Source organism: Papaver somniferum, chromosome 6 (assembly GCF_003573695.1).
Source record: "Papaver somniferum cultivar HN1 chromosome 6, ASM357369v1, whole genome shotgun sequence".
NCBI classification, from domain to species: domain Eukaryota; kingdom Viridiplantae; phylum Streptophyta; class Magnoliopsida; order Ranunculales; family Papaveraceae; genus Papaver; species Papaver somniferum.
Window position 1 is genome coordinate 176088605 of NC_039363.1, and position 72089 is coordinate 176160693.

The following is a 72089-nucleotide window of genomic DNA, read 5'->3' on the forward strand; positions in this document are numbered from 1 at the left end:
CTGCCATCATCTCATCTCGCAGTTCCTCCATTGCGCGTTGGTGTTCTAAATTCTTCAGATCATTTCCGTTTGATTCTCCATCGTCATAATCCGGGTCGGATACGCTATGTCTCCTTGTCGCGTCTTCATTAGTCGCTAGGACGACTCTGCAGTCTTGGTTTGGCTCTGGTGCTTTGGAGCTTGCTTCATCAAGTTGTTGGTTGGTCTTTGTGCTTAGAGCAATCCGCTCCTTTAAATCTTGATTTTCTCTGGCCAAAAGTGCTACAGCTTCTGCGTAAACCTGCTGGTTCCTTCTCAGTTCCTCGAGCTCAGCCATTAGCTGGTGTGATTGGTTGGACCCCTGATTGGGAGTCCCCGCACGTGCCGCTACAGCCGTGGCGCCACCCTCCTCCATGGTCTGTACCAAAGGTGGCAGGGGTTCAACTTCTGTTGCTGGTGTTTCCAAATTGGAGTGAGCGCCCCTTTGCGGTGCCCGAGCCGTCGGTATGGTTTGGTTCTGGTTATTTGTTAGCGGCATTCCAAAGGTTAGCAGATGCGCGGGTTGGAATGTTCTGGATTCATCCACCCTTTCCCTTGGTTGGTTAAGTTGACTCATGGCGAAGGTATTGCTAGCCTCCGCGGCCTTCGGGACTACCGCGGCTTCCCCGTATTTTATCGTTGCTGCTCTGAGAGCCGCCATTGCAACTGAATTAGCGTTCAGGGGTGAAGTGATTTCAGTTGTATCCTGCCTTCGATTGGTCATTTTAGTTTTATCTCCTTTCTGCTTGCTTCGGGTGATGATCGGGGTTGTCCGGGGTGTTTCTTTTGACAAAGCTTTGGATTTTCCTGCTTCCTGCGTCTTCTCCATCACGTGCCTTTTTGTTGACGAAATCTAGCGTAAACTCGCCTTCTTTACTCACAACACGTTCTCTCTGTATAAATTTATTCAAACAGAAACGGGAATATCCGCGTGAAGCGGGTTAGTTGTCGAAATACAATTTTTCAAAAGCGGGTTTATTAAAGGCGATCTTTAGTATATATAAAAAAAACTATGAAAACTGTAAATCCGACGGATTAGGACAATAACCCATGCTTGGAACACTAACTCTTATCGAAGGCAAAAGGTGGGTTTTTGAATATAATACTGTTGACGAATGATCTATACAGTCAGAGCTGATAAAATCGGAGCAATCGTATGCCAAATTAGAATGAAATCACAGGACAAGATAAATCTTTTACCGGGACGAAGTTCCCTGTTTCTAGCGCCAAATTGTGGACACACGAACTACGCGGGGTCCGAATGCCCGCAATCAATTGTTAAAGTCTAAAGAGATTACGATGATGATACCCGGATGTGGGTTCATTGGCTCAAAACCCACGGGTTTATCATGGCCTCCTCCAACTTCCCCATGCGTAGCGATTATGCATGGGGTACAAATATAAAAGGAAAACAACATATATAAGCAAATGCATGCGGAACTAAATAAATGCAAAGTGCTGAAATGTAAATAAGACCAAGGTTTACGTGGTTCAGCACTAAGGCCTACGTCCACGGGGTTTGTTGTTCTGCTATATTATTCACGGTTACACGAATAGTTTGAATGACTTGGGGTTTACATATTTCTCTCCACTATGGGATTCCTTACCTTTGCTATTCTCTCTCTCTCTCTCTCTCTCCTCTGATGTTTTTTCGATCCCCTCCCCCTTTGTGGAGATTGGGTATTTATAAGGTAGGAATGTGGGACCCATCTCTGAAGACCGTTGGAACCTTATCTTCTAGTGTCTTGTGTCCATCACGCAGAGGTCTGCGTTTCCCCCTAGATCCCGCGGAGGCATCTTCGCTCGTTCCACAGGTCGGTCGACACGTGCACTGCTCAGAGTGTTTAATGCGGGTGGTTGAGGGGTCTGCTCGTGTCAGACAAGTGTCTTCTGCCCATGTCAGTCCGTGTCAGCTGACTTTCTCCCCACCGTTGATCTTAGCTCCTCTTCTGGGGATGAGATAAAGCAACTCCTAGGGGTTTATTTGGTGCTTCGCGACGCATCGTGTTTTGATGTCTTGGCTTGCATGCTTTCCACGTACCTTTCTGTATCCACGTGTCCGATAGTGAGATATATGTGTACACAAGACTATGGGAATTCAAGAACGGTAAAGCTCTATTCGTAACAACCAAGAGATTAGATGGTAAGAGCTGTTTAGTTTTGTATGACCCGGTGAGTCAAAATTGTCAAGCTACGGATATCCAACATACTGCCGGAAAGAAATGGAGTATAGAAGCTTATGGTGAGAGGAGTCTAGTATCACGTAACTCAGTCAATGGGAAATTCAAGAGATGTCCTAGGAGGAAATTAACCCTTTTGAGGAAATTCAAGAGATGTCTACTTAATTAAGTAGGAAAGATACTTGTTATGAATCCAAACACTCTTTTAAAAACTCGGTGTTGAACTGGTTGAGCTTGGAATTGAAGCTAAAAACCTTCGGCTTGTCCTTTAACATTGTGAATCTTGGTTCATGAAGCCCACTGATTAGTTGCAAAGATGTAGGAGGCCAGCAAAGTGTTGGACTGATGAGATGATTTTTAAGAAATTGCGATTACAACAGAGAGTATACCAAATCTCGTATACAAGTGTGAGACCCAAACACGAAAGAGTCATAAACAATTATGGAGACGAAAATGGGAAGACGAAAGACAAAATTTTATATGGAACAACTTACCATGCCTTTTGGTGGTCACCGTGGCTGGAAAGGAATAGGCGTTTCTTTCATAATAAATCTTAATCTGAAGGCGACACGATAATATCCGTTAAGGCGCTGCTTTATCAATGGGATCTTCCGAAACGGATTTTTAAGGGACACTTTTTTGAGGACTTAGTTTTCAAGTGGAAGCAAAAAGTTTATAACAAGCATTTTTGATTTTTTCGGTTGATCTTTTCCCGCCCTTTTGCTTGGGAAGGTTTTTCTGTGTTTCTCTTTTCTTTTTTTTCTTTTTTTGTGGTTTTTGATACCTCGGAAAGTTTGGGGAAGTCTTTTTATCTTATTGTGCCTCATCCGCACTTAGTTGTCAATTTTAATCCCCTTTTCTCCACAAAAAAAAAAAAACTGACACCCGTATATAAAATAGTTCAAAAAATCAATAACATTATTTTGAAGTTAGCAGACACATTTTAATTCGTAGTAAACTAGCAATCAAAAGTTCTTTAATCAATCAAACGCAAGCAAGCAAATGACTCAGTGTATTTACGAAGACAAGTAGAAGGGTCTGAACTAGTCCCTATGGAAAACTTAGAGGCCAGCTAACAACTTGACTAAAGGCACATTCTTCAAAATTTCGCACAATTTTACAGCAAGTGTGGATCCTACTGGTTACAGGGAACCTCTTTCTCACGACAATATTAGAACAAATTCTACCGGTAATCATTAGACATTGCAGAGTGCTAAGGAACTGATCAAAATGCTAACACTTCCATAATATGAAGAGCTATGTCAATACGGCGAGATAAGAGATATATATAAATTAATGGGTATAGTAAAATCTTAACCAATTCAAAGCTCATGTCGGGACAAAAAACAGGTCCTATGAGTGGACAAAAAATAGGTCCTACCGGCACATCAGTGGACACTGAACAATTACAATCCTTCTACAAGAGAAACCATCAATCCGACTTTAAGATGTTCATGATAATTGTGACATTGTCAGCATTTTTTATGGAAACTCACTATTGTTATTGGAGCACTGCTCTGTCGAATTCTCAAGCGTTGATATCTCAAGTTTGTTTGTTAAGTTTTGTTGTCAAAACTATAAGTCTTGATTTCTAGTCTACGTATAGCTAAGTCTCGGACTAGGATAGAAAGTGTGGTTGATCTCTAGACTCCACTGCGTTCATCATGCAAAGACGAAGAACTACTCAAGGAACTGGTGGATCTTCATCGACTAAAAGGTATGTGGAGATTTGAACTTATCTATCACTCAAAAGTATATCTACTCTATCTCCTATCTTGAGACAAAAGTCGTATTGCTATATAGACTTCGATTATACACATTTGCTATTTCGAACCGAGTTTATCTCGCTTATCAATTTCTCGAAATATGTGTTGATAAGCTTTCGCTTTGGCCAAGTTCATCTTTACAAGTGACGAAAGTCATGTTGATTATTTCAATATCTTGAAAATCGCTTTGATGAAAAATAGTGTGTGAATAACCTCTATTTAACATCCTCTAAGAATGTTTCAAGGATTGAAATGAGAGTTTAGAATATATATATAACCTTGAATGGATATAAACATTGTATGTGAAGTCATACGTGTGTAAGTCCAAAATCTTTGAACCAAAGTATGCGTACTTTGCTACTCAGGATAACCGGAACTAAAGTCCGCGTACTTCCGGAAGTTCACATCTCGTGAATTTCTGCTGGAGTTTGTGAACTGAAAACAAACTCAAACCGGGAACTTAAGTATGCGTACCGGTATGCATACTTGAGTGGGTTATTTTCTAAAAACGGTTTATTCGTGAACTAATATATACATATATATATATATATATATATATATATATATATATATATATATATACTAAGGAATGCATATTTGCAAACCGTGGCTATAAAGTTCATGAATCGATTCGAGTGAATCAAAATCGTTTTTGCTTCGATTGTGTCTTATATGATTCTATGAGATCTAAGCAATTGAACAACTCTCTAATTCTTTTGAGTCATTTGAACTAGTTATGGTGAAGATGAATAAGGTTGATATGAAAGTGCTCATATGGCTAACCACTTGGTTAATTATTGTTGAACCAACTAGGTGTACACGTTTAGGTACGGTTAGACAAACCTAAATGAACGTGCATTTCATTAGTGTATAACAAGCTAAGTTCGATCTAACGGTTGAAAGATATTAGCTTGAATCTAATCAGGTTTTCATCTGACGGTGAATATTGAATGCTTTGTTACCAAGGTAACTTAGATTGCAAACCCTGATTTGGAGACTATATAAAGGAGAACTCTAGCAACTGGGAAAGTTAATCCCCACACATCCTGTGTGATACTAGTTGTATAAGCTAGAGTTGATTCTCCTTTAACCTTAGATTTCTATCGAGGCCCTGTAGGTTAACGACTTGAAGACTTTATTGGGATTGTGAAGCCAGACACAACTATTTTCTCTGTAGTTGCGTGATCTGATCTTGTTGTTTCTATCGCATTGAGTACAATTGTAAAATTGGCTCGAGATTGATTTCTGCGATAGGAAAGATAGAAAAGTAGTCACAAACATTTTCGTCTCATCGTTTGTGATTCCACAATATCTTGTTCCGCTAGTCGATTAAGATTATTGTGAGGTGATTGATATTTCTAGGCTGTTCTTCGGGAATATAAGTCTGGTATATCAATTGGTTCTTGTTCACCTTGATTTATCAAAAGACGGAACAAAACTCGTAGGTATTTCTGTGGGAGACAGATTTATCTATTCATGTACACTTTTTTGTGTGATACAGATTTGTTTATTAAATTCTTCGACTTTGGGTCATAGAAACTCTTAGTTGTCGGTGAGATCAGCTAAGGGAACCAAGTGCGTAGTATCCTGCTGGGATCAGAAACGTAAGGAGCGCAACTGTACCTTGGACCAGTGTGAGATTTATTGGGGTTCAACTACAGTCCAAACCGAAGCTAGCTTGTAGTAGGCTAGTGCCCGTAGCGGCTTAATACAGTATGTGTTCAATCTGGACTAGGTCCCGAGGTTTTTCTTCATTTGCAATTTCCTCGTTAACAAAACTTCTGGTGGTTGTGCGTTGAATCGATCAATTGGTAAATCCAACCTTTGGTTGTTGATTGAAATTGATTAATCCTTGAACGTTGGTCTTTGGTACCGTTCAAGTTATTTCTCTTGTATTCAATTAGACTCGCAGATTGCTATTTCCTTGAATAAGTATTTAATCGAGAAATTGAGATATAACTCCTTGATATACTTTTCTAAGATTGAGTCTGACTGTCTAGTTGATTCTCTTGAAAGTATATTGTAGTTAGTCCATACAGATTTCTAAGTGAAATATTTGGTGAGGTTGTTAGATCCCCGCTTTTTCAATTGCCTTTACAAATTGTTCGGGATGTTATAGTTTAGCCATTTTGGAGTTCCACATTGATGAACATGTAAATTAAAATTGTTGACCTTTGACATTTTGAGAGAAAATTGTGTTCAGTCGGAGAAGTTTGCACGCTCCACTCCACATAATTGTGGTGCATGATAAAACAAACTAGTTTTGTGTAAAAAAAATTGAAGTTTTATTTGTGTCTTGTTAACCTAGATTGGAAACATCTTAGTGGGATCGTTTATTCACAGAGCCCTTGAAACAGTACTTAATTAAACAATGACTATCTGAATTGCTTTGAAAAAGCCTGTAATTGAGGTTTAGGCTAAGTCTTATGGTGTGCTAATCTAGCACATCAATCTAACAGTTTATATCAGTTAAGCCAATCTCCTAAATTTTATGGTAATGTTATACTAGTCGCTGAATCAAACAACGCTTAACCATACAACGCACGGCGCGGAACCAAACAATGATCAAGAAAATAAGGCAGTGATGGTGACTACTTTTTAATAGCTATAGTCTGTAGAGTACGAATTAAATAGTGCTCAAATAAATAAGGCGGTGATGGTGACTAGCTATAGTCTATAGAGTAAGAAAGTGGGTCTAGTACTCTATTTATTATTATTAGTCTAGTGAAATAATAAGTGATGCATCAACTGTGTGCAATGCATATGAGAGAGAGAGAAGGGATCTAGTTTAGTGAGAGGATAGTCTGATAGAGTTGAATGTGAATCGTCAAAAGTGACAGGTGAGAATTCAGAGTGGTAGCGCGTTCTTATTCAGCGCTCACTGTTAGCGTGTTTCCATTCAGCGTAGATGCGCTGGAATATTCTCCTCAGCGCTGAACTATTCAGCGAAAAGGTAATTTTTATTGCGTTGAACCATTCAGCATAATTATCTAGATGCTAGTTCACATACTAGCAACTGGTATGAGAGAGAAGTAATGTTAACAAATAGGTACCACGTTTTTTTGAATTGCAACACATGGGGTGCTAATCTAGCACCTCAATCTAGCCCATAAGACTTAGCCTTACAAGAATCGCTTATTTCCTTGACCTCATACCCTTGCTTCTGTTGGGGTTTTGTTCCGTGAAGATTCTGGAACTTACCGAAACGTAACTTGGGTGTTTCCGAAGTTATGTGGTTTCCTAGTTTAGGATTTTCTAATTAAGATGTGAGTCTATTTTTAAAAGTTCTAAGACTTGGCGAGCAAGGATTTAACTACTATGTAAGAAGGCTTATATTGTGAGTAGAAAGTCATTCTCTTGGTTAATTCTCTTGGAGAATCCTCTCTTTATGAGAGTACTCGGGTCACAACCGTTGTGTCCTACAATGGTTGGTAATGGGGCAAAATCTATGTGAGAAAAGAGACTTGTAGTGAGATCGGGTATGGGAGAAATCTAGGATTTCTAGGGTTCATATGGGAGAAGCTAGAATTCATGATGTTCTTCATGTTCTTGTCTAAAGTCGAAGCAACCATGGCGGTGGAAGTTTATGGAATAAGAAGAACAAAGGAAGAGGTAACTCTTCGTAATATAATATGTCTTGTTGTTTCTAACGTTTAGCGCTAGTGGGTTATATAACTAGTTGATTATATGAATCTTGCCGATGTAATAACTTGTTATGATAATGAAGATTCTCGTTTTGACCGTGGATGTAGCCTACAAAGGTGAACCACGTAATCTTTGTGTCGTGTGTGATTGTCTATTATCGTGTTGATTATATATTCGTGCTAGTATCATTCGATCATGCTAATCTAAAGATGTAAGAGAAGTATTCGAGCTAAGTTATCTAAAGTAGGATGTTTGATGGAATTGACTTCTGTGGAAACATTCCGGGTCAAGATGAATGTAACCTCGGTTTCTCGACAAGTGGTGCGGTGAAGGTGGATAAAGATGGTAGTGATTCGGTAATTTGAACAAGAGGTTTCAAAGAAGAGAAAATCTTGGTTCGTAGCAGAATGATATAGATCATGAAGATGGTGAGTAAATCAAGACCGAACAAAGAATAGGACAATATCAAGAAAGATTCGACAACTTTGCTTGATGTAACTATGATTCATGTTGAAGGTGTTTTCTTTGCAAGAGAAGATCGTTCGTGGGTTCAACTGGCGTCTGCAAATATTGTTAGGAGAATGTTTTGAATCATGGTGGTGATAAGTGACAGTCGTTCATACATAACATATGAAGGTTGCACAGTGTTTTGTCTACATGGAGGATGACTCAAGATTGTTGGTTCTTGAAGTTGGTTAACTCTGTCTGGAATTGTTTAATGGCTTACTTTAAACAATGTCAAGTGTTAGACATGTGTCGAAGAAGAAGTATTCTACGAAGGTGGAATAATGAGTGATCATGGCGACGAAGTAGTTTGATACAAGTCATCCAGAAACTTTGATAAATTATATGAAGAAGTTGTTTGTGGTGAGGCTAGAAAATCGACAGATAGCGATTCCGATGGTGCAAGTGCATAGGAGGAATTTGGCTTAGGTGGTGGTTCAAGCTCAAAGTACAAGACAATTTTGATTCGTGCTAGTGATAATGTCTGCGAGGATGGCCTTATATAAGGTGGTAAACATTCATGCTTTGTTGGAGTGAAGACGAAGGTTTTGTTCACATCACAAAAGGTGGTGTTTGTTGGGGTTTTGTTCCGTGAAGATTCCGGAACTTACCGGAACGTAACTTGGGTGTTTCCAAAATTATGTGGTTTCCAAGTTTAGGATTTCCTAATTAAGATGTGAGTCTATTTTTAGGAGTTCTAAGACTTGGCGAGCAAGGATTTAACTATTATGTAAGAGGGCTTATATTGTGAGTAGAAATTCATTCTCTTGGTTAATTCTCTTGGAGAATCCTCTCTTTATGAGAGTACTCGGGTCACAACCGTTGTGTCCTACAATTGTTGGTAATGGGGAAAAATCTATGTGATAAAAGAGACTTGTAGTGAGAGCGGTGGGAGAAATCTAGGGTTTCTAGGGTTCATACGGGAGAAGCTAGAACTCATTATGTTCTTCATGTTCTTGTCTGAATTCGAAGCAACCATGGCGGTGGAAGTGTATGGAAGAAGAAGAACAAAGGAAGAGGTAACTCTTCGTAATATAATATGTCTTGTTGTTTCTAACGTTTAGCGCTAGTGGTTTATATAACTAGTTGAATATATGAAGCTTGTCGATGTAATAACTTGTTATGATAATGAAGATTCTCGGGGTAGTTTTGACCGTGGATGTAGCCTACAAAGGTGAACCACGTAATTATTGTGTCATATGTGATTGTCTATTATCCCGTTGATTATATATTCGTGCTAGTATCATTCGATCATGCTAATTTAAAGATGTAAGAGAAGGATTCGAGCTAAGTTTTCTAAAGTAGGATGTTTGATGGAATTGACTTCTGTGGAAACATTCCGGGTCAAGATGAACGTAACCTCGGTTTCTCGACAAGTGGTGCGGTGAAGGTGGATAAAGATGGTAGTGATTCGGTAATTTGAACAAGAGGTTTCAAAGAAGAGAAAATCTTGGTTCGTAGCAGAATGATATAGATCATGAAGATGGTGAGTAAATCAAGACCGAACAAAGAATAGGACAATATCAAGAAAGATTCGACAACTTTGCTTGATGTAACTATGATTCATGTTGAAGGTGTTTTCTTTGCAAGAGAAGATCGTTCGTGGGTTCAACTGGCGTCTGCAAATATTGTTAGGAGAATGTTTTGAATCATGGTGGTGCTAAGTGACAGTCGTTCATACATAACATATGAAGGTTGCACAGTGTTTTGTCTACATGGAGGATGACTCAAGATTGTTGGTTCTTGAAGTTGGTTAACTCTGTCTGGAATTGTTTAATGGCTTACTTTAAACAATGTCAAGTGTTAGACATGTGTCGAAGAAGAAGTATTCTACGAAGGTGGAATAATGAGTGATCATGGCGACGAAGTAGTTTGATACAAGTCATCCAGAAACTTGTATAAATTATATGAAGAAGTTTTTTGTGGTGAGGCTAGAAAATCGACAGATAGCGATTCCGATGGTGCAAGTGCATAGGAGGAATTTGGCTTAGGTGGTGGTTCAAGCTCAAAGTACAAGACAATTTTGATTCGTGCTAGTGATAATGTCTGCGAGGATGGCCTTATATAAGGTGGTAAACATTCATGCTTTGTTGGAGTGAAGACGAAGGTTTTGTTCATGTCACAAAAGGTGGTGTTTGTTGGGGTTTTGTTCCGTGAAGATTCCGGAACTTACCGGAACGTAACTTGGGTGTTTCCGAACTTATGTGGTTTCCTAGTTTAGGATTTCCTAATTAAGATGTGAGTCTATTTTTAGGAGTTCTAAGGCTTGGCGGGCAAGGATTTAACTACTATGTAAGAGGGCTTATATTGTGAGTAGAAATTCATTCTCTTGATTAATTCTCTTGGAGAATCCTCTCTTTATGAAAGTACTCGGGTCACAACCGTTGTGTCCTACAATTGTTGGTAATGGGGAAAAATCTATGTGAGAAAAGAGACTTGTAGTGAGAGCGGGTATGGGAGGAATCTAGGGTTTCTAGGGTTCATAGGGAGAAGATAGAATTCATTATGTTCTTCATGTTCTTGTCTAAAGTCGAAGCAACCATGGCGGTGGAAGTTTATGGAAGAAGAAGAACAAAGGAAGAGGTAACTCTTCGTAATATAATATGTCTTGTTGTTTCTAACGTTTAGCTCTAGTGGTTTATATAACTAGTTGATTATATGAAGCTTGTCGATGTAATAACTTGTTATGATAATGAAGATTCTCGGGGTGGTTTTGACCGTGGATGTAGCCTACAAAGGTGAACCACGTAATCTTTATATCATGTGTGATTGTCTATTATCCCGTTGATTATATATTCGTGCTAGTATCATTCGATCATGCTAATTTAAAGATGTAAGAGAAGGATTCGAGCTAAGTTATCTAAAGTAGGATGTTTGATGGAATTGACTTCTGTGGAAAAATTCCGGGTCAAGATGAACGTAACCTCGGTTTCTCGACAAGTGGTGCGGTGAAGGTGGATAAAGATGGTAGTGATTCGGTAATTTGAACAAGAGGTTTCAAAGAAAAGAAAATCTTGGTTCGTAGCAGAATGATATAGATCATGAAGATGGTGAGTAAATCATGATCGAACAAAGAATAGGACAATATCAAGAAAGATTCGACAACTTCGCTTGATGTAACTATGATTCGTGTTGAAGGTGTTTTCTTTGCAAGAGAAGATCGTTCGTGGGATCAACTGGCGTCTGCAAATATTGTTAGGAGAATGTTTTGAATAATGGTGGTGCTAAGTGACAATCGTTCATACAAAACATATGAAGGTTGCACAATGTTTTGTCTGCATGGATGATGACTCAAGATTGTTGGTTCTTGGCGTTGGTTAAGTCCGTCTGGAATTGTTTAATGGCTTAGTTTAAACAATGTCAATTGTTAGACATGTGTCGAAGAAGAAGTATTCTACGAAGGTGGAATAATGAGTGATCATGGCGACGAAGTAGTTTGATACAAGTCATCCAGAAACTTGTATAAATTATATGAAAAAGTTGTTTGTGGTGAGGCTAGAAAATCGACAGATAGCGATTCCGATGGTGCAAGTGCATAGGAGGAATTTGGCTTAGGTGGTGGTTCAAGCTCAAAGTACAAGACAATTTTGATTCGTGCTAGTGATAATGTCTGCGAGGATGGCCTTATATAAGGTGGTAAACATTCATGCTTTGTTGGAGTGAAGACGAAGGTTTTGTTCACATCACAAAAGGTGGTGTTTGTTGGGGTTTTGTTCCGTGAAGATTCCGGAACTTACCGGAACGTAACTTGGGTGTTTCCAAACTTATGTGGTTTCTTAGTTTAGGATTTCCTAATTAAGATGTGAGTCTATTTTTAGGAGTTCTAAGACTTGGCGGGCAAGGATTTAACTACTATGTAAGAGGGCTTATATTGTGAGTAGAAATTCATTCTCTTGGTTAATTCTCTTGGAGAATCCTCTCTTTATGAAAGTACTCGGGTCACAACCGTTGTGTCCTACAATTGTTGGTAATGGGGAAAAATCTATGTGAGAAAAGAGACTTGTAGTGAGAGCGGGTATGGGGGGAATCTAGGGTTTCTAGGGTTCATAGGGAGAAGATAGAATTCCTTATGTTCTTCATGTTCTTGTCTAAAGTCGAAGCAACCATGGCGGTGGAAGTTTATGGAACAAGAAGAACAAAGGAAGAGGTAACTCTTCGTAATATAATATGTCTTGTTGTTTCTAACGTTTAGCTCTAGTGGTTTATATAACTAGTTGATTATATGAAGCTTGTCGATGTAATAACTTGTTATGATAATGAAGATTCTCGGGGTGGTTTTGACCGTGGATGTAGCCTACAAAGGTGAACCACGTAATCTTTGTATCATGTGTGATTGTCTATTATCCCGTTGATTATATATTCGTGCTAGTATCATTCGATCATGCTAATTTAAAGATGTAAGAGAAGGATTCGAGCTAAGTTATCTAAAGTAGGATGTTTGATGGAATTGACTTCTGTGGAAACATTCCGGGTCAAGATGAACGTAACCTCGGTTTCTCGACAAGTGGTGCGGTGAAGGTGGATAAAGATGGTAGTGATTCGGTAATTTGAACAAGATGTTTCAAAGAAGAGAAAATCTTGGTTCGTAGCAGAATGATATAGATCATGAAGATGGTGAGTAAATCATGATCGAACAAAGAATAGGACAATATCAAGAAAGATTCGACAACTTCGCTTGATGTAACTATGATTCGTGTTGAAGGTGTTTTCTTTGCAAGAGAAGATCGTTCGTGGGATCAACTGGCGTCTGCAAATATTGTTAGGAGAATGTTTTGAATAATGGTGGTGCTAAGTGACAATCGTTCATACAAAACATATGAAGGTTGCACAATGTTTTGTCTGCATGGATGATGACTCAAGATTGTTGGTTCTTGGCGTTGGTTAAGTCCGTCTGGAATTGTTTAATGGCTTAGTTTAAACAATGTCAAGTGTTAGACATGTGTCGAAAAAGAAGTATTCTACGAAGGTGGAATAATGAGTGATCATGGCGACGAAGTAGTTTGATACAAGTCATCCAGAAACTTTGATAAATTATATGAAGAAGTTGTTTGTGGTGAGGCTAGAAAATCGACAGATAGCGATTTCGATGGTGCAAGTGCGTAGGAGGAATTTGGCTTAGGTGGTGGTTCAAGCTCAAAGTACAAGACAATTTTGATTCGTGCTAGTGATAATGTCTGCGAGGATGGCCTTATATAAGGTGGTAAACATTCATGCTTTGTTGGAGTGAAGACGAAGGTTTTGTTCACATCACAAAAGGTGGTGTTTGTTGGGGTTTTGTTCCGTGAAGATTCCGGAACTTACCGGAACGTAACTTGGGTGTTTCCAAACTTATGTGGTTTCTTAGTTTAGGATTTCCTAATTAAGATGTGAGTCTATTTTTAGGAGTTCTAAGACTTGGCGGGCAAGGATTTAACTACTATGTAAGAGGGCTTATATTGTGAGTAGAAATTCATTCTCTTGGTTAATTCTCTTGGAGAATCCTCTCTTTATGAAAGTACTCGGGTCAGAACCGTTGTGTCCTACAATTGTTGGTAATGGGGAAAAATCTATGTGAGAAAAGAGACTTGTAGTGAGAGCGGGTATGGGGGGATCTAGGGTTTCTAGGGTTCATAGGGAGAAGATAGAATTCCTTATGTTCTTCATGTTCTTGTCTAAAGTCGAAGCAACCATGGCGGTGGAAGTTTATGGAACAAGAAGAACAAAGGAAGAGGTAACTCTTCGTAATATAATATGTCTTGTTGTTTCTAACGTTTAGCTCTAGTGGTTTATATAACTAGTTGATTATATGAAGCTTGTCGATGTAATAACTTGTTATGATAATGAAGATTCTCGGGGTGGTTTTGACCGTGGATGTAGCCTACAAAGGTGAACCACGTAATCTTTGTATCATGTGTGATTGTCTATTATCCCGTTGATTATATATTCGTGCTAGTATCATTCGATCATGCTAATTTAAAGATGTAAGAGAAGGATTCGAGCTAAGTTATCTAAAGTAGGATGTTTGATGGAATTGACTTCTGTGGAAACATTCCGGGTCAAGATGAACGTAACCTCGGTTTCTCGACAAGTGGTGCGGTGAAGGTGGATAAAGATGGTAGTGATTCGGTAATTTGAACAAGATGTTTCAAAGAAGAGAAAATCTTGGTTCGTAGCAGAATGATATAGATCATGAAGATGGTGAGTAAATCATGATCGAACAAAGAATAGGACAATATCAAGAAAGATTCGACAACTTCGCTTGATGTAACTATGATTCGTGTTGAAGGTGTTTTCTTTGCAAGAGAAGATCGTTCGTGGGATCAACTGGCGTCTGCAAATATTGTTAGGAGAATGTTTTGAATAATGGTGGTGCTAAGTGACAATCGTTCATACAAAACATATGAAGGTTGCACAATGTTTTGTCTGCATGGATGATGACTCAAGATTGTTGGTTCTTGGCGTTGGTTAAGTCCGTCTGGAATTGTTTAATGGCTTAGTTTAAACAATGTCAAGTGTTAGACATGTGTCGAAAAAGAAGTATTCTACGAAGGTGGAATAATGAGTGATCATGGCGACGAAGTAGTTTGATACAAGTCATCCAGAAACTTTGATAAATTATATGAAGAAGTTGTTTGTGGTGAGGCTAGAAAATCGACAGATAGCGATTTCGATGGTGCAAGTGCGTAGGAGGAATTTGGCTTAGGTGGTGGTTCAAGCTCAAAGTACAAGACAATTTTGATTCGTGCTAGTGATGATGTCTGCGAGGATGGCCTTATATAAGGTGGTAAACATTCATGCTTTGTTGGAGTGAAGACGAAGGTTTTGTTCACATCACAAAAGGTGGTGTTTGTTGGGGTTTTGTTCCGTGAAGATTTTGGAACTTACCGGAACGTAACTTGGGTGTTTCCGAAGTTATGTGGTTTCCAAGTTTAGGATTTCCTAATTAAGATGTGAGTCTATTTTCAGGAGTTCTAAGACTTGGCGAGCAAGGATTTAACTACTATATAAGAGGGCTTATATGTAAGTAGAAATTCATTCTCTTGGTTAATTCTCTTGGAGAATCCTCTCTTTATGAGAGTACTCGGGTCACAACCGTTGTGTCCTACAATGGTTGGTGATGGGACAAAATCTATTTGAGAAGAGAGACTTGTAGTGAGAGCGGGTATGGGAGAAATCTAGGGTTTCTAGGGTTCATATGGGAGAAGCTAGAATTCATGATGTTCTTCATGTTCTTGTCTAAATTCGAAGCAACCATGGCGGTGGAAGTTTATGGAAGAAGAAGAACAAAGGAAGAGGTAACTCTTCATAATATAATATGTCTTGTTGTTTCTAACGTTTTGCGCTAGTGGGTTATATAACTAGTTGATTATATGAAGCTTTCCGATGTAATAACTTGTTATGATAATGAAGATTCTCGTTTTGACCGTGGATGTAGCCTACAAAGATGAACCACGTTATCTTTTTGTCGTGTGTGATTGTCTATTATCGTGTTGATTATATATTCGTGCTAGTATTATTCGATCATGCTAATCTAAAAATGTAAGAGAAGGATTCGAGCTAAGTTATCTAAAGTAGGATGTTTGATGAATTGACTTCTATGAGAACATGCCGGTTCGAGATGAACGTAACCTCGGTTTCCCGACAGCTTCTACCTCCTTATCATTGCCCTCTTCACCCTGTACAAGCAGCAGAGTGTTTTTGCTGCATTAGGCCATTAATTAATTTAACTGGTGGGCACGGAATGTCCCCAAAAAGCCACCATTGAATTGTCCCATTTATTTGTATTGTTCCTTTCTTTTTATTTCATTTGTTTAGGAAATCATTTGTCAATGCAAAGGATATCCAGAGAACACACTTACTGTTGGGATGAAGAGTAATAATTATGACTATCTAAGATGATGACTGTGGATTTTTACTTCTTCCATTCTTCTCAAAGGCAAATGGGGTTTCGGGAATATAATAACGGCAAGATTATCAAAATACCACAAAAATCTGATGCATTCTATGTAGAAACAAAACCATACAAATTCTTTTAATGAAAATTGTCTTACATTATAATTTTCAACAACAAAATTTAATTATTACAAAATACAATCAAGTATAAATATATTTTAATGATCAACATATGGATCATGATCAATTTATATTCCTATTCTTCTTTCTAGTCATTAGGGTCAGAAGTCCCATCCTATTAAAACTTTTTTATACTTGTTCTCCAGATGATCCTTAGTTAACCAGTCATTCCCGCCTTCGTTAATAATGGCATCATTTTCATAGCGTCTGTCTAAAGCCAGTGACATCTCTGGATCTATTTCTTGGTTCCAGTCTATATTCATATCATCGCACTCTTCGTTAGCCAGAGATTCACAGGGAAAGCCATTTAGTGTACACCAGTACCGCGCCTTTCGCCTTCTGTAACCATTGAAGAATCTCTCTTTCCATCTTGATCCTCTTTCGCCTATTTCTTAGGAAATCATTGTCAATCCAAAGAATCTTAAGAGATAATGGCAAGATTATCAAAATAACACAAAAATATGATGCATTCTATGACGACAAACAAAATCATGTTGGAAAAATACGGTTTTATGTGAATAAAAAGTTATTATAAAACGGTTTTTCAAAATAGTTAAAAGACCTTTCAAAATTATCTCTTGTTTTATGGGGTAAGATTAACTTATTTATATTTGGATTTGCACTAGGGTTTTGATATATATAGAAAAACCTCTCTCATATTCCCCTGTGTTGAGTACTTCTTCTTCGTTTTTCTATGTTTGATACGAGGGTTTTAAGTGCTAACGATTCGTGAGTTTTCCGCTGCCAAGTTCTAAATAGAATAATGTTTGAGTGTGCTCTTCAAACTTTATTGAGATTGTTGTATCTTGGAGGCAGATGTCCAGTAGGGCTATAGCAACATCCTTTTTTGGAGTGTAGCAGGGCATTCTTGTCTTAAGGACAGTATGTTGAACATGCGCCTCAATCCACCATTACTGGTTTCTTCTTTTTATGGTGTTTAGTAGGATGTTCAAGAAATCAACAGTTGACTAAGGAGAAGACACAAAAAATCAGATAAGTGCCTCTTATATTATTTAGTTGTTTTATCAATCTTTAATTGTTATTCCCAACAATCTTAAGACAAGAAATTTTTCATAATAACAATTAAAACTGCAGAATTTTAATTAGTGAAGAGCTGGTCTTGTGATTTTTCTTTGAAATCTGAATTTCTGAACCTATGAAGAAAAGATCCTCACCACGTATCTATATATATGCAGTGGTTAATTAGTACCTCATCATTGATGGGAAGTTTGACATATATCTAAACGTTTTTCAAAAGTGTGTATTGATGAAGTGAAAACTAAAACTTTTTGTCCTGTATATCTACTGTTTGATATCTTGCCTTTGAGAAATTGAAAAAATTGGTAGGACACAATGCTTTTCCATTTAAATGCAATTTTATTGTGTCTCTTATTCACTTTGGACAGTAAAGCTCGTGAGTCGAATTTCTGATTGGTCTTTGAACTCACTATGTGGATTACTAAATAATTTAGTTAATCTGAGATGTTTCTTTCGTTTTTACGTTTGATTTACTGGTGTTTGATTCTTGTGGTCAGCTGAAAGATATCGCGTGTCTGGTACATTCACAAGCATATCAACTTTCATGGGCCAATTGCGCTAAATATTGCGCCTACTATAGAACTAGTGCAGCAGATTCACAAGGATATCATGAAGTTTGCTAAAGTGCTTGGTATCCGGTATGTTCCCGTTAATGGAGGCTCACAAACCAACAAACAGATCAATGCCTTAAAGAATGGAGCCGAGATTGTTATTTGTACTCCGGATAGGATGATCGACTTTCTATGTAAAAATAATGAGAGAATGATAAACCTTCATAAGGTTACTTATCTTGTTTTGGATGAGGCTGATAGAATGTTTGACATGGGTTTTGAACCTCAAATAACTCACATTGTTCAAAGTACACGACCTGATCGCCAGACTGTGCTCTTCTCTGTCACATTTTCGCGTACAGTTGAGCAACTGACATTCCAGATACTGACTAAGCCTGTCGAGATACAGGTAGGAGGAAGGAACGCAGTGAATAAGGATATAAGCCAGTTGGTTGAGGTGAGACCAGAGAGTGAACGGTTACTAAGGTTATTGGATCTCCTTGGAAAATGGTACGAGAAGGGTAAGATTTTGATTTTTGTTCAGTCGCAAGCTACATGTGATTCTTTGTTAAAGAATCTATTAAGCCATGGATATACTTGCCTCTCACTTCATGGAGCCAAGGACCAGATGGATCGTGAGTCGGCAATTTCAGATTTCAGGAATGATGTCAGTAAGATATTGATTGCCACAAGCGTTGATACTAGGGGATTAGATGTGAAGGAGCTTGAACTGGTCATCAACTTCCATGTCCCAAACCACTATGAAGACTACATCCATCGTGTTGGTAGGACAGGTAGAGCTGGAAGGAAAGAATCATGACTTCTTCGGGACGTGATCAGTCAGCTCATTCTGATGCATCAACAACAGTCTGAAATTCATTACCAACATCAGCCCCAAGCACCTGGAATCTTACATCCTGGCGTGGCATCATCCTTGATGGAGTATATGATGCCTCCTCACTATGAAGTTGGACTTGCTGTGGGACCAGCTTATCCTTTCCCAGTTCCCTACTTCAGAACTTACAGGTAGGATGAGACGGTGGATGCGGGAACTGAGGAACACTAGATTGTGCGAACCAAAGTGTGTTCTCCACCAATAAAATCATGCAAAGGTACTACGGTACTCGTCGGTATGAGCAAGTTAATTTGCCCATTCTTTATAATAATCATGCAAAGGTACAGTGGAACTCGTTCCAGGTATGAACCCCCATCTAGATATATGTCTGTGATTGCATGTTTATTTTGAGATTGTGTAAGTCTCTTCTTGGAGTAAGTAACTTAAGGTTAAAAGTCCTAAATACAAGTCGTGTATGTAACTTTCGTTGAAAACCATTTAGGTTTTATTCCTTTTAAACAATACTCTTTAGAACATTAACATTCTAAATTTTTGTTGAGAGTCTCAACTACAGGGGAAGAGCATCATCTAATCATGCTTAATTCTTGTACTTGTTGTTGGTTTGCACTTGCTCAAACCAAGAGCTATGTTTTAAATAATTCTTAAGATAAGTATTTAAATGTGGGGATAAGAACTATGTTTTTTAGTTGGTGCACCTCATCCAGGGGAGGTTTTGGAGTTAGCAACATTTTGTTGTCAACATATTTTGAGAACGTGTCGATCTTACAAGAGAAACCTAGATGTTTCCCCAGGAAAACCCTGTTTTGGCTCTCTTTTGTATTTTTAAAGAAGTGGGGAAGTTGATATGTAAGATTTTACTTAGAGAATATCGTTGAAGTCGAACTTTAGATTAATTTTGGGACTTCATAAGCTCATGTAGAGTGAGTTCTGGACAATAGATATGTGTTTATGGACTATTTCAGGTAGTCATGGTCCAGAAAAATAAGTAATACAGATATTACTAAGCATGTTTTTATAATTCAGTAAGATCATGTTACTTTATGCATTAAGTATGTGTCGCTGTGTAATGATACATAAGTAGAGGTTGTGGTAGTATCCGTAAAAGGTTAATCAGATACGGGACAAACTACAAGGTTTAGATAAAATGAAGTACCTGATGCAACCTTATTTTACATATAAATGTATAAGCTTAGATACTAATCTTGTAGAATGCCTTTATTATGAAATATCTTGTGATATCATAAACATGTTTTACATCTACTAATAACTCAATGTTGTTTAAGATTTTGAAAGGAAACTAATATGCGGTTGACGTGGTCTAAAGGATCAATAGGTAACCAAAAGAAATTTCGAGGAAATAGTTTCCGTCTAAAGTGTTTAGTATGTGTTGTAAAACAGATTTGCATATCCGCGTTTATTCTGAGAAATCCCAGGGATGCTCTGACTGAAGGATCAGAGATTGGAATGCATGAGGTATATATTTTAATTTTAATTATGTGATATATATTGCACTAACCTTAATCTTGAGGAAGATGTAAAGAATGTACTACTGAATAGTACATGTATTTTTTATATGCTTTACAACCACATATGAAATATGTGATATTTACGATTTGACTGAAAAAAGCAAGTTGACTGATATGATCTTAAGGATCGAAGGGAACCAGATGAAATTCTGAAGAAAATGGTCTTTGTCAAACTCGATGTGTTTAATGTGTGTTGTAAATGTGCAGTATATCAAGTGTATACAAATACACTAGTATCTCAAAAGAGTGGGATAATCTGATCAGAGACTTGCGATATGACTTGTCATACTTGAGGTACATCTTAAATTGTGTATGTAATACATATTGTACTGACCTTAAGAGATGTTGTTGTTTCAGGCTATGAAAAATCTTATCCTATGTGTGTATCCTCTTAAGGAGTGTCTGTCTAAGGAAGTCCTTAAAACAGACAAGATGAACTTGTATATTAAAGAAATCAAAGTTCGTGTGCTTTAATTCAAGCATAAGAGGAAGACGAATGATTACTAAGATGCTTCTTAGAAGATATTCCTCTGTGACTGAATCCTGTGGCCATCATTGTAGAAACTCAATTGACTATGTGAGTATAAATTAAATGAGAAATGACAAAGTCTAGACATACTCGGAGAAGGCTAATTCGGTAAGACAACTATACTCTTTAATGAAGTAATTTTAGTTGATTCGTGAAGTCAAAAAGAGGTCTCAGTAGACATGTAAAGTCAAAAGAGAACCTCACAGACTTAGGGAAGTCAACAGAAAAATTAGTGGTCCTTTGACGAAAGGATTTTCTAAAGAGATAGTTCGTAATTATACATCGAGGGGGAATGGGACTTAAGCTCATATAAAATAAACTTGCCATGAAGGATACTCAACCTTGCTGACAAGAGATCCCAAGATCAAGGTTTTGAATGAGACAACTAATTTATGGCGGGTAAAGGTAAATACTATCAGAGAATTATATTCTCTGTCCCTTCCCTATGGTGTAGATGTGATAGTGTGACTGCATGTGAAGGATGACTTTTAATAAGTCTTAATGAGTTCCATAGTTTCAATTTAAGATTGAAGTGGGGTGTAGCAGTGAACACTCTTGATGGAACTCACCTATCTGAATGAGGAAGTGGGTCGCTTTCTATGAGAATATGAGCTAATTCTCTAGAGCATTCTGAGAAACAAGATATGTCCAGGGCCAAAACGGACACAACGACGGAGCTTGGCAGCAACCTTGGAGATATCATGTGTGGTTGTTATCACGAGTTACACCAAATGTTAGACAGTTCAAGACCTTATGGACACTGGCTAATAAGTAGTTCAGGTAACCTCTCACTAAGCAAAGGTTCAAGACCTCATGGACACCTATGCCTATTCGTGATATTTCATGTTTTCCGTGTTTTATCGTATTTTTATTCATGTGGGGGATTGTTGGAAAAATACGGTTTTAAGTGAATAAAAAGTTATTATAAAACGGTTTTTCAAAATAATTAAAAGACCTTCCAAAATTATCTCTTGTTTTTATGGGGTAAGTTTAGCTTATATATATTTGGATTTGCACTAGAGTTTTGATATATACAGAAAAACCTCTCTCATATCCCCCTGTGTTGAGTACTTCTTCTTCGTTTTTCTATGTTTGATACGAGAGTTTTAAGTGCTAACGATTCGTGAGTTTTCCGCTGCCAAGTTCTACATAAAATAAGGTTTGAGTGTGCTCTTCAAACTTTATTGAGATTGTTGTATCTTGGAGACAGATGTCCAGTAGAGCTATAGCAACATCCTTTTTTGGAGTGTAGCAGGGCATTCTTATCTTAAGGACAGTATGTTGAACATGCGCCTCAATCCACCATTACTGGTTTCTTCTTTTTATGATGTTTAGCAGGATGTTCAAGACATCAACAGTTGACTAAGGAGAAGACACAAAAAATCAGATAAGTGCCTCTTATATTATTTAGTTGTTTGATCAATCTTTAATTGTTATTCCCAACAAATCTTTCAATGAAAATTGGATATTATATGATAGTTTCAATAACAAAGTTTGATCATTACACGATGCAATCAAATATATTCTGATGATTATCAAAATAACACAAGCATCTGATGCTTTCTATGACGACAAACAAATTCTTTCAATGAAAATTGGATATTATATGATAGTTTTCAACAACAAAGTTTGATCATTAATTACAAGATGCAATCAAATATAAAGGTTTTTGATCAAATCAAATACAAAGGTTACAAATATATTCTGATGATGAACATATGATCAATTATTCTTATATTCATTCTCCTATTCGTTTTCATATTTAGTATAGTCAGTGCCCCATCCTATAGTTAACGTTTCATCCTGGATGGGCAAATAATCGTCATCATCATTGACAATGGCATCATCGTCATCCCATCTGTTTAAAGCCAACGAAACCTCAGGATCTATTTTCGGACTCAAATTGATATTTGTATCATTGTACATGTCAGCAGACTCGTTGTTTGTAATTGTCTGAGATCCGAACGAAAAGCCATTTAACTTACACCAGTATTGAGCCTTCGCTTTTCTTAACGCTTCTTCACCGGACGAAGCGTCCCAATCCCAGCATCTCTTAAACTCATCGTCCGATTCCCGAGATTCCATTGACGATTGAGTCGTAGCAATCTTTTCCCACGGGATAGATCCCTCTTCTTGGCAGTACCGGATTTCCCATGCAGCCGCAATTTTCGCACGCCAAATCATGGCTGTTGACGTTGTGGACATTTTAGGACCTCCAGCACGTCTTCTAAACCTGCGGAAATTATGCGCGGCCGACGATGATGATCCCTGTGTTTCAGTAAAGCTAACTTTCCTCTTGCCGTAACCACTGGTAGGGCGCAGAGCTTTTTTAGTTCTTTGACCAGCCATTGAAGGCAAAATGATATCCCGAACCTGCTTGCAGATGAAGGCAAAATGTTAGATCCATTTAAATGGGAAAACAAACAAGAATCAGTTAAGAATACAAGCAAAACAGAAAAAGATTAAAGATAAGAAAATTAGAGATTACAGAAAAATAGAAGATGATCTAACAAGGATGATCCCAATGATCTCGAATCGCAGACTGGCTTTGGATTGTATTGATCCACATTTTTTGGATGCTTATTTTATAGGCACTCAAGAGACAAACCCTATCAGATTTGGCAACTCTTGGAAGAATGCCGTTTCTTTCTTAAACGATGCAAGTTGATTTTTTTTCATTAATTTTGGTTGGACAATTAATATAGATATGGTTTCCTAAACTCTTTCAAAATTCCGTATACAGCAAAAGATAGGGTTAATTATATTCTCAAATTTAGAAGTTGCTAATTAATGTTCTTTCGTTTTCCACTTTCAGGATTTATACCAATTAATGTTCTTTCGTTTCCCACTTTCAGGGTTAATACCAATAACTGAAACAGACCCAATGGTGGCTCGATAGATTCAGGAATCAAAGTTTATCAGAAGGCTTTGAAAGTTCCACCAGACTCTGAAGTGCGGAGATATGCCTATGCAAAATTGGAGGAATCCCGTGGAGAAAATCAGCCTGCTAAGGAAATATATGAGGGCCATTTGGGGGACGAGATCAATGCAGGTGCACTAGCACACATACAATTTATTCGTTTTCCGAAAAGAACTGAAAGAATTGGAAGCAGCTCGCAAATACTTCTTAGATACTCGTAAAACACATCATGTCTTTGTTGCTTATGCAATGATGGCATTATGTCTAGAGAAGTATCGGAAGTTGGTGCAAAATGTCTTCGAAGCCGGTAGAAAAATATATATGCATGAGCCTGGATGCATTCTTGAATGTTCAAATTATTCTTGTGTCTTTTAAATAATATAAAACAGGTGAAGAAGGATCCTTAGTGTTCATAGGTTCTTTACATGATGTTTGTGTTAAGGTATTTTTAATGCAATCTTCTTTTGTATACTGTAAATGAATTCAATATTTTGTATTTTATTAAAGCACTTTAGTGCAAGGCCACCAGAATTATGTAAATTGGCAATACAGAACTGAGTGATTGCTGCTTATCAGAGACAGCAACGGCTAGATTCCCAGATTTAATCATTCCTCTTGCCTTGAACAAGGAGAAGGTTTTGTTCAGGTTGTTTCCCCATGTCGATTCTCATCAGAGAAATCTAACCAGAAGGGTATCAGTCCCCACTGCAGGTTCAAACGCCTTCTCACAGATATTGTATTTGTGAATGCAAATATTGGACTGTCAGGTCGGGAATGGGATGCAAATATTGGCCTGTCGTCGTGTAAACAAAAAGTGCAACAACCTTAAGTTGTTGGCTTCAAGTTCGTAACATAATCCCCAATCAGAAATAACGAAAAAATAAACCAGCAGTACATGACAATAACAGTTAAGATACAGAATCAGGGTTCGGGTGCTGCTTACCCATTTTGGCGGCAGAATTGCAGATCTCCTCTGAGATGCTCTCTGAATACGAAGATGCAGTGTCCTGAAGCTTCTTTGATTTGGAAAAGTCTGTAATTGAGGTTTACAAGTCTCACTTATTTCCTTGACCTCAGACCCTTGCTTCTGCCTCCTTATCATTGCCTTCTTCACCCTGTACAAGCAGCACAGTGTTTTTGCTGCATTAGGCCATTAACCATAATTATTGTTTTTGTATATAAGTACAGAAATAGTTCTTAGATTTCAAATTAAAAGTTTAACTTGCAATTTGTTCATTCAATTAATGAATGGTTGCAGAAAACCCTCGAAAAACTTGACCACAATCTCGATGTGTCCAAGACGCCATTGAACACTGTCCCTTTATCTGTCTTGATCCTTTTTCGTTTCATATCTTTAGGAAATCATTTATCATTGTTAATGCAAAGGATTTCCAGAGAACACACTTACTGTTGAGTGGAAGAGTCATAGGACTCATAACTATGACAATCAAAGTTGATGACTATGGATTTTTACTTCTTCCATTTTTCTTAAAGGAAAATGGGGTTTCGGGAATATAATAACGGCAAGATTATCAAAATACCACAGAAATCTGATGCATTCTATGTAGAAACAAAACCATACAAATTCTTTTAATGAAAATTGTTTTACATGATAATTTTCAACAAGAAAATTTAATTATTACACAATACAATCCTGCTTTAGTAGGAACTAATCGACCATATACTATCATCTTTGTCTACATCAATGGTCTTCCCCATTATTCTTGCACACATTGCTTTAGGATGGGTCAGAGAATAGGGTTTGTGGTACACTTCAGGGAAGAAGGCTGGAAGAAGTTTATGGCTCACAATCAGATTATTAAGTAAGCTACGAGGAGGAAAACGTTGTCAAGTTTCACAACATCATGCCTATAACATGAGACAGTTCTAGATACTGACCACGAGTCCGTTGATACTTAATCTAGCATACTAGCAGACAACGATGAGGGAAGTATCATCTGATCAGGGCTGCTCAATACAAGTATGTCTTCTTCCACGCCATTTACTTCATCTTTGTGCCATGTCTTTCTATCTCGGGCTTCAGAAGGATTCAACTGTACAAAGGTAAGGGAAAAGAAAACCTATGTAAATATCCATCTTTTACAGGACTACAATTACATGATGTGCCCAAGACTAACCATCGAAGTTTTCCATCTTGATCCTCTTTCGCCCCATTTCTTAGGAAATCATTGTCAATCCAAAGAATCTTAAGAGATAACGGCAAGATTATCAAAATAACACAAGAATCTGGTGCTTTCTATGACGAAAAACAAATTCTTTCAATGAAAATTGGATATTATATGATAGTTTTCAACAACAAAGTTTGATCATTAATTACAAGATGCAATCAAATATAAAGGTTTTTGATCAAATCAAATACAAAGGTTACAAATATATTCTGATGATGAACATATGATCAATTATTCTTATATTCATTCTCCTATTCGTCTTCATATTTAGTATAGTCAGTGCCCCATCCTATAGTAAACGTTTCATCCTGGATGGGCAAATAATCGTCATCATCATTGACAATGGCATCATCGTCATCCCATCTGTTTAAAGCCAACGAAACCTCAGGATCTATTTTCGGACTCCAATCGATATTTGTATCATTGTACATGTCAGCAGACTCGTTGTTTGTAATTGTCTGAGATCCGAACGAAAAGCCATTTAACTTACACCAGTATTGAGCCTTCGCTTTTCTTAACGCTTCTTCACCGGACGAAGCGTCCCAATCCCAGCATCTCTTAAACTCATCGTCCGATTCCCGAGATTCCATTGACGATTGAGTCGTAGCAATCTTTTCCCACGGGATAGATCCCTCTTCTTGGCAGTACCGGATTTCCCATGCAGCCGCAATTTTCGCACGCCATATCATGGTTGTTGACGTTATTGACATTTTAGGACCTCCAGCACGTCTTCTAAACCTGCGCAAATTATGTGCAGACGACGATGATGATCCCTGTGTTTCAGTAAAGCTAACTTTTCTCTTGTTGTAACCAGTAGGGGGCAGAGCTTTTTTAGTTCCTTGGCCAGCCATTTGATGATGAACCTGGTTGCACATGAAGGAAAAATGTTAGATCGATTCAAATAGGAAAACAAACAAGAATCAGTTAAGAATACAAGCAAAACAGAAAAAGATTAAAGATAAGAAAATTAGAAATTACAGGAAGATGATGATCGAACAAGGATTAACACAGTGATCTCGAATCGCAGAGTGGCTTTTGGATCGTAATGATCCACATTTTTTGGATGCTTATTTTATAGGCACTCAAGAGACGAACCCTATCAGACATTGCGACTCTTGGAAGAACGCCGCCTCTTTCTCAAACGATGTATGGTTTGGTGTTTTTTTTCCTTAATTTAATTGGTCGATAAATAAATGTGTAGATAGAATCTTTGTATTTATTGTCATAATTGTACCAGCAGATTAATGCTTTCCTAAACTCTTTCAAAATTCCGTATACAGCAAAAGATAAGGTTAATTATATTCTCAAATTTAGAAATTCCTAATTAATGTACTTCCAAAAAAACAGCCCCAATGGTGGCTCGATAGATTCAGGAATCAAAGTTTATGAAGGCTTTGAAAGTTCCACCAGACTCTGAAGTGCTGAGATATGCCTACGCAAAATTGGAGGAATCCCGTGAGACAATCAGCCTGCTAAAAAAATATATGAGGGCAATTTGGGGGACGAGATCCATGCAGGTGCACTAGCACACATACAATTTATTCGTTTTCCGAGAAGAACTGAAAGAATTGGAAGCAGCTCGCAAATACATCTTAGATGCTCGTACAACACATATCATGTCTTTGTTGCTTATGCATTATGTCTAGAGAAGGATCGGAAGTTGGTGCAAAATGTCTTCGAAGCCGGTAGGAAAAGATTTATGCATGAGCCTAGATACATTCTTCAATGTTCAAATTATTCTTGTGTCGTTTAAATAATGATTCGTGTGTCGCTTAAATAAGGATATGAACATTCAGAGGAGCCTTGAACTCGCCCCCACCAGATAAATCTCCATAGGGTTCTAAAAGCGACATACCCAGTTTTAGAATACATACAGCGATCTGTCTAGCATCTAAAACAGGTGAAGAAGGATTCTTAGTGTTCGACTGTATATGAATTCAATATTTTGTATTTTATTATAGCACTTGAGTGCAAGGCCACCAGAATTATCCAAATTGGAAATACAGAACTGAGTTAGTGATTGCAGCGTATCAGAGACAGCAACGGCTAGATTCCCAGATTTAATCGTTCCTCTTGCCTTGAATAAGGAGAAGGTTTTTCTCAGAGAAATCTAACCAGAAGGGTATCAGTCCCCACTGCAGGTTCAAACGGCTTGTCACAGATGTTGTAATATTACCACCAACATTAGGGTGTAATATTACAGGGTACAATTGAAAAACTTTAAAATGGTAATTTAGTCTCAGCTATAAACAAATATGAACACAACCCAAGCTTCGTATTATGTAACGTACTCTCAACATGTTCTGCGATAAAATTTACCGCAATGTGATTTTTAAGTGGAAAAAAATAGGTCCTATCGGCACATTACTGGACATTGAACAATCACATACCTTCTACAAGAGAAACCATCAATCCGCGTCTGTTATGAATCTCACTATTGCAGTTTAGCCATTTTGGAGTTCCAAATTGATGAACCAGTAAAATTATTGACCTTTGACATTTTAAGAGAGAATTGTGTTCAGTTCAGTTGGACAAATTGTGTCTCATTCACCTAGATCGGAAACGTATTACTCACAGAGCCCTTGAAACAGTACATAAACAATGTTTATCGCAGTTGCCTTCGAAAAGTTTGCTTCTGCCTCCTTACCATTGCCCTCTTCACCCTGTATAAGCAGCACAGTGTTTTTGCTGCATTAGGCCATTAATCAATCCAAATGATAGGCAGGGAACCCTGGTAACTCTTGATGGCAATGTCCCCAAGACGCCACCATTGAACTGTCCCATTTATCTATTTTGTTCCTTCTTCTTTTTCACTTGTTTAGGAAATCATTTGTCAGTGCAAAGGATTACCGTTGAGAGGAAGAATCATAAGTATGACAATCAAAGTTGATGACTATGGATTTTTACTTCTTCCATTTTTCTCAAAGGCAAATGAGGTTTCGGGAATATAATATTGGCAAGATTATCAAAATAGCACAAAAATATGATGCATTCTATGTAGAAACAAAACCATATAAATTCTTTTAATGAAAATTGTCTTACATTTTTATTTTATTTTTGAATTTGAACAACAAAATTTAATTACTGCACAATACAATCAAGCATAAAATGTATAAGTACTTCCTCAAAATTTAATTACTGCACAATACAATCAACAAAATTTAAATACTTTTTAATAGGCTGGTTTCTATAAATAAATGTTTCAAAAATATAGGCTGTTTTTTAATTGGGAAAGTCAATGTTACTTTGGTTTTGTGGGACCACTTTTCTCTTAACTTCTTTTTATGACGAGTGTCATGTGGACCATCTCACTTTACTTCTTTTGCTGACAAGTGTCATGGGGACCATTTCACTTCACTTCTTTTATTGACAAGTGTTATGAGGACCACTTTCAATGATTGGTTCTCTTAATTTCCTTAATTTTCTCTATAAACCAAACCAGCCTATTAAAAAGTAATGCAGTGAGTATATTTTAACGATCAATCAATTATTCTTGTATTCATTCTCTCCATTATGGTCAGAGCCCCATCCTTTAGTAACTTTTTTATCCTTGTTCTCCAAATAATCCTTAGTTAACCAATCATTCCCGCCTTGGCTAATAATGGCATCGTTCTCATATCGTCTGTCTAAAGCCAATGACATCTCTGGATCTATTTCTTGGCTCCAGTCAATATCTTTATCGATATTCATATTAGCGCACTCCTCGATTGCAAGAGATTCACAGGGAAAGCCATTTAGTGCATGCCATTACCGGGCTTTCGCCTTCTCTAATGCTTCTTCTCCTGATGAAACGTCCCAATCCCAAGTTTTCTTAGTCTTCTTATCACAGAACTCCTTTAACTTAGGACGCTGCCCAATCTGTTCCCAAGGGATCGATCCCTCTTCTTCACAATACCTCATTTCCCATGAAGCCGCAATTTTAGGACACCAGATCCTAGTTGTTGACATTGTGGGAAGTTTTGGCCGCCATACCATAGTTTCTGATGTTGTGGCCATTTTAGGACCTCCTGCACGTGTTCTGAACTTGCGGAAGGATGATGACTGTGAGCATGAACCCTTTGTTCCAGTAAAGTTAACTTTCCTCTTGTTGTAACCAGTAGTAGTGGGTAGCGCTTTTTTAGTTCCTTTACAAGCCATTTGAAGATAACAGGAAAACAAACAACAAACACTTAAGAAAAAAAGATAAGAAATTGGAAATTACATGAAGATAGAAGATGATGATTTCAGAAAGATTATTACAGTGATCTCTGTAAGGATTCAGAATGTCTGAATCATTAATGTTTGAGTTAGTCTTGTCTGAGTCATTGTAAGTGTGTTATTCACACAAGTCATCTATAACTGTAAGAGACACTCTTTCCAGCCTGTCTGTGACAGCTTTATAAGCTCTCTCTCCGTACTTTCTTCTTTATCAAAAGCTAATAAAAAAATTTACCTCTTTTTATCTTTAAAATCTTTCATGGTATCAATCTTTTAAGGAAGATTTTGATTCTTTCATCTTTTGATCCAAAAATTCTTCAACTTTCCGCTGCACAATTCTATTACTGCTAAAAATTTCTACTATCCATCTCTGAAAATTCTAAAAACCATTATCATCTTTTACATCTGATTTCTAGATCTACATTTTTGATATCAAGATTTGATCTCATTCTTCAATTCTCAATACCTTATTTACAATGAGGTCTTCTACATCTTCTTCATTACCTTTTCAGAACATCAAAAATTTTATTTCTGTAAAACTCAGAGAAGATGGTTCAAACTATCTCATCTGGAAAAACCAGTTTGAGTCTATTCTCATAACAACAGATTTGTATGAGTTTGTTGATGGAACAATTAATAAACCACATGAAACAATAGATCTTGATGGTGATGTTTTGCCAAATACGTTATTTCTTAATTGGCGCAAGATGAATAGGTTTATCATGTCGTGTTTGAATGCAACATTTGATGAAATGATTTCTCGTTGGATAATAGGGTTTTATTCTGCACGAGATATTTGGGTTTATTTGGAGCATAAATTCATTCAAAAGTTTTCAGCAAAGAAATCTCTTCTAAAAAGTCAACTCCATTCAATCAAGAAAGGTACTAATTAAAAGTATTTTTGTTTACTTTGATGATTTGAAAGTGATTACCGATTCACTTGCTGTAATAGGGGAAATTGTAGATGAGTCTGATATTGTCATGTATGCTCTCATGGGATTAGGAAAGGAGTATAGACAATTTGTTATTTCTTCTCATAATAGAGATACTGAATTTTCTTTACAACAACTTATATCAAGATTATTGCATCATGAGCAATGGCTCAAAGCAGACGATATTGAGTCTTCTTTAATCCTTGATTCTCAAAGTTCTACTTACTATACTAAGCACAATAACTCTCATGGTGCATCTACTTCTAAGTCTCAACCTGAGAACCTTAAGAATAAGACTATTGTTCATGATTTTAGTGAAGTGGAATGTCAAATATGTAAGAAGATAGGACACACAACAAATAGGTGTCATTTTAAGTACATTCCTAATAAAGCTTCAACTAGTACTACCAAAAAGGATAAATGTGATGCTAGTGGTGCTTCAAACACTCTTCAACAGGACTTTGCTTCAATACAAGCTAACTCAGAATTAGTTTGTAGTTCAGATCAGAATGTTGCTTCAGTCTGGTTACCTGATTCTGGTGCTACTAGTCATTTGACTAAAGATATTCAACTTTTAGAGAATACAAAAGTGTATTATGGAACAGATAAAGTCATGGTAGGGGATGGTACATTATTACCCATGGATAAAACAGGCAATATTGTTCTTGATACCAATTCTACTCAATTTCATCTTGATGATGTCTTGTATGTGCCTACTATCAAACAAAATCTTTTATCCATTGCTAAGTTTACAAAATATAATAAAGTTTGAGTGGAGTTTTTTGATTGGGGTTATGAAATAAAATGTGTGAAGACTAGGAAAATTCTGGCTGAAGGAAAAATTAAGAACAACTTGTATCCCATGGAGGGTATTACTTCTTTTGCTCTAACAGCTAGTACACCGTCATCCAACAACTTTATCTGGCACAATAGACTGGGTCAGACATCTGATTTAATTCTTAGAAAGATTGCAAGTACTTCTTCTCTTCCAGTTCTGTCTGCAAATGCTTGTTTGTGTGAGGCTTGTCAATAAGGTAAGAATCATAACTGACATTTTATGATTCCAAAAGGACTACTTCATCACCACTACAATTGGCACACGGTGTCATTTGGGGTCCACTCCAGTTGTGTCTTCTTTAGGCTTCAATTATTATATCTTGTTTGTGGATGATTACTCAAGATATCACTGGATTTATCCTTTAAAGAGCAGAGCTGATAGTTTGTCTTGTTTTCAGCATTTTAAAACAACCTCGGAGAATATTTTATCTACTTGTATAAAAAAAATCAATGTGATAATGCTCTAGAGTTAGTAAAAATCCAGTTTAAGGATTTTCTGGATCAAAATGGGATAGTCTTAAGGGTTTCTTGTCCTCATATACATCAACAAAATGGCTTGGCAGAAAGGAAGCACAGACATATAACAAAAATGGGAAATACTTTATCCTTTCAAGCTTCACTTTCAAAGTATTTCTGGTATGATTCTTTTTTTACTGCAACATACATTATTAACAGACTTCCTACTAAGGTTCTGCATTTTCAATATCCATATGAAGTCTTATTCAACACATTACCAGATTACTCTTTCTTTAAAGTCTTTGGATGTTGTTGCTACCCAAATCTAGAACCTTATAGAGCTGATAAGTTGAGTCCTAAGTCTGCAAAATGTGTGTTTTTGGATACAGTCCTATTTATAAAGGTTATAAGTGCTATGATATGGCCAGCAAGAAGACATACATTTCTGTCCATGTTAATTTTGATGAAGCCCATTTTCCTTTTGCTGAATCTTCTACAACAACAACTACTTCTGAGCTTATTGTTACTTCTGACAATATTACTCCTTCGCATGATGCTTCTGCAACTTCAACTGCTCCAGTATCTACTATTCATACCAGATCCAAAGCTGGGATTTCAAAGACGAAATCATTTCATTCTGATTTTGTTTCTCATTGTATGATCAAGTATCCTCTGCACTCTGCTTAATTTTCAAGCAACTACTTCAGAATTAGTAGAACCTAAAACTTTCAAGACTGCAATGAAACATCCTGAATGGCAGAATTACTTGAGAATGGTACTTGGATTTTAGTACCAAATGATCCAAGTTACAATGTACTTGGAAATAAATGGTTTTACAAGATTAAATTGAGAGCAGATGGAACTGTAGAAAGATGTAAGGCTAGACTTGTAGCAAAAGGTTATAATCAACTTGATGGAGTGGATTTTTTTTGAGACATTTAGTCATGTGGTAAAAGCAACAACTGTCAGGGTTATTCTTACATTGGCACTCACAAGGAAATGGTTTATTTAGCAATTAGAGATCAGTAATGCATTTTTACATAACAACTGTCTGGGTTATTCTTACATTGGCACTCTCAAGGAAATGGTCTATTAAGCAATTAGACATAAGTAATGCATTTTTACATGGATTTCTTGATGAAGATGTTTATATGGTACAACCCAAAGGTTTTGAGGATTCTCAGCATCCAGATTATGTGTGTAAGCTCAAGAAAAGTCTGTATGGACTCAAACAGGCACCAAGGGCATGATTTTAGAGATTTTGCGGCACATTGATAGATTTGGCTTCAACAGATATCAATGTGATCATTCAATATTTCTCTATCAGACTGCTGACACAATAGCTGTGATTTTACTATATGTTGATGATATTATTTTGAATTGTTCTTCAACAGTACTCAATGATCATATCATCTCATTTCTTATGAAAATATATCCAGTTAAAGATTTGGGGACATTACATTATTTCTTGGGAATAGAAGCAGCATTTCAGAATAACTCTCAACAGCTTTTGTTAACATAGAAAAACTATACACTGGAATTATTGCATAAGTATAATCTTATCAATTGTAAGTCATCTGAAACAACAGTTACTAAAGGTACAAGGTTATCCATCTCTACTAGTGTTGTTTTATCAGATGCTACTGAGTATAGAAGTATGGTGGAAGCTCTGCAATATGTCACAATGACATGGCCTGATATGTGTTTCAGTGTGAATTATGTTGCACAGTTCATGCAGTCTCCAACTAATGAACATTTATTACTAGTAAAGAGGATTCTTAGGTACTTGAAGGGTACTCTTGGAACTGGAATTTTACTATCAACTGGTGACATTCACTTTATCTCTGCATATTCAGACTCAGAATGGCAGGTTGTTGAGACACAAGAAGGTCTACCTCTGGTATGTGTGTCTTCTTGGGATCTTCTTTAGTATCTTGGTCCTCAAAGAAGCATCCAAAAATATCAAAATCATCAGCAGAAGCAGAATACAAGTCTTTGCCTCTTGCTGCTGCAGATGTGGTATGGCTATCTTTTCTCTTAACTGAACTTGATGTATCTCTCAACCTGTCATTTTCCTTGTTCTGTGTCAATGTGTCTGCAAATAGTCTAGCAACCAATCCATTCTTTCAAGATATAACAAAATACATTGAAATTGATTATCATTTCATCAGGTAGTTGGTTAGTTCTGGATATTTTCAGGTCAGCTATATTTCTTCCACAAATCAGCTTGCTGACTTGTTTACAAAAGGTTTAGTTCATTGTGTATTTCAATATCTGACAGACAAGATGCTATGGTTGCATCAGTATCAGCTTGAAGGGGAATGTAAGGATTCAGAATGTCTGAATCATTAATGTCTGAGTGTAAGTCTGAGTCATTGTAAGTGTGTTATTCACACAAGTCATCTGTATCTGTAACTGTAACAAACAGTTTGTCTGTAACAGACACTCTTTCCAGCTTGTCTGTGATAGCTTTATAAGCTCTCTCTCTGTGCTTTATTCTTTATCAAAAACTAATAAAAGATTTTACCTCTTCTGATCTTTAAAATCTTTCAATCTCTTTGATTGGACGACCAATAAATGTGTAGATATATGAATCTTTGCATTAATCTATTTCCTTAATCGTACCAGCAGATTAATGGTTTCTAAACTCGTTCAAAATTCTGTATACAGCAAAATATAAGGTTAATTATGTTCTCAAATTTATAAGTTCCTAATTAATGTTCTTTGGTTTTCCCCTTTCAGGCTCGGTAGATTCAGGAATCGAAGTTTATCAGAAGGCTTTGAAGGTTCCACCAGACTCTAAAGTGCTTAGGTATGCCTATGCAAAATTGGAGGAATCTCAAGGGGAAATTAGCCTTCTAAGAGAATATATGAGGGCAATTTGGGGGTTTGGGGTTAATGCAAGTGCACTAGCACACATATCATGAGTTTGCTGCTTATGCAATGATGACACTATGTCTGGACAAGGATCGTAAGTTGGCGCACAATGTCTTTGAAGCCAGTAGGAAAAGATTTGTGCATCAGCCTAGATTCATTTTTTAATTCTCAAATTATTCTTGTGTCGTTCAAATAATTGATAGAGACGTATGGGTGGTTCTGTAGAGTTCGGAAGCGACATACCCAGTTTGAGCAAACATATGGCGCTCTGTCTAGCATATTAAAAGCATAGGAGGAAAAAAAAAAACTTTCATCTAAAACAGGTGAAGAATGATCCTTGGTATTCATAGGTTCTTTACATGATGTTTGTGTCAAGGTATAGTTATGAATCTCTGGTCCTGCTCATCTGAAGACCTGGATTATTTAAATCAACTAGACATGCGTCATTGTGCCATTCAGGAGGAAAGAGAAAAAACTTAGAGCAACAAAGTGATGAAATCTATTGGTGAATGCATAAATTAAGGAACATAATTAACACCAAAACAAATGTCAGGCCTAGTTACTGTCAAATATTGTACAGCACCCACAATTGTTATGCATTCAGTTGCATCATCTAGTTTAACTCCATTATGAACAGACAACCTTGCACCTTTAACAACAGGAGTATCACATGGTTTGGAATCCAACATTTTCTCTTTCCAAAAACTGTAAAGTATAATTCTTTTGAGTAAGAGAAATTGAACTGGGAGTTTTGACAGCTTTTAAGCCAAGAAAATAGCGTAAATCACTCAGTTTTTACATAGCAAACTCATTCTTTAAACAATTAACCAAGACATTTAACATATCAGAAGAACTCCTTGTTAATAAAATGTCATCCACATACAATAGCAACACACCATTGTACCAGCCTTAGAAGTATTAAAAAACATTGAATTATCAGAAACTGACTTCTTGAAACCATAGGAAATTTAAAATGTGATGAGTCTATAAAACCAAGCCCTTAGATCTTGTTTCAACCCATACAAATTCTTCTTCAATTTACACATATAATGTGACACACATAAAATCCACACAAGCATATCTAATAATAAATTCTAAATCTAATAGAGGAGAATCTGTCATTATGACAATCAAAGATGATGACAATGGATTTGTGCCAATTTTATCAATGGAAAATGGGATTTCTGGAGTTTGATATGGTTGAATAGCAAGATTATCAAAATAACACAAAAAATCTGATACATTGTGCAGAAATAACAAATTCTTTTAATCAAAATTGTCTTACATGATAACTTTCAACAACAAAATTTAATTATTACACAATACAATCCAATATGAAAATTATAAATATATTTTAATGACCAACTCACCAACATATGATCAATTATATTCTTATATTCATTCTCCTATATTCGTCTTCCTAGGATCCTGAAAGTAAGTGCCCCATCCTACAGTAAACTTTTCATCCTTGTTGCGCAAATAATCATCAACAAACCAATCACTCCAGCCTTCATTAAAAATGGCATCATCTCTGTCTAAAGACAATGATATTTCAGGATCTATATTTGGGTTCCAATCAATATTTGTATCATTATACATGTCAGCAGACTCTTCGTTTGTCAGAGTTTTGAAGGGAATGCCATTTAGCTTACGCCAGTACCGATCCTTTACTTTTCCTAACGCTTCTTCACCCGAAGAAGCATCCCATTCCCAGCATCTTTTAAACTCATCGTCCAATGCCCAAGTTTTCATTAACTTTTGAGTCTTCGCAATCCGTTTCCAAGGGATAGATCCCTCTTCTTCGCAGTATAGGATTTCCCATGAAGCCGCAATTTTGGGACGCCATTCCATAGTTGTTGATGTTGTGGGCAGTTTAGGACCTCCCACACGTGTTCTAAACTTGCGGAACTTATGCGCAGTCGACAATGATGACTGTGACGATGATCCGTGAGTAAAGTTAACCTTTCTCTTGTTGTAACAAGCCATTTGATGATATCCTGAACCTGCATGAACATGCACGGAAACTGTGAGATCCATGTAAATAGGAAAACAAACAATAAACTGTTTAGAAAAAAAGGATAAGAAAATAGAAATTACAGGAAAATAGAAGATGAAGATATTATCACAGTGATCTCCAATCGCAGAGTGCTACCTTTGATTGTAATGATCCACATTTTTTTTGGATGCTTATTTTATAGGCATTCAGGAGACAAAACCTATCAGATTTTGCAACTCTTGGATGGAAGAATGGCGCCTCTTTCTCAAACGATGCAAGTTTGGGTTTTTTTTTCCTTAATTTGATTGGACGACCAATAAATGTGTAGATATATGAATCTTTGCATTAATTTATTGTCTTAATTGTACCAGCAGATTAATGGTTTCTAAACTCGTTCAAAATCCGTATACAGCAAAAGATAAGGTTAATTATGTTCTCAAATTTAGAAGTTCCTAATTAATGTTCTTTGGTTTTCCCCTTTCAGGCTCAGTAGATTCAGGAATCAAAGTTTATCAGAAGGCTTTGAAGGTTCCACCAGACTCTAAAGTGCTTAGGTACGCCTACACGCAAAATTGGAAGAATCTCGTGGAGAAAATTAGCCTGTTAAGAAAATATATGAGGGCAATTTGGGGTTAATGCAAGTGCACTAGCACACATGTCATGTATTTTGCTGCTTATGCAATGATGACATTATGTCTGGACAAGGATCGTAAGTTGGTGCACAATGCCTTTGAAGCTGGCAGGAAAAGATTTATGCATCAGCCTCGATTCATTCTTGAATGTTCAAATTATACTTGTGTCGTTTAAATAATTGATAGAGACGTTCGGGTGGGTCTTGGACTCGTTCCCATCCAGAGAAATCTGTAGAGTTCTGGAAGCGACATACCCAGTTTGAGCAAATATAAAATAGGTGAAGAATGATCCTATTCATCTAACGACCTCGATTATTTAAATCCACTAGACAGGTGCCATTCAGGAGGGAAGAGAAAAACTTAGACAGGCTACAAAGTGATGAAACCTCAACCCAGTCGACCACTTCCAACAGAGCTCTTTAAGATTAGACAAATGAAGAAAGCTCTAGGCCGACGAGTAACCAGTTCACAAAATGAATCTGCAGCATCTGGCAGTCGAAATGCATTCTCAGGAGAGATGGGGCGATACGGAACTGATTGATTTATTTTAAATTGCACGCTTTTGATATTTTTAATACTGTCTAATTTTGTACACACTGTAGATGAATTCAACATTTTGTATTCTATTTAATCATTTAAGTGCAAAAAGGCCACCTGAATTGTGTTGGCAATACAGAACTTAGTAATTGCAGCGTATCAGAGACAGCAATGACCAGATCTCCAGATTTAATCATTCCTCTTGCCTTGAGTAAAGAGAAGGTTTTGTTCAGGTTGTTCCCATGTCGATTGTCGACAGAGAAATCTAGCCAGAAGGGTATGAGTCCCCACTGCAGGTTTTAAATGCCTTCTCACAGATGCTATATTGGTGAACGCAAATATCGGACTGTCAGGTCGGGAACGTGAATGGAGGGATGACATGTGGCCTGTCATCGTGTAAACAAAAAGCGCATCAATTGACCTTCAAGCTGTTGGCTGCAAGTTCGAAACCACAATCAGAAATAACGGAAAAAGAAACTAGAAGTACATGACAATAACAGTTAAGATACAGAATCAGGATTTGGATGGTGGTGCTTACCCACTTTGGCGGCAGAATTGCAGAGCTCCCCTGAGATGCTCTCTGAATACATAAATGCGTTTTTCCTCCCTCCACTACTTCTCGATTCTCAAGCTGACACTTCTCAGTACACTCAACGCTTTATCTGGGAATTGACACATTGCAGACTCCCTGGAAAGCTCAGTACACTCAACGCTTTATCTGGGAATTGACACATTGCAGACTCCCTGGAAAGCATCAAAACGCCAGCTCTTTCTACCATGGCAACATCTGATGCCTGAATTATCTCTTTCAAGTTCTGCAAAGAGTCAACACTATCAATCTTTGAATGAACAGAAATATCACTGCAAAAAAAAAAAAAAAAAGACATCGTGATATTACCACCACCATTAGGGTGTAATATTACAATGTACAATTGAAAAACTTAAAATACTGCAGGTTAAGAAGATAGTTTATCTAGGAAGCAGTGAATCAATATAATTGGGAAATGAGAAAGAACAACAGTTGACCAGCAGTCTTTAACTCTAAATCACTACATTTCAATTATACAAAGGAAACAATATGCATACACTTGCAATGCAAACATCTCCCTGTGAGGTGTTCTGAGCACATTTAATTCTCTTGAGTTCAAAATTTGACGACTTTTTCATGAGTAAGTTTCAAGATATAGGCAATGTTTGAAGATGAGTACTATAATGATGTACCAGTCCTTGGAAGTTACCGTATTTGCGTTATAAAAGTTTCAATGGCGTAAGGAAAAAGCTAATGATGTATTAACTGCCATTATAACAATTCTTTCAAGGATAAAACAAGAAAAACCCTCCCAAGACCATAATGTTACAATCACAGTATTGCACCACTATTTCTTAAAAAAATGGCTGTAATAAATGTTTTTGGCTGTCATGGTAGAAGAAAATGTTTTTAACATGCAACGTTAATGGTAAATAACCGCTGCCATAGTGCCATTATAACGGATGTTCTTGAAACATTGGTTTGAAAAACGATCATTATAACCGTAACTGTCACCAGCAGTCAAGGTTTCCTACGTAGAAGCGTCACGATCAATAACAGTCGAGAACGGCATACGGCCGTTATAATGAGAAACCGTTATAAGGGTTATAATTGTCACAGCCTTAGAATTCTCTGTTGCTATTAAATTATATAAACTACTGGTACCCTAGATTTCCTTTTAAACTAGTTAGTAAATGGTATGGAGAACTCTAAAAGAATTCTAACATGTAGTACACGTGTCAGACACAAGCAGTTAATAAAAAGCCATATACACCCTAACTACTCATGTCTAACACGTGTTGTCCATGCTTCTAGAGTTTTCCATAACTAACACAAAAAAATAAAAAAAACAAAACCTATTTGTTTAAAACACTCATACTAGATTGTGCTACGGCTCAAACCCATAGGAAATTTTCGGGACATCGTACCCCAAGTATATATACCAAGATGATATATGCCTCAGTCTATTCAGCTTTTGTATGTTTTACCCTTCCTATTTCATTACCCAGACACAAGAAGAAAGCAAAAGAAGTAAGCTGTGTGGGACTGTGGCTGTGACAATGCTACGTTTTCTTTCTTCAGTTTGGCTTATACGCTAGCTTTAAGCTATGTTTTCCTATCTTTTCTACAACCACACCAGACCAAGGTTTTAAAACGACGGTATGAGGTCGTTACCGTTATAACAGCTACAACAGACACGGATGAAAGAAAAGGAAAGAATATTAAAAGGCGAATGTTATTTTCATTATTCCCATTATAATGGCCGTTATCGAGTGTTATGTTTTCCCATAATAAACAGTAACCGTCACCATAATGGCTGTTCCACAACCATTGCTTCAGTCCAAACATGACCCAAAAAGAAGGCGTGAAAGAGTGCTAGCACATGAACTTCCCGGTGCACAGCTTTAAAAAAACCACACAAAGCACTCAGCTTAAGATCAAAGCAACAAGGTTTGGATGTTGAACATGCAGTCCTTTAATTACCGAAATGGTGTAGGTTTTCTTTTCTTTCTTTTTATTTTCGCTAATCAGAGCAAAAAAAAATTACCTGTCACCAGATCATGCAGTAATCTAACTCTTAAGACGATCAATCACTTCTGCAGACTTCACAGAAGAGGTGGCGATAAAATCAACCCTCTCAGCAATACCAAAATATCCAGCCAATCCTGCAAAAAAGGCAGCGCATGCAAACAAATCAATACTAGAGCAAAAGTTAACAAGGCTTTTACCATCCTCCTTGCAAGGCAGGACCTGAGCCGTGGTGAAGAAAAATTTAGAAAAAAATGTCCGCAATTTTACTGCTAAGAAAACACATTCTGTACGATATAAACAAAAAAAGGGACATAAAGTATGATTAAACTTTTATCCAGGACACGAACAAAAATGTGCCCAAGCTCACTACACATAAAACACATTCCTTGCAAAATTACCAAAGTCACAATACAAAATTTTGATTAAAACTTCTTCAAATATCTAAAGAAAATTCATATAGAATGGAGTACAACGAATTACTGATAGCAGACCGAATAAGGAGGGCCAACTAGACTACGTACACTATTTTAATTACAGCATGAATTGGAAAAGAACCTAAATGAACAAAAGCAGAAACTTGATAGTAAAACTTGGGAAACTTCATCAACAAAGGTATCAGAATTCTAAGTTGTCGGCTGCAAATTCATTACATAAACCCCAATCAGAATCAACGAAAAAAGAAACCAGCAGTAACAACAGTAAAGATACAGAATCAGGATTCGGATGCTGCTTACCCATTTTGGGCAGAGTTGCAGATCTCCTCTGAGATGCTCTCTGAATATGAAAATGCAATGTCCTGAAGTTTAGAAAACTTATAACATGTAGTACATGTGTTAGATATAAGCAGTTAATAGAAAGCCATATACACCCTAACTACTCATGTCTAACACGGGTCATATATGCTAGAAGTTTTCTAGAGTTTTCCATAGCATCTATTAACTATACACATTTGGTACTTTTAAAGGATAACCTATTTGTTCAAAAACTCATACTAGATTGTGCTATAGAGAAATTTTTGGGACGTCATACCCCAAGTATATATACCAAGATGATATATGCCTCGGTCTATTCCGCTTTTGTATGTTTTACCCTTCCTACTTCATTACCCAGACACAAGAAGAAAGCGAAAGAGGTAAGCTGTGTGGGACTGTGGGCTGTGACAATGCTATGTTTTCTTTCTACAATTTGGCTTATACGCTAGCTTTAATCTTTGTTTTCCTATCTTTTTTCTACAACCACACCAGACCAAGGTTTTAAAACGATGGTAGGAGGTCGTTACCGTTATAACAGCTATAACAGTCACGGATCAAAGAAAAGGAAAGAATATTAAAAGGCGAATGTTATTTTCATTATCCCCATTATAATATAATGGCCGTTATCGAGTGTTATGTTTTCCCATAAAAAAACAGTAACCGTCACCATAATGGCTGTTCCACAATCATTGCTTTAGTCCAAACATAACCCAAAAAGAAGGGGTGAAAGAGTGCTAGCACATGAACTTCCCGGTGCACAGCTTTAAAAAAACCACACAAAGCACTCAGCTTACGATCAAAGCAACAAGGTTTGGATGTTGAACATGCAGTCCTTTAATTACCGAAATGGTGTAGGTTTTCTTTTCTTTCTTTTTATTTTCGCTAATCAGAGCAAAAAAAATTACCTGTCACCAGATCATGCAGTAATCTAACTCTTAAGACGATCAATCACTTCTGCAGACTTCACAGAAGAGGTGGCGATAAAATCAACCCTCTCAGCAATACCAAAATATCCAGCCAATCCTGCAAAAAAGGCAGCGCATGCAAACAAATCAATACTAGAGCAGAAGTTAACAAGACTTTTACCATCCTCCTTGCAAGGCAGGACCTGAGCCGTGGTCAAGAAAAACTTTAAAAAAAAAAAAAAATGTCTGCAATTTTACTTCTAAGAAAACACATTCTGTACGAGATTATAAAAAAAGAACGACATAAAGTATGATTAAACTTTTATCCAGGACACGAACAAAAATGTGCACAAGCGCACAGCACCTAGAACACATTCCTTGCAAGATTACAAAAGACGCGATACCAAATTTTGATTAAAACTTCTTTACAGGACACAGCATCAAATATCTAAAGAAAATTCATATAGAATGGAGTACAACGAATTGCTGATAGCAGACGAAATAAGGAGGGCTGACTAAACTACATACACTATTTTAATTACAGCATGAATTTGAAAAGAACCTAAATGAACAAAAGCAGAAACTTGATAGTAAAACTTGGGATACAACTGTAGTAACTGTCATTATATCGAGAGAATAAAAATTAAACCGCCGTTACTACCATCTTTGCAATAAACAAAACAAGAAAAAACCACCCAAGAAACATAATGTTACAATCACAGTACTTTACCATTATTTCTCCCAAATAATGACTGTAATAACTGTTTTTCGCTGTCATGGTAGAAAAAAATGTTTTCAGCATGCAACATTAATGGTAAATGACCGCTACCAACGGATGTTCTTGAAACACTGGTTTGAAGAACGATCACTATAACAGTAACTGTCACCAGACATTGGTGTTTTCTAGGTAAAAGTGTCACGATCAGTAACCATCATGAACGGCCTACGGACAGTATAATGAGAAACATTTGTAAGAGTTATACTTGTAACAGCCTTGTCCATTACACCGTCATAACAGTCGTATTAAAACCTTGGTAGGAAGTCCCACGTTCTTCTGAGGATGTGTGCAAGAGAATTCTCAATTGCTATCAAATTGTCTAAACTAGTGCTATCAATCGCCAAAAGAAGTAGAAGAGACGATGAGTATGAGAGACCCGATGGGTAACCACTGATGTGACATCCCGAAAATTTCTCTAGGGATTTGAGCCCAATGGCCGCTTTAAACAAATAGGTTATTCCTTTAAAGTACCAACACGCATAGTTAGTAGATGTTATGGAAAACTCTAGAGAACTTCTAACATGTAGTACATGTGTTAGACACATTCAAAAGACCCGCCCTAACTACTCATGTCTAACACGTGTCATACATGCTAAAAGTTTTCTAGAGTTTTCCATAGCATCTATTAACCTATTAACTATGCACATTGGTAATTTTAAAAGATAACTTACTTTATTAAAACACCCATACTGAGTTGTGCTAGGGCTGAAAGCCATCGAGAAATTTTCTGGACGCCATACCTCAAGTATATACCAAGATAATATATGCCTTCGCCTATTCAGCTTTTGTATGTTTACCCTTCCTATGTTTCATATCCAGACACAAAAGCAAAGCAAAAGAGGTAAGCTGTGTGGGACTGAGCTGTGACAATGCTATGTTTTCTTTCTTTAATTTGGTTTATATGCTAGATTTAAGCTATAACCACGCGAAACCAAGGCAATAAATAACTGTAGGAGGTCGTTACCGTTATAACAGCTATAACAGTCACGAATTGGAAAAAAGTACAAAAAGAAAGAATGTTACAGGGAGGAAGTTATTTTCATTATTCCCATTATAATGGTCGTTATTGATCACATGACTGTTCACATTCAGTCTAAACATTCGCATGAAAGAAGGCGTGAAAGAGTGCTAGCCAAATATAACATTCCCGGTGCACAGCTTTAAAAAACCACACAAAGCACTCAGCTCCTACTACGATCAAAGCAACAAGGTATCGGTGTTGACACATGCAGTACTTATTTTATGACCAAAATGGGATTTCATTTCTTTTCTTTTTTTGCTAATCAGAACACGAAAAAAATTTGGTTACCTGTCACCAGATCGTGCAGTAATGTAACTCTTAAGATAATTAATCCCTTATTCCCTTTTGTAGACTTGACAAAAGAAGTGGCAACAAAATCAACCCTCTCAGCAATACTAGAATCGATATCCAGCCAATCCTGCAAAAAAGGCAGCGCATGCAAACAAATCAATACTAGAGCAAAAGTTAATGAGACTTCTACCATCCTCCTAGCAAGGCATGATCTGAGCGGCGGTTGAGAAAAACTTAGAAAAAATGTCTGCAAGCTCACAAAACACATTCCGTACAAGATCACAAAAGCACGACATAAAATATGATAAGAACATTTATCCAGGACACAAACAAAAGCTCATTGCACGTAAATCACATTAGTGCAAGACTAACAAAGACGCGATACCAAATTTTGATTAAAATTTCTTAACAGGACACAGCATCGAATATCTAAAGAAAATTCGTATAAAATGGAGTACAATGAAATGCTGAGAGCAGACGAAATATCGAGGGCCAACAAGATTACATTCACTATTTTAATTACAGCATGAAATTGGAAAGAACCTAAATGAACAAAAGCAGAAACTTGATAGTAAAACTTGGGAAAACAAGCATTTAGGAGGTTAAGACTAAATCTTACCATTCCCGTCTACGAGGAATTTATCACCGACTTTCGCCCCTGTATCGAATACAAGTTAAAAACATTGAACAACACTGCTTCATTTATTACTTGTGAGAAAGTGTAGTGAATGTGAACCTAATAATAATATTGTTCTAAATACAAAGGGATGAGTACCAGAAACTAAGACCTTCAGCAAAACCCTCATAATTCACACTTATTATGTTCTGGAAGAGGTGAGTAAAAAGAACGAATATGCCGAAAGTTCATTGCAATTCAGTGCAATCCCGAAATTTTACCAGAATTATGAAATTGGCAACACATCAGAGAAGTTAGTGATTCATTGTAAATGCCATCACCTGATTTTGCAAGGAATTGCAATTTTCGATAAATTCAAGGAAAACTTCAAGGAAAGCTTCTTCCTCTTGTATGAAATTAGCAGAGAGATTTGGGGATTTAGGGTTTTCAAGAAGAGAGAACCTGGGATTAGGAAGGAATTGCGATTCTCATTTTGCCTAGTAAAGTCACGCGAGTATTCACGTGTTTAAGTGGTAGACGGACTATCTACAGATCATCAAACGTCGACGTTAACATAAGATAGATGTCGCAAAATGTAAGAGCATCTCCAACTGGACCTTCTAAAATCCCTAAAATTTCCTAAATAGTAGGTCACGTATAATTTTTTTTTTTTTTTTATTTTCTATAATGATTTAATTTAAAGCAAATAATATTGTAAGAGTTACCGGGTGTAAATTTGTATGCTAATGAACAATTAGAGTCGGACTTACTCTGCAACGGGTTAGGTCCTGCACATAGTCTTAATGAGAATGCAGATGTGATGGATATGTTGGGGGGATTTACAGCAAAAAAAGAAAGTGTTATGAAATGCAAGTGCAGAAAGAGGAGGATTGTGATTTTGTGAAATATTTGTGGAAGAAGAACATTCCTTCAAAAGTTAGTTAGTTTTATGTTGCAAAAATAAAAAGAATATTTGTGTATGTGCAATTTTATATTTGTGTCATGTGTCAGAAGGAGATTGAAACAGATGATCATCTGTTTGTTGGGTGTCAGTATGCTTTTGAAGTTTGGGGTTATTTCATTGATGCTATGAAAATTAAGTGAGTTTATCCTAATTCAGTGAAGAAGTTTTTTGAAGTTCGGAGTCATAATGGCCTGAAAGGTAAATGTAAGGAGGTTTGGATGAAGACTATTTATGTTGTTTTTTGGCATATTTGGAAGAAAAAACAACATTAGGGCTTTTGGAGGAGGGCACTGAGTGTGTATGAAGTTTGTTTTTGAGTAAACAAACTATTGCTTTATGGTTTTTGGATTCAGGTGTGTTTAGGGATTATTCTATAAGGCAAATTCTTTTTCAGTGGGAGACAATCTTGCATCTGTAGATGATGTAATTGTTTCCTAGGCTTGTAATCTCCTTTTTTTTGTTTAATATAACCATCCTTTTCGAAGAAGAAGAAAAAAGAAAAATTACAATAAGTTGGTGGGTAAGCTAACAACAAGCCGGACACCAATACTTTTTTGAATGGCGAGACCTAAACTATAAAAAAAATGGAGCTACCTACTTTTTTATAATGATTTAATTTACCACATTTTGATACTTAATCATTTATTTTTTTATTTTATTTTTTTATGAAGGTGGAGGATTACTTTTTAATTTCAGTAAAATAATAAGAATTCATACCTCATTTTCAAATAAATTAACCACGAAAAACATGAAAAAATAAAATGATTAAGTATCAAAATCCATGAATTTCAAAGATAAATTTAATGATGTTGAAAGAATGGTTTGTTATTTAGTAATCCGCCATTTGGAAATGTTTTCTTCTCCAATAAAATTTTAATGTCCGTATCGGGAGTAATTTGCACAAAATATTGGTATCACAATCAATCTTAGTATCCCTTGTTCTTCATATAGATATAAAGTCATGTCGTGTCGAAGTAAATTGGCATGGATGAAACATTTGAGATGATTGATGCAATCGATTCAATCGCCATGAAAGCTATGGAATTTTTCTTGAGAAGTATTCAAGAATTAATCTAAATGGCATATAAAAATCATTGCAGGATAAAAAAAATACATACTAGAAAAGCAAATATTGTTTCATAAAAATTGTACTCAAATCCAACTAGAAGATCTGAAGAAAAAAATTAGATCAAATATGGTAAATTTGAGATAAGGAAGGAATTTATGAAGATTTAGGAAAAACGGTTATAGGAGCATTTTTCAGAGAAAAAAGGGGAGGGACTGAATAATTGCCAGACAGTTACATAGAATTTTATTCGAAAATGACTTGTGACTTTCATTATTTTTTTGTACTCCCAACATTATGTGACGACCACATAGACGGCTTTCTTCAAAACAATTAATAGAAGTTTTTTTTTTTTTCCCTTTTTCCTTATAAAGATGTCTTGTTCCTTTTATCGATTAAACCAAAAATTTACTATCAATGAGGACGTCATAATCTTTGTGATTAAAACAACAATATCTTAATCAATAATTAGTCTAGCAATGATGTTAGGAGAAAAGAAGCATCTAAAGAATTTATAATCCGAGGATTAAGAGGCCCTAATTAGAAGGAACGGGACTCTCTTGTATCCATAACCTAACAAAGACGAGAAAAAAAAAATATTTTGGAAGCAGTCAAGATAACAAATCACCTGTTGCTTAATTGAATATTCAAACGGTCAATATATAATTGAATGGGTTGCACCTAGTTTTTATGTTTGTTCATGGGGCGTGGTCTTGACTTCATATGTCTTGATGGGATCTAATATGTAGAAATTTTACAGGTGATTGTGATGGACTGCTACGAGGTGCATCTCCTACAATAGACCTGAAACAAGCAGAAGTTGAAGCACTGTTAAAAGCAGTCTTGTGGGTAAAGCAAAAAGATCCGACAAGAACTCAGTTAAAGGGTAATTTCCTGAATGTGATTGAAGCTCTACAGGGAAGCAAACATCTGTGAAATGGGAATTCCTACAACTTAATTAAAGATGATTTAGATATTTTAATTACTTTCCATTTCTAGCATGCACTTATGTGCATAGAGACACAAACCATTTAACAGAAAATTTAGCTAAATTTGCAAGGTGTCAAGTTATTTGTTTTTATTGGTTAAATATTACTCCTAACTGGGTATCTACACTGATCCAGCAGGATAAAAACCTTATGTAGTTTTTTTCAATTTTAATAAAGAACATCTTCCCTACTAAAAACAGTATAAATATTTTTTTTACTGTAATTAGATTTCTTTCATTGTTGTTGCAAGGGGTAATGTTAGATAATCGGAGATAAATATAAAAGATCACAATCATCAAAAGACTTTTATATGTGCAAGGATCAACATTGGAAAATGAATAATTTCCAAATCATCGTAGATTGCAAGTGTGTGTTTTGACTTATCAACTTCAAATTTCAATTCAAGTACTCAATAGACTATGTGATTTCAGCCGTGTATGAAAAGATAAAAAGTAAATACATTTTTTTCTCTTGAGAATCAGTTTAATTCATGGCTAGTTTGGGGCATGTAGGTTTTATTTAAGGCCTATCATTTCTTCCCCCAACCCAGAGAAGGAAATATGGGGTGTCCAAAGTGTGTTTAATGCCAAATTACTCTTTGCTCTAACTTTAGTAATTCAACTATCAAAAACAAATAAAAAAATCTAAATCATTTCTATGAAGAATGTTTAGTCAAAAACTTCTTTTTTTTTTGGTTCAATTTCCATGATAACGAAAAACTAAAACCTAATCCCAAACAAGAATTTATTTATTATTTTTTTTTTTTGGTTTTCCAAATAATATCTTCGGCGACGAAAAATTCAAGTGATTGAGTTAAATCCCTTTAATCCGTCCTTTTTAAGAGGGATTCTTCAATGATTTAACTATGAAACTCCGAAATTTCCTCATCAACTTTTTCTGAAACTCAACTAGAATTGGTTGATATAAGCATTAACATACACCGATTGTTGTTCATGTTCATCAAACACGAAGAACATCGCCCAGAACCAGTGCATAGGTTACACATGCATCAATCAATTCTTCGTGTTTGATGGACATCAATAACAATCGGTATACATTAATGTCTATATCAACCGATTCATCAACCACGTTAAATTTTTGCACAAACCCTGAAATTTTTATCTATGTAGCATGAAATCACGATTTGAGTGCAAAAAGAATGAGGTCATTCCGACATCAGACGAATAAGTTATAAGCAAAACAGTCAAAGAAATGCCTAGCTTTACAATCGGTGGATTAGGGAATTTACGTAAACCAATTCTTGTAAAAAATAAGTTCATAGCAAAACTCTTGAATTTTAGGTTCTTACAATCGGTACGCGGGGAGGACTATATCCACTGACTATGGACGTATTTTTATGTAAAACATTATCATTTTTAAGTTTTTTTTATAATCGGCGCTTGTTGAGGTTGTATCAACCAATTGTGATCAATTAGTTTATGAGTACACAGCATTGAAATGATGATTTCTACCCACAATCGGTGGATGTTTATGTTATGAAGAACAATGAGTAATAGGGATGAGATATTGAGATCTATAGTAACCACTGAACTCCTTTGAGCCAGCCTCTTTTCTTCTATTGATTCATTGATATCCCTTCATTAATTACAGACTCGCATGCTTTATAAAGCTCAACTCACATAAACTACCCTAGATCTAACAGCTAGACATCTCATAGGTGTTTACATCTAACCCCTCATTACAAAATGATAAAGACAACCATTATTTGGTTAAAGGTTACCAAATATGGATTATGATAGATATATACATCGAATATGATACGTGCATCCTCCACTTAGGCTAGGTACATGGCAGTACCTTCCCTTTCAGACCATCCTTGTCCTCAAGGATAAAAAATTGAGCCGGAAATATCCTGTAAAAATTACAACTGTGCTACGCAAGTATCAACTGTGTCTTCTCATGTGGATTTTTGCAATGTGGTGAGGAGCTTCCCTGTCGAGTGGCTGAATGGTCACATGACACCATTGTATGTTCATACACCTGCTTACGAAAAACCATATGGATCTAACTGACACTAACCACACTCCGCAAGGATATAAAAAATAATATGAAGTCCCTTCTCACATAAATCACCAACATCAATAGCGTCTTATTGCTAACACCGAGGATTTTAGCACGAACAATGAGTGAAGGAAGAAAAAGTATAAGCGTCTTCAAAGGAATTTGTGACCAATCTTTATTGTATTCTTCCACGCAATTCTGAGAGGGTTCTTGGTAGGACTAGAAAGATACCTACAATTACACTGCAAGTGCACAGCGTCTATAGTAGACAGGTCAAATATAGGTTGATCCCACAGAGACTAGAATGATGTAAAGTTGAAGCTAGAGTATCACTAAAACTGATTCAAATTGAGAGTAACCAAAAGGGGTGTTTGTGTCGATACGACTAAGAGGTTGGTAGTAACTAAAGAAATAAGATTACATAGCAATAAATGGTTAACTAGGGCTTCGAATCCACCTCCTAAACGCATAGAAATCCCTAATTTGAGATACTAGCTCTCCCTTCAATCAAGGAGCTATAGAAGTTCTAGCTTCAAACTACCTTGAAGATGTGATATAATCACTAACAAATATGATGATTTAATCTCAGCAAAAGATGTCAATCCCTTGCATTACTTGTCTTTCTAAGGCACAAGTAATCAAAGATTGAACTAAAATCAATTCACATAGGCTTGAATTTTGACAAAGTGTTAACCAAACTACCTAGGATGCTTGACATACAAGGTGAAAGAAAATTGACAAAATTCAGAAATTAATCATGCTTTTCATTTAAATCCCATAGAAAAGAACAAGTAAAATAAAACAAGAGGAATTCTAATTATTAAAGGAAGTTTCATCTCTGCCCTAGCAGAGGTTTTTAGAACATAACAAACACTGAATAAAACCTAAAACTACAGCATGCACCGGCTACTCCGGGCTTGCACTTTTCAAACACAATCTCCTTCCCCTTTATACAAAAGTTCCCCTAAATTATCAATCAACCCATAGTCAACAATTACAAGAGAAGTAATTAGGGATTTGATATGACAACAACTCACCACTGAACCGCCACCCTACTGTCTTCACAAATGATATGATGTTGTCGGTGTTGCAGAGAACTACAAATTCAAACCTTCTGTTGCTATTGTCACTGTTCTTCAAGACAAACTCAGACCTAATTGACAATGCCTGCTGGTGGCTCTCTAAAAGAGTCACAGAAATGATTCCTGCAAGTGCACAGGGTCTAGTGTATAGAACAGGGCAAGCAGGGTTTGTCCACAGGGACAAGGTGGGCAAATATTTGCTATTTTTAGTTTCTTGCTTCTTTTGCTAACTTGTTCTTAGGGGCAGTGAACAATGAGGTTGTGTGGTGTTATTAACACCACAGTGGACAATTGATGGGCTATAAAGACAGCAATGGAACAAGAGAAAAAAATTAAGGAAAACAGAAAATAAAAGTGGACAGTGAAGGTGGATGAGTGAAGATGTTATGGATGGAATAGGTGAGAACTAGGGGTTTGAATCCACCTTAACTTCTACAATGTATTCTCCTATAGAAAGTTAAACCCAACTCAACTATGATATGATTCCAAAGCACTAATTGTCTGATTAAGGCACAACTAGTCAAAAGCTTATCTATCTAGCATGAGTTGCAATTTATCAACAGCTTATGCATCTAACTACAATGCATACATGGCATGCAATGTGAAAGTAACGTGATGACGAACCAAGTTCAAGTAATTCCTAAACTGGTTTAACATTCAAGAGCAATATGACAATGTACTACACAGCAGAGATTAAAGATTCATCCATTCCCTAGCAAGTAAAGCTAGAACATGTTAGACATTGATATTGAAATTGAAACACTAAACATTCAAGAACAACTTATACTAACAGTGGATTGAAAATTATAATTGCAAAACAAAAGGAAACCTAAAATTATTCTACTGATGCTCTGGTTAATCCAGGCATACCCCTTACAACACACATACATCCTATTTATACCCAAATTTTAGGGTTTACAATTTTTCCCCCAAATTGGCAGTTGAAATTAGGGTTCGACTTTACCTAATTTGATGGCACAATCTCTCCCCCATGCGTCGACCCATTCTTCCTCTGACTCTCCTGCTCCATTCCCATGTGTCAATTGCTACTCTAGACTCGCCTAATCGATTGATTTTTCTTCTAGGGTTTCAGAGAGCCGTGAGAAGAAATATCAATCAAATAGGGGGCTAGAAAGAGGGGGTGATGATGGGTTTTGATTTTATGGAAAAGGTAGAGTGGTTTGGTGGTGTTTGGTGGCGTCAGGGAGTGGTAGCGATGATGGTGGTGCGGCAGGTGAAGAAGGTGGTTCTGCAGAGGGAGGTGAGGGAGGAGAGGTCGAGATGGTTAGGGTAGGGGATTTTAGGGTAGGGGATGTTTGGTTAGGTCATAGGGTTCGGGTGCTCCAGTGTGTGGCGGGTGCAGCGAGGTTTGATGCTCGCGACAAGGAGCGATGGATGGGAAGATGGTAGGTGGATCGGACGGCGATGCGGCGGCAGGCGATGAGCGACCGTCGGATGAAGAGATACAACGAAACGAACGGTACTTGATGGAGTTAGGTACTGTAGTGTGAAGGGGGATATCAAACTTCGATTGCACAGCAAGGGAGCGACCGTCGGATGCTTCTGAGAACTGATCTGACGGCTGAAGACGCAAGCGGGTATGGATTTGGGTTTTAGGCTTTTGGGTATAGAATATGGGTTTGGGAAATGAGTTGGTCTTGGAAAACCTTGAGCCCACTTCTTCTTTAAGAACAACTTTCTTCTTCAAGCCCATTTCTATCCTTTTTTTTTTGGTCTTCCGCACATCACTCTTCGCGGCTTCCTTGCGTAATTCCTCCTGGCTTTTCACTACTTTTCTGCTCTTTTTGCTCCGCCAACTCATCCAATCTTTATTTATTACCTAAAAATGCAAAATTAAGTAAGAAAAATATTTATTCTTGAAAACAATGAAAATACAGAATATGGGATAAAATGTAGAATTAATGCACAAAAGATGAGTTAAATGCCAAGAAAAATATAGAAATATGCACTTTTAGCACTCATCAAATACCCCCAAACCTGAATTTTACTTGTCCTCAAGTAAAACAAAACTAAGGAAATCCTACCTATACCACTGTCGCTGGTCTCCGAATGCATTTAGCGTATGCACTAAGCCTTTTAAACCACTAAGTGTCCCTAGTGGACGAGTTAAGTCTCGTGAAGGTTTGCTTAGAACGTACCTACAAAGTTCTAGGTCAAAATATAAGCTCAGATTCCATCAACGTGACATGTGCAAGTCAGTTAGCTCACAGCAAAATGGAGATGTCAATCTAGCTATCAAAGGCACAATCCTAGCACTGATAAAAAAAAAGACATGTGATAAGAGTGTAAAGTGTATCTACACATGTGTAAAGAAAGATCTGAAGTTATGACTACTAATCACCAAGAGATAGTTTCTCAGGCTAAGAACTGAGGTCGAAATCTAGGCTGTCCGGACTTTACGAGAATGTGAATGAGTTGGAGGTATTTCACAATTACTCGCGTTGTACATCAATGGCATACACCCTTCCTTGCTTATTACAATAAAACAACAAATGACTCTTTACATGACTCTTATTTACATTGACTACTCTCTTTTATTTTTGGAAAAGAGATGGAATTGATAAATACTTGATTTGTTTTTTTTTTTTTTTTTTTTTTTTTTTTTAAATTTTAACAAGGAAACACTTTTGATACAAATACAAAAGGAAAAAAAAATTACATGACACTTTGCAGAGGTAGAGGTGCCCTTTTTGATGCACCCAGTTAAATTCGATGGTTGTTTTTCCTAATGTACCTCCACCCTATCCCACCAACCAAAGAAAAAAGCTAGTCAAGTTTCGTTCAGTATTCTAAAGTGATTGGCAATCGTACTTCCTATCAAACACCTTGAAGATCGAGGCCATACATGTATTGGTAGATCGTGCGAGTACAAATTTCTTATCACTATGTGAATGTGCTAGAATCAGGGTGCCTCAATATCTAGACTAAGACTCCTAATAAAAATACATATTTGCACAAGAGTCAACATTTCAAGGTAAATGAGCTCCATTTTTTTATGATTTTTCATTTTTTTAATTTTTTTTTTTTTTTTTTTCAATTTTTTTTGGAATTTTTCAATTTTTTTCCAAAAGAAGAAGGAGTTCGTTTTCAATTATGGAAAATTATCATGGTATCTACTCTATACCCCCAAACCTAAACTAAACATTGTCCTCAATGTTTCAAAATATGGAAAGAATTTAAAAATGCAACATATGGAAAGGGACATGCTGAGTAGAGTAAAAGGGAGAGATACCGGATTTCGGCCGAAAGAGAATTAAAACTCCGTTATTCAAGGCAAAAATCAACAGATTTCAGCCGAGATCATATTGGATTAGCAAAATATATACAAAAGGAACAAAAGGGTTTTTAAGAAATTTTATCTACTGGATTATATACAAAAAAAATTCACCATACACTAACAATCTAAAGAGTTGAGGATCAACCCAAAAGACAAAGTGTAAAGGTTTCAACAGCTTCACACAATAATAATATGGTAGGCATGCAAGTGAAGCTGTGAAACAAAATGAGCTACCCCCAAACCTGGATTTTTCAACGAATAAAATTTTGGAAACAAAATCTCGCAGTTTTGGGGGTTCATCATGCAAAAGGTCTAGCTCAAAGTGAACTGTGCTAGGGACGGGCAAACATGATAATTCCAACTGTGGTTCCTCCAATGTATTATATTTGGAAGCAAAATAGTCCAAGAGGACTTGGGAAGCACACAGTTCCAAACCTAGGTTGGGCATTCTCAGAAAAATTGGTTTTACAATATTGGTACAAACCAAATCTAGGTTGGGTGGAAGGTCATCAGATTGTGACTCGTGTAGGAGGATAGGCACATCATTATTAATCAAATCAAAATCTCCTAAATCATCTACACATGTCACATCATGCTCACTATCATCAATCATTAGCAAGTTCACATCAGATCATCAACATCAAAAATTTTCTCATGCATTGGCAAATCAGGAGAAATATCACAATGTGACGTAGGTAGAGAATCAGACACATCAAATATATTTTCATGCATATTAGTGTCTACAGAAGATTCAACTATTCCTATGTCATGCTCATCTTCACAGAATAATTGTACGAATCCCATGTCAATATCAAAATCATATGAATTACAATGAGTATTAGAAAAAACAACATTCATGAAGGTCGAGGGCGAGAAGCCATATGTTTTTGAACCAACAGGTTCCACAATATTTTCATGTTCTTCTAACACATCATCATAATCATCATAATCATCATCATGGTAGCATGCATATTGGTCCTCATTAAAAGTGGTGGTGTCGTTAGTCGATTCATGTTCCTCTAAATTAGGTTCATATTCAACATCATTTACATGAATGGGACTAGACACTTCATTAGGGACAACATACATTTCCTCATGAATTTCCTCCTTTTGTAGGTGAAGCAAAATCTGATCTAAATATGCCTGAATTCGTGATGTAGATCTATCGAAGTTTTGCTCACTGAGTCTGAAAGCTTCTGTGGTGGAGTCTAAATTCATGGGAGTACAAAATTCTTCATGTTCAAATTGTGGTGATTGGTACATGTGTGCATGGTCATTAGGGTTTATAAAAGATTGATCGCAACCCTCAAAGGATTGATTATGGTCCCAATGACTACCATTCTCACAATTTATGGGCATTTCATACCTTGGATTTTCTCTAGATTGCCTAAAATTATGCAAAATATGACAATTCTCAACAGGGTGGTCGAAACTACCACATGCGGGACATGCATAGATTTCAGGTTGCCTAAGAAAATTAGATGTGACAGATTCCTCATGTGATTGCATTTCTAAAGCTGCGATCCGAGCTTCTAATTGATCCACAAGAGATGATTGTGTGAGTGAGGCTTTAGCAAAATGTTCATTTTCACGTTGTGGCGAATGATACATGTGTGAATAGTCATTAGGGTTCATGTATTGAGGCTCGGGACTTTGAAAATGTCCATAATAATTCCTATGACTATTGACATCATGGTTTATGGGAGGTTCATAACGTGAAGTTTGTCCACACGCAAGTTCTCTAAGGGATTCGTTGTATTCCCCAACTGTAGAAAAAGATCTATACATGATTGGGCTCAAAGGCTAAGTAAAGAGTTTACAAAGCTCAAAATTTGGTTTTTAAGGGATTGGACTTTTTGGAAAAATTTGGTTTTGTTGGGAAAAATTTGGTTTTGGCGGCAGACATTTGGTTTTGATGGGAAAAAGAAAAATTTTGGTTTTTAGGGAAAGATTTGGAAAACTTTTTGGTTTTTATGGGAGAATTTTGGTTTTGTCGGGATAAGGAGGAAGAAGAAAAATTTGGTTGTTAATGTGGGAGCAAAATAAAATTTGGTTTTAAAATCTGGGAGCAAGTAAAGTAATAATTTTTTATTTTTTATTTTTTATTTATTTATTTATTTATTTTATTTTTTTAAAACTTAGCCTAGCATAAATTATCACAACCCATAAAAGAAAATAAAAACAACAATAATAATTACAAACCCATAAAAGAAAGAAAAAGAAGAAAAAGAAAAATTATTAAAAGCCCAAAATAAAAAAAATAAAGAAAAACAAAAATTATTACAAGCCCACAAATTAAAAATGGAAGCCCACAGGTTGGGTTCTCTTAATGGGTTTAGGCTTACTTGCTTAAGCACAGCCCAGCTGCTCAGTTAGGTTGCAAAAGCCCAGTTGGGCTTTGGATCATCCTAAGCTTTGGCTTTTCTGTGGCCCAGTTGGGTATTTCAGTTGCAAAGCCCAGTTGGGCTTTGTTCTTTTTCAGCTGCTTGGAATCAGCCTAGTTGGGCTTTGGATCAGGACCAGCAGGGGGTAGCAGCAGCTTGCCTTTGCACAGCAGCAACAGCTGAGGCACAGTAGCAATTCAGCAGCAACAGCAGCTGCACCAGGGTCAGGCAGCTTCTCCTAGCACCAGCTCCAACAGCACCTACAAGCAAGAGAAACAACACCAGTTCAGTGCAGCAACAATGCCTAACAGTAACAGCCTAACAGGAGTTTCAGCAAGCAGCAAGGCAGTGCACCTGTTGGTTTCAGAAGAGAAGAATCAACAAGCAAGAGCTAAAGCAAAGAAAGAAAAAGCAATTTCGCCGCTACCGAGTCCCCGGCAGCGGCGCCAAAAACTTGGTGGCTCTCTAAAAGAGTCACAGAAATGATTCCTGCAAGTGCACAGGGTCTAGTGTATAGAACAGGGCAAGCAGGGTTTGTCCACAGGGACAAGGTGGGCAAATATTTGCTATTTTTAGTTTCTTGCTTCTTTTGCTAACTTGTTCTTAGGGGCAGTGAACAATGAGGTTGTGTGGTGTTATTAACACCACAGTGGACAATTGATGGGCTATAAAGACAGCAATGGAACAAGAGAAAAAAAATTAAGGAAAACAGAAAAATAAAAGTGGACAGTGAAGGTGGATGAGTGAAGATGTTATGGATGGAATAGGTGAGAACTAGGGGTTTGAATCCACCTTAACTTCTACAATGTATTCTCCTATAGAAAGTTAAACCCAACTCAACTATGATATGATTCCAAAGCACTAATTGTCTGATTAAGGCACAACTAGTCAAAAGCTTATCTATCTAGCATGAGTTGCAATTTATCAACAGCTTATGCATCTAACTACAATGCATACATGGCATGCAATGTGAAAGTAAGGTGATGACGAACCAAGTTCAAGTAATTCTTAAACTGGTTTAACATTCAAGAGCAATATGACAATGTACTACACAGCAGAGATTAAAGATTCATCCATTCCCTAGCAAGTAAAGCTAGAACATGTTAGACATTGATATTGAAATTGAAACACTAAACATTCAAGAACAACTTATACTAACAGTGGATTGAAAATTATAATTTCAAAACAAAAGGAAACCTAAAATTATTCTACTGATGCTCTGGTTAATCCAGGCATACCCCTTACAACACACATACATCCTATTTATACCCAAATTTTAGGGTTTACAATTTTTCCCCCAAATTGGCAGTTGAAATTAGGGTTCGACTTTACCTAATTTGATGGCACAATCTCTCCCCCATGCGTCGACCCATTCTTCCTATGACTTTCCTGCTCCATTCCCATGTGTCAATTGCTACTCTAGACTCGCCTAATCGATTGATTTTTCTTCTAGGGTTTCAGAGAGCCGTGAGAAGAAATATCAATCAAATAGGGGGCTAGAAAGAGGGGGTGATGATGGGTTTTGATTTTATGGAAAAGGTAGAGTGGTTTGGTGGTGTTTGGTGGCGTCAGGGAGTGGTGGCGATGATGGTGGTGCGGCAGGTGAAGAAGGTGGTTCTGCAGAGGGAGGTGAGGGAGGAGAGGTCGATATGGGTTAGGGTAGGGGATGTTTGGTTAGGTCATAGGGTTCGGGTGCTCCAGTGTGTGGCGGGTGCAGCGAGGTTTGATGATCTGCGACAAGGAGCGATGGATGGGAAGATGGTAGGTGGATCTGACGGCGATGCGGCGGCAGGCGATGAGCGACCGTCGGATGAAGAGATACAACGAAACGAACGGTACTTGATGGAGTTAGGTACTGTAGTGTAAGGCGGAGATATCAAACTTCGATGCACAGCAAGGGAGCGACCGTCGGATGCTTCTGAGAACTGATCTGACGGCTGAAGACGCAAGCGGGTATGGATTTGGGTTTTAGGCTTTTGGGTATAGAATATGGGTTTGGGAAATGAGTTTGGTCTTGGAAAACCTTGAGCCCACTTCTTCTTTAAGAACAACTTTCTTCTTCAAGCCCATTTCTATCCTTTTTTTTTTGGTCTTCCGCACATCACTCTTCGCGGCTTCCTTGCGTAATTCCTCCTGGCTTTTCACTACTTTTCTGCTCTTTTTGCTCCGCAACTCATCCAATCTTTATTTATTACCTAAAAATGCAAAATTAAGTAAGAAAAATATTTATTCTTGAAAACAATGAAAATACAGAATATGGGATAAAATGTAGAATTAATGCACAAAAGATGAGTTAAATGCCAAGAAAAATATATAGAAATATGCACTTTTTAGCACTCATCACCTGCTGCTTTTGTTTTACCATAGCCATCCTACTGATGTTCAATTCATACTTTAGGGCTAGGTTTGAAATGGGGACAAGAGAAACAGAAAGAGGCAGCTGGGTAGTGATGTTTCTGATGTAGAGAGTGGTACAGTTGAGAGATGGTGGTGGATTTGGGGAGAAAGAAGAACTGGGTTCAGTACTGTTGTCGGGTGGGATAGGATTTTTATTCTGATCTTGGAAGTGATAATTGGTAAAGGTGATAAAGGGCTTACTAGTGCGTGAGATGTTAATACCAAGCTTAAGTGTATGAGTGAACAATGAAAGTTTGACTTGGTATATCTTTGTTTCCCATATGTGAACAATGTATCATCTCGCATGATCATCTTGACGTGTAGCTTTGGAAAACTCAGTTAGTCCTCCACCTTAACCCTTATGGTCACATGCCTTCTTTTGATATCCATTTATCATGTGAACACCAAGTCCTCTCTGATTTTTCCCTTTTGTATCAACCCACTGCTTTCTTGCTCACCATTTTCCCAACCACCTAGAACATGGAACAAAATGAGATTATTCCGACAAAATTACCCGCTAATGAACAAAAGCGCAAAATACAAGATTTGATATAAAATGAGATATTATAACACTTGGGATGTGATAAAAGACAACAAAATGATCTAGAAATATGCATTATTAGGCACCGATCAGTTCTACATGTAGAGTCGCCGAGGTTTTAAGTAAAGGACATCGTAGCAGCGAGAGGAAAGAACCATTGGAACTCCCTGAATGTGCAGGTGCCTGTAGACCCTGCATTGTATCCTCAAACTTTTACATAACAGTTTTAGTGTGGTACCCATGAAAAAACGGGGGTGTAACAACCACACCCAATATTTCACTTATCAATCTGTATGGACAAACTCCAATATACTTTCAAGAGAATCAACTAGACAGACAGACTCAATCTTTAGAAAAGTACATCAAAGAGTTTATATCTCAATTTCTCAATTCAATCCACAATCAAACAAATAGGAACTTGCGAGCATGATTGATTAAGAGAAATAACTTGGACGGTATCACAAACCAATATCCAAGTTTCAATCAATTCAATCAATAACCCAAAGGCCGGATTCAAGCACTGATTGATCTTAACGCACAACCTGTGATAGTTCAATTATATAAACAAATATAATGCGGAAAAGAAATAACACAGACACCAGAAATTTTGTTAACGAGGAAACCGCAAATCCAGAAAAATCCTGGGACCTAGTCCAGCTTTGAAAACCACACTATATTAAGCCGCTATAGACGCTAGCCTACTACCAATGAACTTCAGAGTGGAATTTATTTGAGCCTTAACCAATCTATAACTTATCAAGGTACAGTTGCACTCCTTACGTCTCTGAACCCCAGCAGGATTCTACGCACTTGATTCCCTTAGCTGATCTCACCCACAACTAAGAATTTCTACGACCCAAATTCGAAGACTTGATAAACAAATCTGTCTCACACAGAAAAGTCTATTGAGATAGATAAATCTATCTCCCATAGAAATACCTATGAGTTTTGTTCCGTCTTTTGATAAATCAAGGTGCACAAGAACCAATTGATACACCGGACTTATATTCTCGAAGAATAGCCTATTATTATCAATCACTTCACAATAATCTTAATCGTATGGAAATGAAACAAGATATTTCGGAATCACAAATGATGAGACAAAGATGTTTGTGACTACTTTCTATCTGTCCTATTGGAGATTAAATCTCGAGCAAATCTTAGAAAAGATAGTACTCAATACGATAGAAACCAGCAAGATTAAAATATGCAAATACAGAGAAAATAGTTGGGTCTGGCTTCACAATCCCAATGAAGTATTCAAGTCGTTAACCTACAGGGTTTTGGAAAAAATATAAGGTTAAAGGAGAAAAAACTCTAGTCGCAACTAGTATCACACAGGAGGTGTGGTGATTAGGTTTCCCAGTTTCTAGAGTTCTCCCTTATATAGTTTTCAAATAAGGGTTTGCAATCAATGTAACCTTGGTAACAAAGCATTCAATATTCATCGTTAGAAGAAAACCTGATTAGACTCAAGCTAATTGTTAGAGCACTGCTCGGTCGAACTCGCAAGCGTTTCTATCTCAAGCTTGTTTGCCAATTCTAGTTGTCAAAACTATAAGTCTTTATTTCTAGTCTACTTATATATAGATAAGTCTCGGATTAGGATAGAAAGTATAGTTGAGCATTAGACTTCACGGCGTTCATCGATTGAAGACGAAGAACTACTAAGGGGATCTTGTGGAACTTCATCAACAAAAGGTATGTGGAGACTTGAACTCATCTACCACTCAAAAGTATATCTACTTTATCTCCTATTTGAGGCAAAAGTCGCATAACTATATAGACTTACACATTTTATATTTCCATCAGAGTTTAACTCGCTTACATATTTCTCGAAATATGTGTTGGTAAGCTTTCTCTTTAACCAAGTGCATCTTATTTTCTTGACGAAAGTCAAAAGATGATCATGTGAAAATCGCCTTGTAACATCTTACATGATTTTTGTGAAACAGTCATTTGATGTATACTCGGAATGTTTCATATTGATCATTCAATCACTTAAAAATTTCTTTGAAGCTAATAGTTTGTGTGAGACAGCTATTGTCGTCTTCCGAGAATGTTTCAATGATTGAAATGGGAGTTTAGAACGATTAACCATGATTGGATATTAACACAGTATGCGTACTTGCATATGTGTAGTCCAAGACCGATAATATAGTATGCATACCCGTATGCGTACTGGTTGGTCAGGTGACGTCCGGGAGATATAGTATGCATACCCGTATGCGTACTGCCGAAGTCAGTTGAAGTCCGGGAACTATAGTATGCATGTGTACCCAAATGCGCACTATATTCAACTAAGTTCGGATGTGAACGAAAATATGCGTACATGTTTGCATACTGGCAAACACAGTCCAAGTACGGCTACATAGGTATGCGTACCTGTTTGCATACTTGAGTAGGTTATGTTCTAAAATCGGTTTGTTCATGAACTAATACATTTATATATTAAGGAATGCAATATTTTGCAAACCGTGGCTATAATGTTCATGAATTGATTCGAGTGAATCAAAATCGATTTTGCTTCAATTGTGTCTTGTATACTTCTATGAGAATATAAACAATTGAACAACTCTAGAACTAGTTTCATTTGAGTCATATATTTGAACTAGTTATGGTTAAGATGAATATGGTTGATATGAAAGTGTTCATATGGATAACTTCGGTTAACTATTGTTGATACAACAAAGGTGCCCACATTTAGGTACGGTTATTCATATCTAAATGAAGTCACTTTTCATTTGTGTGTCACAAGCTAAGTTCGATCTAACGGTTGAATGATATTAGCTTGAGTCTAATCAGGTATTCATCTAACGGTGAATATTGAATGCTTTGTTACCAAGGTAGCATTGATTGCAAACCATAATTTAAAGAGCATATAAGGAAGAACTCTAGCAACTGGGAAAACTAATCCCCACACCTCCCGTGTGATACCAGTTGCGACTAGAGTCGATTCTCTTTTAACCTTAGGTTTTCCCAAAACCCTGTAGGTTAACGACTTGAAGACTTCATTGGGATTGTGAAGCCAGACCCAACTATTTTCTCTGTAGTTGCGTGATCTGATCTTGCTATTTCCTATCGTGATTGAGTACTAGCTATCTTCTCTAAGATTGGCTCGAGATTTAATCTCTGATAGGCAAGATAAAAAGTAGTCACAGACATGTTCGTCTCGTCGTTTGTGATTCCACAATATCTTGTTTCGCTACCATACGATTAATATTATTGTGAGGTGATTGATATTTCTAAGTTGTTCATCGGGAATATAAGTCCGGTATATCAATTGGTTCATGTTCACCTTGATTTATCAAAAGACGGAACAAAAACTCATAGGTATATTTGTGAGGGACAGATTTATCTATTCAGTAGACTTTTCTGTGTGTGACAGATTGTTTTATCAAGTCTTCGACTTTGGGTCGTAGCAACTCTTAGTTTTGGGTGAGATTAGCAAAGGGAATCAAGTGCGTAGAGTTCTGATGGCATTCAGAGACGTAAGGAGCGTAACTATACCTTGATCAGTGTGAGATTGGTTAGGGCTCAACTACATTCCAGTCTGAAGTTAACTTGGAGTAGTCTAGTGTCTATAGCGGCTAAATACAGTGTGGTGTTCAAATCTGGACTAGGTCCCGGGGTTTTTCTGCATTTGCGGTTTCCTCGTTAACAAAATTTCAGGTGTTTGTGTTATTTTTTTCCGCATTATATTTGTTTATATAATCGAAATATCACAGGTATGCGTAAGTTCAATCGATTGTGAATCCAACATTTGGTTGTGGATTAAATTGATTGACACTTGGATATTGGTTTTTGATATCGTCCAAGTTATTTCTTATATTCAATCGGGCTCGAAAATTCGTATTTTTTTGATTGCAGATTGGAGGAATTGATATAACTTTTTGATATACTTCTCTTAAGATTGAGTCAGACTGTCTAGTTAATTATCTTGAAAGTATATTAGAGTTAGTCCATACAGATTGTTAAGAGAAATGTTGGGTGTGGTTGTTAGACCCCCGCTTTTTCAATTGGTATCAGACAAACACGTTCATGACCTTACAAGTCCGTTTTTATAGCGATCTGACTCTATGGACAGATGTGTTATCTCTATAAATGTACCACCAGTCTTCGATGTCTAAAATTACTCATGGTGGAAAATTGCTTTGCGTGTCTTTCTTCAAGCGCGTGATTTTTAAACATGGGTTTATGTTGTTAATGGCTATGATCCTCCAATGGTTACAATAGACGGTGTCTCTATTACAAAAGAGATTGGTAGATATGAACCTAACGAGATTCTTGCTGCAAAGCAAAATTCTGATGGTTTAAATGCTATCATACATGCCATTACCCCAGATCTTCAGCACTATGTGACTACGTGCACTAAGTCTAAAGATGTCTGAGATTTCTTAGAAACTGTATTCGAAGGAAATTCCTCTAAGAAAGAAGCTAGGCTTCAAAACTTATGTTCTTGTTAGAGCATTGCTCGGTCGAACTCGCATGCGTTGCTATCTCAAGAATGTTTGTCAATGTTAGTGATCAAAACTATAAGTCTTGATTTCTATCTACTATAGCTAAGGTCTCGGACTAGGATAAAAATTGTAGTTGAGCTCAAGAACTCCATGGCAATCATCATAAAATACGAAGGACTACTCAAGGAACCGGTGGATCTTCATCGACTAAAAGGTATGTGGAGACTTGAACTTATCTATCACTCAAAAGTCTATTTATCTCCTATCTTGAAAAAAAAGTCGTTTTGCTATATAGACTTAGATTATACACATTTGCTATTTCGAGTCGAGTTTATCTCGTCTATCTATTTCTCGAAATATGTGTTGGTAAGGTTTCGCTTTAGCCAAGTTCATCTTTACCTAGTGACGAAATTCATGACAAGTTTCAATCACTTTAAAAATTGCTTACTTTGACGAAAAATAGTTTGTGAATAACAACTATAGAATATCAACGTCCTCTAAGAATGTTTCAATGATTGAAATGAGAGTTTAGATTATATAACCATTGGAGGATATAATCATTGTTGCGGAAACACACATATGTATAAGTCCTTATTCCTTGAACCGAAGTTTGCGAACTTTGTTGATCAAGAGAACCGAAATGGTGGCGTGAGCCAAGTCCGCGAACTCGCGGAAGTTTTCGTCCCGAGAAATTCTGCTGGAGTTTGTGAACTCCGTCCGGGAACTTAAGTCCGCGAACATGAGTAGGTTATATCTAAAAAGCGATGTTTGTGAACTTATTTTTATATAAACTAAGGAATGCAAATTGCAAACCGTGGCTATATAGTTCATGAACCGATTCGAGTGAATCAAATCGTTTTTGCTTCAATTGTGTCTTGTGTAGTTACATAAGATTTCCTTGCAATTGAAAAACTCTCTAATTAGCTTATTTGAGTCACTTGAACTAGTTATGGTGAAGAAGAATATGGTTGATATGAAAGTAATCATATGGCTAACCATTTGGTTGAATATTGTTGAACCAACAAATGTACAAGTTTGGGTACGGTTACACAAGCCTAGAAACATGCATTTCATTTGTGTGTAACAAGATAGTTTTCGATCTAACGGTTGAAAGATATTAGATTGAATCTAATCAGGTTTTCATCTAACGGTGAATATTGAATGCTTTGTTACCAAGCTAACATTGATTGCAAACCCTGATTTGAAAGACTATATAAGGGAGAGCTCTAGCAACTGGGAAACTTAATCCTCACACCTTATGTGTGATACTAGTTGTGCTAAGCTAGAGTCGATTCTCCTTTAACCTTTGGTTTCTTCTTCTAAACCAGGTTAACGACTTAAAGACTTCATTGGGATTGTGAAGACAGACCGATACTACTTTCTTGTAGTTGTGTGATCTGATCTTGTTGTTTCTATCGTACGAGTACAATTGTAATAATTGTGATTCCGATAGGCAAGATATAAAAGAAATCACAAACACTTTGTATTATCGTTTATGATTCCGCAATATCTTTTTTCGTTGCGTCGACTAATGTTATTGTGAGGTGAATAATAATACTAGGTTGTTCTTCGGGAATATAAGTCTGGTTTATCAATTGGTTCATGTTAACCTTGATTTATCAAAAGACGGAACAAAACTCGTAGGTATATTCGTGGGAGACGGATTTATCTATTACCGTAGACTTTTCTGTGTGATACATATTTGTTTATTAAAGTCTTCGACTTTGGGTCGTAGCAACTCTTAGTTGTGGGTGAGATCATCTAAGGGAATCAAGTACGTAGCATCCTGCTGGGATCAGAGACGTAGGATCATAACTGTACCTTTGATCAGAGTGAGATTGATTGGGGTTCAACTACAGTCCAGACCGAAGTTAATTTGGAGTAGGCTAGTGTTTGCAGCGACTTAATACAGTGTCTGTTCAATCTGGACTAGGTCCCGGGGTTTTTCTGCATTTTCGGTTTCCTTGTTAACAAAATTCTGGTGTCTGTGTTATTTCTTTTCCGCATTATATTTTGTTATATAATTGAAATATCACAGGTTGTGCGTTGTTCAATCAATTAGATTATCCGACCTTTTGGTTGTTGATTTAAATTGATTGACACTTGGATATTGGTCTTTGGTACCATCCAAGTTTTCTCTCTAGTATTTGATAAAGACTCGCAGATTTCTATTTGCTTGAATATATATCAAATCGAGAGATTGAGATATAAACTCTTTGATATACTTTTTATCTAAATTTGAGTCTGACTGCCTAGTTGATTCTCTAGAAAGTATATTGGAGTTTGTCCATACAGATTGCTAAGCGAAATATTGGGTGTGGTTGTTGTACCCCCACTTTTCAATTGGTATCAGAGCAAGCAAACACATTTAAGACCTTACAAGTCTGTGTTTGTAGCGATCTGACTCTATGGACAGAGGTGTTATCTCAATTAATGTACCACCAGTCTTCGATAGCTCTAATTACTTGTGGTGGAAAATTGCTATGCGAGCTTTTCTTCAAGCACGTGATTTTCAATCATGGTTATATGTTATTGATGGCTATAATGCTCCCGTCGTGGCAGATGGATATGTAAACGTTCCCAAGGATATTGGTGAATACACCCCTGCCGAGATAAATGTTGCAAAGCAAAATTCCAACGATTTGAATGCCATTATACATGCCATTACCCGAAATCTTCTGCACCATGTGTCAAATTGCACGAGGTCTAAAAATGCATGGGATATCTTAGAAACCGTATTCGAAGGTAACTCCAGTGAAAAGGAAGATAGGCTTCAAAACCTTAATTCCGATTGGGAACACCTTCATATGGAAGATGAAGATACATTTGATGAATTCAATCACATAGTGTCTGAAATTGTTAATGCATCTTTTGCATTGGGTAAGACTATTCCTGAAAAGGACATTTTGATGAAAATTCTCAGATCGCTACCATCTAGATACGACTCTAAGAAGCATGCCATCGTTGAGGGAAATAACCTTGATAATCTCTCCAGAAATACGCTGGTTGGGAAGCTTAAGATCTTTGATCATGAACATTCATCCAAAACTAAGGATGTTACGTTCAAATCACAAAAGGACACTAAATTACTTGATAAGAGTAAAAAAAATGTATATCTCTGAAGATGATCACTCTGAGACAGATTCATCAGATGAAGATCTTGACAAGTCAGTCTCGATGATCACAAGACAGTTTAGGGATCTTCTGTTGAAGAGAAGTAAACGGTTCTCTAGAGATAAGCCTAAAGCATCAGTTAAACCTCATAATCGTATTCCTCCTAAAAACAGGGAAACAGATGAAACTGATGATGAGGATATGCCTCAGTGCTTTAAGTGTAAGGGATTTGGTCATTTTGCAAACGAGTGCCCAAATCATAAAAAAATACACCGGGAACAAAGGTCTTGCTACAACTCTTGATGAAATGTCTGACAATTATGATTCTAATGAAGACGAGAAATCAAGTGTTGCACTTCTTGGTGAAAATATTGATTTTGATAACTATAGCAATGCATACATCAATCTTGATATTCTTTCAGAAGAGAACCCAACTAATATGGAAGAAAAAATTGACCCATTTCTTGGAAACTATGTTTGTAATGTTTCATGTTCCACCATGTGTCTAGCTGCGTGCACATCTCAGAAGCCTGACTTTTATTCCATTTTGACGTGCTCGTATTGTTCTCTAAAGGGTCATGAACTTTCAAAGTGTTACAAGTACAAACACCAATTGAGACACGTCAACAAACTTCAATGAAGAGAAAATCAATTAGCAAATAATCTTAAACTTGCTCAGAAGACCTCTGAGGTATGTAGGATTTTATCTTCGTCTAAGAAGTTAGTTTCTAAGGATAAACCAAGACCATTAGAGAAGAAAGTATGGTCGAGTCGTTTTGATAGACAGAGGTCTGTGGATTCCTCTCAAGAGAAAAATTGTGGAAAAATTGTTGTTCACCACAACGCAACTTGATTGTGTTGTTTTGGAAATCTTGTCTCATGTGCCTGATCAAAAGAGACAATGATTTTGTACCTCTCAGGCTTTAGAAAAAGTTTTTTTTCTTCTTTTCTTAGTTTTGTTCTTCCGTGTCTATCAACAAAAGAGGGTTACTATCGACAATTCTACTCTTTATATGGTTGTGAGTTGGACGTGTACGAACCTGTTTAAAGGTTTCAAAACCCTACATTCCTTTTTCCTTCTTCAAAACCTCTTTTCATCTCAAGACTACTTATTGAGTTCAATTTGTGATTTCCTCTCACAAACCCATATGTTATGGATACTCCAAGCATGATGTCTTCTGATGGCAAAGATGTTAATATGATTGTTAAATCATCAATCATGAAGGAAAAAGAGAAATATCCGTTATCTCCTATCTTGAAAAGAAAGAGAAGGAATGTGAGGAAACCAAGATCCGTTCCTTCAAACCCTCAGAAGTTTTCTGATGTTCTTGAAGAGTTGAAGGAGATGCGAAAGGAGATTCAACAAATAAAGGCTTTTGTGTATAAGACTCATGAGATTCAGAAGGCCCTGATTCGACATCATCAGCCCAGAAGGTTTATTGATATAAACTCCTACCTTAATGAACCTTACGTCCCAATGGCTGTTGATGACAAGAGTTCGGGGACAATAAAGAATTCTTCAAAGGTCTTATTGCCTAGTAAATCTTCTATTTTCCTGTTTTTGTTAGAAGAATAACTAGAGTTTGGAATAGCCATTATTGTGATTACACATAGCTATGTCCAACATTTTCATCTTCATATTTTTAGATTTATTAGTTTAAATTCTAAATTTGTTTGAAAGATGATTTTTGCAGTATTAATCTTTATGGTTTTATATATTGCAATATTGTTATGGGATATGTGTGTTTGCGTCCGTGAACTATGATTGTCCCATACCTTGTCAAAAGTAAAGTCTTTCGTATGTCGATATGCATATTGATAAAAATGAATAGACTTTTGACAAATACAAAAGTTAAGCCTATTATGTCAATTATTGATGGAAGATAGGTTAAAATCTTTTGTTTGCAAGGATTATGTCTATTGAATGTCGTTATGCGAATAGTGATGGAAAATAGAATGAATCCTTGTGTATTCCGTATTGATCTTCCCTGATCCATATTTTATGTATTACTGTGAGGCTCCGTAAAGTGTCTTATGTTGAGCACTAAAAGGCCAAGTTGATTATTTTTATGATTAGCTTAGTTGTTGTTCCGCGAGATACTTTATGTCGAGCATATTCAACTAAATTAATCATCTTGTTTGGTTATTTAGTTGTTGCTCCGTAAGTTTTCTTATGAGCATGACCAATTAAATTGATTACTTTTGTGATTAGTTTGGTTGTGTATTTCGATTAGATTAATTATGGGTTCTCTTGTGATTAATCTAATTGTATTTTTTGAGTCTCCATAAGTTCACTTATGTTGAGCATTTTCGATTAAATTAATCATGGGTTCTCTTGTGGTTAATTTAATTGAGTATTTTGGATTCAAATTCATACTTGTATGTGATTTGTTATGTCCAAAGAAATCCTTCTTTTCTTTCGAAATTAAGGTCGCTCTTGTTGTTCTTTCGGGAATGACATTTATGGGGGAGAGTTCTTAATTGAACTTGTGCTTAATTGCCAAATCTTTGTGGGGAGTGCGGCTGTGGAATATTATAGGGGTTATCTTGTATCTTTATAAACTCCTTGATGAATGCATTTAGCTTCGGCTTTATGATTGCATCTAAATAAGATGATATGTGTTTCTTTCTTTTGGTCATGAAATGTCTCTTTCGGAAATTTCATTAGGATCCCGTTCTTGTACCTTTGCCAATTTTATTGACAAAAAGGGGGAGAATTAATATATAGTTCACACTACAAATACATATGGTTTTCGGATCATTATGTAAGGGGGAGTGATTTTCATGTGAGATGGAGTATTGACTAAGGGGGAGTGATACTGTAGATGGGGCAAAACGAGTTGCTGGCTTTTACGGAATTGAGGAGATAACCGTGTGGAGGAAACTCCTTGAACCGAGCGAACTGTCAAACCTCACATAGATACACTGCAAGAAGGGAGTGCTTTGAATTCGAGAGATCAATCTGTAGTACTCTAGCCTAAACCAAGACAATGGTCGTTCCAGTGTAAATTCGGTCACAAGAGAGGATGGGTCGATCTGTAGGAGGGAAGCTGAGAAATGTATGAGATCAATGGTTATCGAGATTGTAGGTGTGTTGTGTATTCTGCGTAAGAAAGTTCTGAATGATTGAATTTTCTCAGTTGAGAGTGATTGCTCAGACGATGAGTTCGTGTAGACGGAAGATTGTCTGTATGAACTTGTCGAGAAATTCTTGTCTTTTCATTCATGATTCAGAGGCCTTTTTATACTATCGGAATTGTAAAACACCTTGATCCCATGAAGTGTGACAGTTGTCGAAGTCAAAGAGTGGGGAAGTGGGAAATCGTGTCAAAACCAGTTGCTCATCGTGCGGAGACTTGGTTGATTTTCCATCCACTACTTTGCTAACTCCTCCAACTGATTGCACGAATTGTTCAAATTCTCATTGTGTGTATGAACACACGTGTCGTAGACCTCCAGACCAAAACCCTAGTTAATATCCCCCCATGTGACACGATTGATGTCTCGTGGTTTTAGTTAGTCAGTTGCTGACTTCATGGGACGATGAGTCCATGTTTTGCTGAGTTGAACGTGATTTGCAAATGTTCTGAAACTCACGAATTGAACATGTCTGTTGAGACAGAGGTATAATTCTGGAATAAATGTTGATATCTAAAGTGAACAAATATTGTCATTTGATGAGTCGTTGAATATTGACAGTTGAACCAATATTCCTTGATGCCAGCAAATGTTGCTCATCTGAGCAAATATTGCTCGTTTGATGAATTACTGAATATTGATAGTTGAACCAATATTCTTTAGTACGAACAAATATTGTTCATCTGAGAAAATGTTGCTCATTTGATGAATTGTTGAATATTGATAGTTGAACCAATATTCCGTAGTCTAAGCAAATATTGCTCTTCTGAGCAAATGTTGCTCATTTGATGAAGTATTGGTAGCATGACCAAATAAATATTGAATTAAAATACTGGCGACCGAACCAAGTATAATTAATTAGAGTTCTGATCATGAGATCAACATAAAATTTAGTGTTTGAATCTGGAATTATGAACCTTGGACTCAAAACCCTAATTTTGATCAATTGCTGAATTGATGATTTATTGAAAATCATTTATGAAATGAAGGAGGGACCGGCTACATGGGATGATGAATCGATCATGTAGCGCCCAGATGCTCAAGTGAGAAAAATATCAAAGTCTCTTGAAGACCGGTTGGTGAAAGGATGATTAAATGCTGGTTTAATTATTTGTTAAAATAATGCTCGTCTGAGCCTTAGGTGATAAAACCTAATTAATTATGAAGAGATGAGGGACCGACCAAGGGGTCATGAAACCAGCCCTGGGTGGTCATGGGATTGACTGACGATCATTTCATGAAGTTCCAAATTGTTTGGAAGAGTTTGCACCTAATATGAACAAATTAGGTCAAATGATGAAAATATATGGGACCGGCCTCTTGCAAGCCAAAGAGCCAACCTTGGTTGGTCAAGGTAATATGCTCATGTCATCAAAGTGTTCGCGTCTCAGTCCTGATAATTTTGATATTTTCTGATGTGCGTTTGAGCAATCATTTTGAGAAAGTATGAAGAAATCAGGGATTTTTGCTGAA

The 72089-nt window shown here is 36.8% G+C and overlaps 3 protein-coding genes and 1 long non-coding RNA gene across 7 annotated transcripts; 2 read left to right on the forward strand and 2 right to left on the reverse strand.

Annotated features, from left to right (window-relative positions):
* The first annotated feature begins 17812 nt into the window (after positions 1–17812).
* LOC113291872 (DEAD-box ATP-dependent RNA helicase 42-like) lies at positions 17813–18574 on the forward strand. Its single transcript, XM_026541356.1, has one exon. It carries the CDS (start codon positions 17813–17815, stop codon positions 18572–18574), a length of 762 nt encoding a protein of 253 aa, XP_026397141.1.
* Positions 18575–26025: 7451 nt separating this feature from the next.
* Positions 26026–26484, reverse strand: LOC113291873. Its single transcript, XM_026541357.1, has one exon. It carries the CDS (start codon positions 26482–26484, stop codon positions 26026–26028), a length of 459 nt encoding a protein of 152 aa, XP_026397142.1.
* A 6465-nt stretch (positions 26485–32949) lies between these two features.
* On the forward strand, positions 32950–35123 carry LOC113291874. Its single transcript, XM_026541358.1, has 4 exons — positions 32950–33070; positions 33786–34096; positions 34396–34519; positions 34939–35123. The coding sequence occupies exons 1-4, from the start codon at positions 32950–32952 to the stop codon at positions 35121–35123; spliced, it is 741 nt and encodes a 246-aa protein (XP_026397143.1).
* Positions 35124–41068: 5945 nt separating this feature from the next.
* Positions 41069–45724, reverse strand: LOC113290208. Of its 4 annotated transcripts, none has more exons than XR_003331470.1 (6): positions 45321–45724; positions 45165–45203; positions 44543–44672; positions 42456–42573; positions 41533–41572; positions 41069–41433 (listed from the first exon to the last, which is right to left on the reverse strand). It is a non-coding gene; the product is annotated as an uncharacterized LOC113290208 (long non-coding RNA). The 4 variants fall into 4 exon arrangements; XR_003331471.1 differs by having other exon boundaries at positions 41533–41594; XR_003331469.1 differs by having other exon boundaries at positions 41533–41609.
* Positions 45725–72089: the final 26365 nt, after the last annotated feature.

Coding starts and splice junctions, on each gene's coding strand:
- LOC113291872 (XM_026541356.1), top strand. CDS start 17,813: ATGAAGTTTGCTAAAGTGCTTGGTATCCGGTATGTTCCCGTTAATGGA.
- LOC113291873 (XM_026541357.1), bottom strand. CDS start 26,484: ATGTCAATAACGTCAACAACCATGATATGGCGTGCGAAAATTGCGGCT.
- LOC113291874 (XM_026541358.1), top strand. CDS start 32,950: ATGGCAGAATTACTTGAGAATGGTACTTGGATTTTAGTACCAAATGAT. Junction 33,071..33,785: donor AGATGGAACTGTAGAAAGAT/GTAAGGCTAGAC, acceptor CTGAAACAACAG/TTACTAAAGGTACAAGGTTA. Junction 34,097..34,395: donor CACAAGAAGGTCTACCTCTG/GTATGTGTGTCT, acceptor GGATATTTTCAG/GTCAGCTATATTTCTTCCAC.